A 72,084-nucleotide genomic window follows, 5' to 3' on the forward strand; every position below is an offset into this window, starting at 1 on the left:
TTCCTTTTTGTAGTCTAATAGTTTGCAAGCCCTGCCACATCCGAAGAGCGTCAGAACTGGTGTAGTATGACTCAAAAAAAATTATAGACGAGTCACTGGTGCTTCATTTTTGCTTGTAAATAGAAAAAAAGGTTGATAGTAGTATCATCACACCCTGATCTATTTAACCTGTCTTTGTGATTTGTCTCCACACCCCTCCAGGTGTCACCCATCTTCCCCATTAGCCCCTGTGTATTTATACCTGTGTTCTCTGTTTCTGCCAGTTTGTCTTGTTTGTCAGGTTAATCAGCGTTTTGTGTCTCAGCCCCAGGCTTTTTCAAAGTCTCTTTTTCTCGACCCACTGGTGTTGACCCTTAGCATGCCCACCTGACCACTCTGCCTACCTGACCACTCTGCCTGACCCTGTGCCTGACCACTCTGCCTGACCCTGTGCCTGCCTACCTGAACACTCTGTCTGACCCTTTGCCTGACCACTCTGCCTGACCCTGTGCCTGATCACTCTGCCTGCCTCTGTGCCTGACCACTCTGCCTGCCTATGTGCCTGAACACTCTGCCTGCCTCTGTGCCTGACCACTCTGCCTACCTGACCACTCTGCCTGACCCTGTGCCTGAACACTCTGCCTGACCCTGTGCCTGAACACTCTGCCTGACCCTGTGCCTGACCACTCTGCCTGACCCTGCGCCTGACCACTCTGCATACCTGAACACTGCCTGACCCTGTGCCTGAACACTGCCTGACCCTGTGCCTGAACACTCTGCCTGACCCTGTGCCTGACCACTCTGCCTGACCCTGTGCCTGCCTACCTGACCACTCTGCCTGCCTCTGTGCCTGACCACTCTGCCTACCTGAACACTCTGCCTGCCTCTGTGCCTGACCACTCTGCCTACCTGACCACTCTGCCTGACCCTGTGCCTGAACACTCTGCCTGACCCTGTGCCTGAACACTCTGCCTGACCCTGTGCCTGAACACTCTGCCTGACCCTGTGCCTGACCACTCTGCCTGACCCTGCGCCTGACCACTCTGCATACCTGAACACTGCCTGACCCTGTGCCTGAACACTGCCTGACCCTGTGCCTGAACACTGCCTGACCCTGTGCCTGACCACTCTGCCTGACCCTGCGCCTGACCACTCTGCATACCTGAACACTGCCTGACCCTGTGCCTGAACACTGCCTGACCCTGTGCCTGAACACTGCCTGACCCTGTGCCTGAACACTCTGCCTGACCCTGTGCCTGAACACTCTGCCTGACCCTGTGCCTGACCACTCTGCCTGACCCTGTGCCTGCCTACCTGACCACTCTGCCTGCCTCTGTGCCTGAACACTCTGCCTGACCCTGTGCCTGACCACTCTGCCTACCTGAACACTCTGCCTGCCTCTGTGCCTGACCACTCTGCCTACCTGACCACTCTGCCTGACCCTGTGCCTGAACACTCTGCCTGACCCTGTGCCTGAACACTCTGCCTGACCCTGTGCCTGATCACTCTGCCTGCCTCTGTGCCTGACCACTCTGCCTGCCTATGTGCCTGAACACTCTGCCTGCCTCTGTGCCTGAACACTCTGCCTGACCCTGTGCCTGACCACTCTGCCTACCTGAACACTCTGCCTGCCTCTGTGCCTGACCACTCTGCCTACCTGACCACTCTGCCTGACCCTGTGCCTGAACACTCTGCCTGAACACTGCCTGACCCTGTGCCTGAACACTGCCTGACCCTGTGCCTGACCACTCTGCCTGACCCTGCGCCTGACCACTGCATACCTGAACACTGCCTGACCCTGTGCCTGAACACTGCCTGACCCTGTGCCTGAACACTGCCTGACCCTGTGCCTGAACACTCTGCCTGACCCTGTGCCTGACCACTCTGCCTGACCCTGTGCCTGCCTACCTGACCACTCTGCCTGCCTCTGTGCCTGAACACTCTGCCTGACCCTGTGCCTGACCACTCTGCCTACCTGAACACTCTGCCTGCCTCTGTGCCTGACCACTCTGCCTACCTGACCACTCTGCCTGACCCTGTGCCTGAACACTCTGCCTGACCCTGTGCCTGAACACTCTGCCTGACCCTGTGCCTGAACACTCTGCCTGACCCTGTGCCTGACCACTCTGCCTGACCCTGCGCCTGACCACTCTGCATACCTGAACACTGCCTGACCCTGTGCCTGAACACTGCCTGACCCTGTGCCTGAACACTGCCTGACCCTGTGCCTGAACACTGCCTGACCCTGTGCCTGAACACTGCCTGACCCTGTGCCTGAACACTGCCTGACCCTGTGCCTGAACACTGCCTGACCCTGTGCCTGAACACTGCCTGACCCTGTGCCTGACCACTCTGCCTGACCCTGCGCCTGACCACTCTGCATACCTGAACACTGCCTGACCCTGTGCCTGAACACTGCCTGACCCTGTGCCTGAACACTGCCTGACCCTGTGCCTGAACACTCTGCCTGACCCTGTGCCTGACCACTCTGCCTGACCCTGTGCCTGCCTACCTGACCACTCTGCCTGCCTCTGTGCCTGAACACTCTGCCTGACCCTGTGCCTGACCACTCTGCCTACCTGAACACTCTGCCTGCCTCTGTGCCTGAACACTCTGCCTGACCCTGTGCCTGACCACTCTGCCTACCTGACCACTCTGCCTGACCCTGTGCCTGAACACTCTGCCTACCTGAACACTCTGCCTGCCTCTTGCTTCCATTTTGATTTCTGATCTCTGCCTACCCTTACCCTGAACCTGCCTGCCATCTGGTACCGTTGACCCACCTATGGTTGCTGACCAGCCATACCCGGGTGTTGGACATGCTGCTAGAGCAAATCTGCGGGTTCTCTGGAGGGCAGCCTGCCACGGGGGTAACCCCACCGCTCCTCAGTAACTCGACGTTTAGCAGCACCGGCCACTCTACCTTCCTGGGAACCCCAGGTTACCTACTCCAGAACGCTTTAATGGAGAGCCGAGCACCTGTCGGACATTTTTAGCCTAGTGTGCCCTCATTTTCGAGCTTCAGCCCTCCTTCCCCCCGGCTCGCTCCAAAATAGCCTACCTCATTACGTTGATGTCTGGAAGGGCTCTCACCTGGGCTACCGCTGTATGGGAACAGCAGCCAGCCATATGCGTGAGCCTGGAGTGGTTTGTGGGAGAGGTGAGGAAGGTTTTTGATGCCCCGTTCTCCAGGAGAGAAGCTGCCTGTAAGCTAATTCAGCTCCGGTAGAATGCCCACAGGGTGGCTGAATATGCAGTGGATTTCTGCATGTTGGCAGCGAAGAGTGCATGGAACCCAGAAGCACTGTTTGACATGTTCCTGCATGGCGTCTCGGAGGAGGTAAAGGACGAGCTTGCTGCTGGGGAGTTACCCACTTGACACTTGATCTTGACTCTCTCTCATCACTTTGACAATGCGCATCGATGGGGGATTGCGGAACGTCAGATGGAGAGGAAGTTTGATTTCATTCACACATTCAGGGATTCGACCTCGCCTCCGAGTCATCCTGGAAGTCCCTGAATATCCCGTGGCCAGCACCCGAGAGTTCCCGAACTTCCTCGAGAGTCATCGAGGGCAAAAACCCTGTTTCCCGAGTCCATACAACTAGGCAGGGCTGGGCTGTTGCCAGTGAAACGTCAACACAGGATCCGCACAAAGAGTTGTCTATATAGAGGGCCTTTTGGTAATTTTGTGTCCTCGTATCCGGTAAAAGACCAGGCTCAGACCAGGAGCGAGTACTCTGGTTGGCCATATGAAGACCTTTTCTGCTCACCTTCCTCGCATCATTTCACTCTGCTGTGGGGAAACCAGTCCAAATTTTTTGGGGTCTGTTAAGTGGAGCGACACAGGGGAACCCAAGAGCAGACTCAGATGGGGAAACGGGGATGAATAAACCAAAATATTTATTGTTACACAGAAGGATATGGAGTGCAGATTCGGGGAAGCTCGGATGAGTTGCAGAAAAAAATAGATGTGGAGACTGAGGTTGAAGTTGGCTGAGAAAAACAGGGTAACCGGTCCTGAGGGGAATCAAAGGTAGTAGTGGTGAGTAAAATCCAGAACAAGGTAGTTGGGTGGTGAGATGGAAAAGGAGACAGGAGGCAGAGTGCAATGAGAGGATAAACGGTGTCAGGCAGGGAAACAAGCACAGCAGGGTATCTTGAGTAATCATAAATGGCTAGAATCATGCACTGACTGAGCAGAGATCTCGATCTGGCAGAGTGGAAGTGGCAGGACTGAGTATTTGTAGAGGTCTTGATTATGAAACAAGTTGTCGCTGGTAGGGATCTGACTCAGCACACCTCTCTCCAACCACACAATCATACACAGAGAGAGAGAGCGAATGGGAGAGTAACTGCAGTTCAAGAAGAAACCAGATGAACACCAGAGGGCATAGCAGGAGCAGATGTGACAGGGTCCTCATTGTCTCTGGGGTCGATGAGAGCTTTTTGAAGCCCACACTAGCTTCCGAGTTGAACATCCCTACTCAGCCACTATTTATTCCCATTGATGTTTGACCGTTGAACAGGTGCTCTGTAGGTTGGGTCATGATAACACCACTCATCAACCTACGGGTGTCAGGGAATCACAGCGATACCATTCAGTTCCTGCTTTGGGATTCTCCTGGGCCAAACGGCACAATCCACTCATCAACTGGTCTACCGGTGCTATCATGGCCTGGAGTCCGTCCTGCCATGACCATTGTCTGAATTCTGCACAACTTCCCCCGGGAAGGCTTCCTGGGTCCTTGTAGGTGGTTACGGACCTCTCCGCCATTCACGCGGAGTACCAGGATCTCTGGGAGCTTTTGAACAAGTCCCGGCCCACTTCCCTTCCGCAGCACTGCTCCTATGACTACGGGATTGACCTTCTTCCTAGCACCGCACCGGGAACGTCTGTACTCATTGTCGGGACCATAGACGAAGGCTATGAACTACATTAGGGACTCTCTAGCTACAGGATTTATCCATCCCTCTCCCACTGGCGCAGGCTTGTTCTTCGTGGAGAAGAAGGACAAGACCCTGCCCCCGTGCATTGACTACAGGGGACTCAATGACATTACTGTTAAGAACCGATATCTGCCACCACTCATTTCCTCGGACTTCGAGCCTTTCCAGGTGGCAACTGTAAGCTGGATCTACGAAACGCCTACCACCTGGTGGGGATACGAGAGGGGGACGAGAGGGGGACAAGTGGAAGACTGCTTTCAACACGGCCAGCGCCCACTAACAATATCTGTTCATGCACTTTAGCATCACCAACTCCCCTGCTGTGGTCCACATTCTGGTGAATGATGTTATCCGTGACATGCTGAATCGGTTTGTCTTCGTCTACCTTGATAACATCCTTGTCTTCTCCCGCTCCCTCCAAGAACACATGCTCCATGTCCAGCAGGATCTCCAGCGCATTCTGGAGCGATTTCCATCGCTCCACCAACACCTCCTGGGGTTAGCCAACTTTTATCGCCACTTTATCTGGGATTACAGCACCCTTGCCTTCCCCTGTCTGCCCTCACCTCTACCAAGGTTCAGTTCACGTGGTCCACGGCAGCTGACCGGCTATTCCGGGACCTGAAATAGCGCTTCACCACAGTTCTGATGTTGGTTGATCCGGACCCTTCCTGTTAGTTTGTGGTGAAGGAAGATGTTTCTGATGTCGGAGTGGGGACTGTTCTGTCGCAATGTTCTGCCCTGGATTGGAAGTTGCATCCCTGCGCCGCCTTCTCCCACCACCTCAACGCCACAGAGGAATTATGATGTGGGGAATCTGGAGCTTCTAGCAGAGAAGATGGCAATGGAGGCACTGGCTTAAAGAGGAGGAGCATCTGTTCATTGTGTGTACAGACAACAAAAAAATCTGTAGTAGCTCCGCTCCGCTAATCGCTTGACCTCCAGGCAAGCGAAATGGGGGCTGTTTACCCAGTTCAACTTTTCCCCCTCCTACCGGCCGGGGTCCAAGAACATCAAGCCGGATGTTTTGTCTCTCCGCTATAACCCCAAGGCTACCACCCCAGAGCCCGAGACAATCCTTCCTTCCTCTTGCCTGGTGACGGCCCTCAGCTGGGGTGTAGGGGAACAGGTCCGGGAGGCGCAGCAGTCCTAGCCGAAACCTGGGAGGGGGTGTCAAGAACCAGATGTTTGTGTCTAACGCTGTCCAATCCGCGGTCCTGGAGTGGGCCAAATCCTCCAGTTTAGCCTGTCACCCTCACAACCCCTGGTCCAACATATCCCTGGATTTTGTCACGGGTCTCTGACCCCCCCACCCTCCCGTCTGAGGGAAACACTGATCGACCGGTTTTCCAAAGCCGCACACTTCATTCCTCTCCCCAAACTCCCCTTGGCCAAGGAGACGGCCCAGCCCATGGTGTAGCATGTCTTCCGGATTCATGGACTGCCGCTGGACCTGGTCTCCAACCGGAGGCCTCAGTTGTCATCCCAGGTCTGGAAGGCATTCTGCGCCCTCATTGTGTCGTTGGCCAGCCTGTCCTCTGGGTTCCACCCCCAGTCCAATGGCAAGTCGGAGCGAGCAAACCAGGATCAGGAGAGCCCGATTGGCCCTTACAGTAAAATGCTTACTTACGTCCCCTAACCAACTGTGCAGTTAAAACAAATACAGATAAGAATAATAGATACAAGTAATTAAAGAGCAGCATTAAAAAAATTACAATATATATACAGGGGGGTGCTGGTACAGAGTGAATGTGCGGGGTCACCAATTGAGGTAGTATGTTCATGTAGGTAGAGTTAACTAAAGTTACTATTGCTTGCCCCTGTTTGAGTATTAAACTATTGTTTATTCGACGTGGTCTGCATCTGGGTCTTACCTTCATACCTGATAATTATGGTAAGATTTGCCAAGTGTAGGGCTTTGTAAGCGTCTCTGTGTGTGGAGTAAAGGTGGTCTCGAATTTGTTTAACTCTGGTTGTGCATTTAACATGCTGATAGAAATTAGGTTAAAAAAAATGCCCACACAGATGTGCCTTTGTTGCAACCAATTAAATTACTTCCTACAGCACATTTGCTACTTCTCCCTTATATTCAAAGAAAAGGTAATGTGTAAAAACATTAAGGTAACAGAAAATTTTACAAAATATCAAAGGCATATTGGATTTTTCAAACAATTTTTACTCAGTACTTTGTCAATTATATACTTTTACTTGTAGGGTATTTTTTTTATATAGTCAAATCTAATTAAAGTAACAGTACCCCGATAATTTCATACTATTGCAATACTGAACTGTGTAGTATGATCTAGAAATAAAGACGCGCGACCACGAGGTTCTAGCTCCAGCCTGTTTATTGCATGTCCTACATAGGTACGGATGCCCCCAAGGGACATCCTACTACAGCTGTATGGATGGGTTATGGTTAAGCTGGCATAAGCGAATGATAGTGGATTTCAGGTCACTTTTTTTTTTTTTTTTTCTCCAGTTTTGACTGAAATGTACCTCCTAGGTTCTTAGAGAAATGCACATGCTCGTTTAATTTTGAATTTAAAAAACAACCTATTGTGTGTTTTTTGTGTGTGAAAATTGGTAGCCTGCAGGAAGCCTACATAGCTACAGTACGTATTTTCCTTTCTGCAACTTCTACAAAGAACGTTAACCATTATCTTGATGAAAAGGAATTTGGACACACAGTTGGTGTTTACCATCAGTGGCAGTAAAAAGCCTTCACTACCATAATGGTATACAGGCATTGACTCTTGATTAATGTATTGGAAGACTGTACTAAATATCTTGGGTATGATGGGATAAGTTACACTATCCTGACTGTATTAGTCTCAACCTACCATTTCTGATTTTAACTATATGGTTAAAAAGTATATGGTTACTGTGCTTCGGAAAGTATTCAGACCCCTTGACTTGTTGACATTTTGTTACGTTACAGCCTTCTACAATTGATTACATTGGTTTTCTCTTATCAATCTACACACAATAGCGGACAATGTCAAAGCAAAAGCAGGTTTAGTATAAGAGCACAAGGTGAGACCCAGATGAAGACATGGGAGGCAGATGGTTTGAGTCTTGATATTTATTCAACAATCCAAAAGGGCAAGAAAATGGTCGTGGACAGGCAAAATGTCAACCAGTTCAGAGTCCAGGAGGTACAGAGTGGCAGCCAGGCTCGAGGTCAGGGCAGGCAGAATGGTCAGGCAGGCGGGTACAGAGTCCAGAAAACAGGCAAGGCAAAAAAAGTGAGGACTAGCGAAAGAGAATAGAAGCAGGAGCAAGAGAAAATGCTGGTTGCCTTGAAAAGCATACAAGACAAACTGGCACAGAGACAGGGATATATACACTAGGGATAATAAGTGACACCTGGATGGGGTGGAGACAATCACGAGAAAGGTGAAACCGATCAGGGTGTGACATTTAGAAAGGAACTCCAATTTATTAAATCAAAATGTGATTACATTTACATAACTATTCAGACCCTTTACTCAATACTTTGTTGAAACAGCTTTGGCAGCTATTACAGCCTTGGGTCTGAGGCTACAAGCTTGCCACAGCTGTATTTGGGGAGTTTCTCCCATTCTTCTCTGTAGATCCTCTCAAGATCTGTGAAGTTCGATGGAGAGTTTTGCTGCACACCTATTTACAGGTCTCTCCAGAAATGTTAGATTGGATTCAAGTCAGGGTTCTGGCTGGCCCACTCAAGGAAATTCAGAGACTTGTCCTGAAGCGTTAATACAGGACTAAGATTGAATCCTACTACACCTGCTCTGATGCTTGTTGGATGTGGAAGGGCTTGGAAAATATTCATGACTACAAAGGGACACCCAGCCACAAGCTGCTCAGTGACGAAAGCCTACTAGAATTGCTAAAAAAATGCTAAAAGCATTTTATGCTCGCTTCGAGCAAAGCAACACTGAAGCATGCACAAGAGCACCAGCTGTTCCAGAAGAATGTGTGATCAGGCTCTCCATAGGCGATGTGCGCAAGACCTTTAAACAGGTAAACATTCCTAAAGCCACGGGCCAGACTGATTATCAGGCAAGTGTCTTCACTGACATTTTCAACCTCTCCCTGACCGAGATTGTAATACCTACATATTTCAAACAGACCAACATATTCCCTGTGCCGAAGAAAGCAAAGGTAACCTGCCTAAATGATTAGCGCCCCGTAGCACTCACATTGATAGCCATGAAGTCCTTTGAAAGGCTGGTAATGGCTCACATCAAGCAATCATGCCGGAAACCCTAGACCCACTCCAATTGGCATACTGCCCCAACAGATCCACAGATGATGCAATCTCTATTGCACTCCACACTACCTATTCACACCTGGAGAAAAGGATAACCTCTGTGAGAATTCTGTTTTTAAAAAATATATATATATTTGTTTATTTTACCCCTTTTTCTCCCCAATTTCGTAGTAGCTACTGTCTTGTCTCATCGCAACTCCCGTACGGGCTCGGGAGAGAAAAGGTTGAAAGTCATGCGTCCTCCGATACACAACCCAACCTAGCCCGCACTGCTTCTTAACACAGCGCGCAGCCAACCCGGAAGCCAGCTGCACCAATGTGTCAGAGGAAACACAGTGCACCTGGCAACCTTGGTCAGCGCGCACTGCACCCAGCCCGCCACAGGAGTCGCTGGTGTGCGATGAGACAAGGACATCCCTACCGACCAAGCCCTCCCTAACCCGGACGATTATGCGTCGCCCAACAGACGTCCCGGTCGAGGCCAGTTACGACAAAGCCTGGGCACGAACCCAGGGTCTCTGATGGCACAGCTGGCGCTGCAGTACAGCACCCTTAACCACTGCGCCACCTGGGAGGCCCAGAATGCTGTTAATTGACTATAGCTCAGCATTCAACAGCATAGTGCCAACAATGCTGATCACTAAGCAAAGGATCCTGGTACTAAACACCTGTCTCTGCAACTGGATCCTGGACTTCCTGACGGGCAGCCCCCAGTTGGTAAGGGTAGCCAACAACACATCTGCCACGCTGATGCTTAACACTAAGGCCACTCAGAGGTGGGTGCTTAGTCCCCTCCTGTACTCCCTGTTCACCCATGACTGCATGGCAAAGCACAACTCCAACACCATTACGGTTGCTGATGACAACAGTGTTAGGCATGATCACCGACAACGATGAGACGGCCTATAGGGAGGAGGTAAGAGACCTGGCAGTGTGGTGCAAAGAGAACCTTGCCCTCAACGTGAGCAAGCCAAAAGGAGCTGATTGTTGACTATAGGAGAAGGAGGGCAGAATAGAACCCCATTAACATGGACAGGTCTGAAGTGGAGAAGTTGAAAGTTTCAAGTTCCTTGATATCCATATCCCCAACGAACTATCATAGTCAAACACACCAACACAGTTGTGAAAGAGGGCATGATAACACCTTTTACCCCTCAGGAAACTGAAAACATGGGTCCCCAGATCCTCAGTTATACCGCTGCACCATCAAGAGCATCCTGACCGGTTGCATCCCCTCCCGGTATGGAAACTGCTCGGCATCTGACTGTAAGGCGCTACTAAGGGTGTATCGTCGGACGGGGCCACAGTATTTAGGTTGCAATAGTTTGTGTAGGGGGGTTAGGGTCAGTCAGTTAAACCTGGAGTATTTATCCTGTCTTATCTGGTGTCCCGTGTGAATTTAAGTATGCTCCCTCTAATTCACTCTCTCCCTCTCCCTTCTATCGCGGAGGACCTGAGCCCTGGGACCATGCCTCAGGACTATCTGGCATGATCACTCCTTGCTGGCCCCAGTCCACCTGATCGTGCTGCTGCTCCAGTTTGAACTGTTCTGCCTGCAGCTATGGAACCATGACGTATTCACCGGACGTGCTACCTTGTCCCGGACCTGACATTTACTCTTGAGGTGCTGACCTGTTGCACTCTACAACCACTGTGATTATTATTTGAGCCTGCTGGTGATATGGCCATGTACTGTTATCTCCAACCGGCACAGCCAGAAGAGGACTGGCCACCCCTCATAGCCTGGTTCCTCTCTAGGTTTCTTCCTAGGTTCCTGCCTTTCTAGGGAGTTTTTCCTAGCCACTGTGCATCTGCATTGCTTGCTGTTTTGGGGTTTTAGGCTGGGTTTCAACATCGGCTGATGTTGTAAGGGATTTATGAATAAAATTTGATTGCTGACGGGCGAGTACATCACTGGGTAGAAGCTTCCTACCATCGAGGACCTACTGTATATACTAGGCAGTGTCAGAGGAAGGGCCAAAAAATAGTCCAACACTCCAGTCACATTGTAAAGAAAGTAATTTCAATAGTATTGTGATATTATGTCATGGAGTAACAAACTTTAATTTGGAGAAATTACTAACCTTGTCTGCAAAAGCCAACTTTGACCTGGGGGCATGCTTTGTAGACCATTCAAAAGCGTTCCGATACCTTGTCCCCAAGAAAAAACTCACGTGTTATGATAGCTTATAGGCAGTAGTAGGCAAATGAAGGGCCAAAGTTCCAATATTACGATTTTGGAATAACATTTCTAGGGTCTATTTGTTGGTAATTGGAAATACGACTCTTTCGAATTTCGTCCCCTGTTCCTAAACACATCCATCCTATAGTGTAGGTTTTGAAGATTCCTAATCTCTGTTTGTAGTCATCAAAAGAAGATTGAGGAACGGTTGGTGGACCCAAGAAGTACAAGCCCCCACACCATTCTATAACCTCTGAAATGTTGTCTTTGATGTGTGCATTTCAAAGTACCCCTTAACATCAATTCCCTGTCTCTCTGGTAGAGTAGTGGTGATGGTGTTTGCTCCCCAAACCAGAGTTTGAGAGTTCAAATCTGAAGAGAGCATTTTTTAGGGAGCCATTTTTGATTCTGCCTTTTGTTCGCATGAAAGAACTAACTTGAGGTTTGTTGGGGGGTAGGGGTAGTTCCCATCAAATAGAAAGACTGAAGTGACACCTTGTACAGAATGTCCTTTTAATAGAGTTGTGATAACATACTATGTCGTGGAGTAACAATATATTATCCTTGTCTGCAAAAGCCAACTTTGACCTGGGGGCATGCTTTGTAGACCATTCAAAAGCGTTCCGATACCTTGTCCCCAAGAAAAAACTCACGTGTTATGATAGCTTATAGGCAGTAGTAGGCAAATGAAGGGCCAAAGTTCCAATATTAAGATTTTGGAATAACATTTCTAGGGTCTATTTGTTGGTAATTGGAAATACGCCTCTTTCGAATTTCGTCCCCTGTTCCTAAACACATCCATTCTATAGTGTAGGTTTTGAAGATTCCTAATCTCTGTTTGTAGTCATCAAAAGAAGATTGAGGAACGGTTGGTGGACCCAAGAAGTACAAGCCCCCACACCATTCTATAACCTCTGAAATGTTGTCTTTGATGTGTGCATTTCAAAGTACCCCTTAACATCAATTCCCTGTCTCTCTGGTAGAGTAGTGGTGATGGTGTTTGTTCCCCAAACCAGAGTTTGAGAGTTCAAATCTGAAGAGAGCATTTTTTTAGAGAGCCATTTTTGATTCTGCCTTTTGTTGGCATGAAAGAACTAACTTGAGGTTTGTTGGGGGGTAGGGGTAGTTCCCATCAAATAGAAAGACTGAAGTGACACCTTGTACAGAATGTCCTTTTAATAGAGTTGTGATAACATACTATGTCGTGGAGTAACAATATATTATCCTTGTCTGCAAAAGCCAACTTTGACCTGGGGGCATGCTTTGTAGACCATTCAAAAGCGTTCCGATACCTTGTCCCCAAGAAAAAACCCACGTGTTATGATAGCTTATAGGCAGTAGTAGGCAAATGAAGGGACAAAGTTCCAATATTAAGATTTTGGAATAACATTTCTAGGGTCTATTTGTTGGTAATTGGAAATACGCCTCTTTCGAATTTCGTTCCCTGTTCCTAAACACATCCATCCTATAGTGTAGGTTTTGAAGATTCATAATCTCTGTTTGTAGTCATCAAAAGAAGATTGAGGAACGGTTGGTGGACCCAAGAAGTACAAGCCCCCACACCATTCTATAACCTCTGAAATGTTGTCTTTGATGTGTGCATTTCAAAGTACCCCTTAACATCAATTCCCTGTCTCTCTGGTAGAGTAGTGGTGATGGTGTTTGTTCCCCAAACCAGAGTTTGAGAGTTCAAATCTGAAGAGAGCATTTTTTTAGAGAGCCATTTTTGATTCTGCCTTTTGTTGGCATGAAAGAACTAACTTGAGGTTTGTTGGGGGGTAGGGGTAGTTCCCATCAAATAGAAAGACTGAAGTGACACCTTGTACAGAATGTCCTTTTAATAGAGTTGTGATAACATACTATGTCGTGGAGTAACAATATATTATCCTTGTCTGCAAAAGCCAACTTTGACCTGGGGGCATGCTGTGTAGACCATTCAAAAGCGTTCCGATACCTTGTCCCCAAGAAAAAACCCACGTGTTATGATAGCTTATAGGCAGTAGTAGGCAAATGAAGGGACAAAGTTCCAATATTAAGATTTTGGAATAACATTTCTAGGGTCTATTTGTTGGTAATTGGAAATACGCCTCTTTTGAATTTCGTCCCCTGTTCCTAAACACATCCATCCTATAGTGTAGGTTTTGAAGATTCCTAATCTCTGTTTGTAGTCATCAAAAGAAGATTGAGGAACGGTTGGGGGACCCAAGAAGTACAAGCCCCCACACCATTCTCTAACCTCTGAAATGTTGTCTTTGATGTGTGCATTTCAAAGTACCCCTTAACATCAATTCCCTGTCTCTCTGGTAGAGTAGTGGTGATGGTGTTTGCTCCCCAAACCAGAGTTTGAAAGTTCAAATCTGAGGAGAGCATTTTTTAGAGAGCCATTTTTTTTATGTTGCCTTTTGTTGTCATGAAAGAGCTAACTTGAGGTATGTACCCCCTAGTTCAAATCCCAGAGAAACAGTTAATGTAGCAACTTCTTTCTTGTTGCCTTTGTGGGTCTGAAAGAGCAAACCAGAGGTATGTAGGGGAAAAGGGGCTAGTTCCCATCAAAAAGCAAGAATGAAGTGACACCTTGTTTCAAATGTCATTTCAGTAGTTGTGATAGTTGTGATAGCATACTATGCTGTGGAGTAACAATACAAACATACTCTGTAAAAGCCAACTTTTACCTGGGGCCATTCTTTGTAGACCATTCAAAAGTGTTCCTAGTCTTGGTCCGCCTGAAGAAAGCCACATGTTAAGATAGTTTAAAAATAGTTGTAGATATGGTGGTGAATTCCCAAAGGAGAGGTTGTGAGTTAAATTCATTTCAAGAGCATGCCAACTTGCTTTTGTTGCCTTGACAGAACAATGTTGAGGTGGGGTTCCGGAAGGGAAACATTAAGGGAAATTGGATACTAAAATGTTAGGGTACAGCAACTGGTGTTGAGAAGGAGTGCTGATCTACAAACAAACCCACCGCTGTCCATATAAAGTTATTCCAGAGACAACTGATTCAGAATGATCTAGGCAAAGCTGATCGTAGAAAAGTGCTCCTCTGTACGCATTTATGAAATGTCTCAGGCTAAGAATGCTGAACTGGAATCAGTACCCCCCACACCCCGTCAAAGTAATGTTATTCATTCTACTCACAAATGCTAAACAGATCCTAGTTCAGCACTCCTACTTCAAGCCACCAAGTGAATGTTGGGTATTGGGTGCTAAACTTCTTGAACAGTGGTTGAAAAAGTACCCAATTGTCATTCTTGAGTAAAAGTAAAGATATGTTAATAGAAAATGTCTCAAGTAAAAGTGAACCAGTAAAATACTAAGTAAACCTCATTGATAAAAGATACTTAAGTGTCAGTGGTAAAAGTATAAATTATTTGACCTTCCATATATTAAGCAAACCAGACAGCACAATTCTCTTGTATTTTTAATTATGAAATAGCCATGGGAACACTCAGACATAATTTACAAACGAAGCATGTGTTTAGTGAGTCCGCTAGATCAGAGGCAGTAGGGATGTTCTCTTGATAAGTGTGTGAATTGGACCATTTTCCTGTCCGGCTTAGCATTCAAATGCATAAAGTACTTTTGGGTGCCAGGGAAACTGTATGGAGTAAAAAATATTAATTTCTTTAAAAATGTGGCGAAGTAAAATTGAATGTTGTAAAGAAACAGAGAGTAAAAGTACAGATACAAAAAAAACAGATATAAACAAAATGTAGTGGAGTAGTTTAAATACATTTTTGTTAAGTAATTTACACCACTGGACTTGAAAGGAACACCGGTACCCCATGTATATAGCCTTGCTATTTTTATTTTACTGCTGATCTTTAATTATTTGTTACTTTTATTTCTTATTTAACACATTTTTCTTACAACTAAATTGTTGGTTAAGGGCTTCATTTCAGCATTTCACTGTAAGGTAGTCACATGTAGTATTCGGCGCATGTGACAAATACAATTTGATTTGTTACACATGAAAAACATGTTGTGAACCAGGTGTGACATTATTGAAGCTGTGCTGACACCTAGTGGACATCAAGAAGACCTACAACACACATACATACATACATACATACATACATACATACATACACTTTAATCTTAACACAGATGGGATGCTTTACATAAGTTGCTATTTTTTTATTAGACACTAATATATATGTCCAATAAACAGACGTTCAAAAGTCGGAATGTAAAACACAAACGACTGGAAAGTCATTCAAAAGCAGGTGAATCAAGCATCTTGGGGTTACCTGAAATAGGTCAAAGTATATATTTTAAATGTTCTAATTGATTTAATCTTTATTTAACTAGGCAAGATGAACTCAAAAACATCGACATAGACACAAGTTACCTGCTATATTTGGGGAAAAGGATTAACACAGAGAGAACTTGGCAAAATACAATGCATGCTTCTGTAGTACGAGTAGGTATATACAGTATCATCGGTAACAATTGTGTACAAGCCACCTAGCTAATAAAACACTGGGGCTTGCGGTCATTAGTTACATTTCAACCACAGCGATTCCCCAATTGAGGCGCATCAGAGTTCACCCGCAAATGCAGGAACACCGGAAATAATAACTAAACCAACGAATGAGAAATGGTGGAGGCTACTAGAACGAAGAGACATTTTTTTCGAATAAACGTGGTGAGTGAAAAACGTAGTTTCCATAGCTCACTCCCTACCCGGTATCTCATTCTACTGTTATACGACTCTGTATGCGTTGCTTGTTGGCAACCTTGTTATTTACGAAGTTTTTGGAACGGATTCCTGTTGGAACGTTCCACAAATTATACCCACCCTATGAATGGGGGGTGTTCATCGACACAACAAAGGCCTTAAAAATGTTCAGTCTTCTCGGCCACATGTCATTAGTACACCTCAAATACAGTTCACATAACAATACACAACTTGCAAGCAACCTCCCTTTTAACTAAAATGTCCAAATACTTCTGGCAGGGCAATAATAGTCCAGCTCTAATGAACTTCAATGGGAAGTGCATTGGAAAAATAGAGAGTCTGTTGCAGGGTAAAGCACTGGAACGATAGAGGGAAGAGAAAAAGAGAAAGAGAACAAGAGAGATCTTAGCTGTGGTCTTCAGGCGTGCAGGTGTACTGTCTGACTGCCCGATGGTTTGTATGTTAAAGCTTCGCAACAATGTTGCTACTAATCCATGCGATCCATAACGGGCGTGGTCCCAAACGAAAACAACCACGACCTAGAGCGATTACACCGATGATTGAGTTAAATACTCTATAAACTACACACGCTGAAAACAAACAAAACTTCTGCAGCATAGCACACAATCAAACTGTCGCGCCACCAAAGAGCCCCTCCCCAAAGAGCTGAATGAGCTCTCTTCATTTTCTCCTTCCTTACTGCTCATGCGCTCTTAAAGTGGCAGTGCACGGTGAAGGCTCCGTGCAGATTTTGCCACAGTATTACAGGGCGAACCAGGAGAGCCAGGACGTGGGGGAGCAAAGGTAAACTAGCATGCACTACAATCCCATGGCATGTTTCCCAAGTTTCAAAATCCTCAATATAGGAATACTTGTTCATTTTCTCAGATTCATATTAGAATGTGATAGTGTGACCAAGGGCTTCCTAATATAAAGGTACATTTGTAGGTGTGATTTTGCAAAAATCTGCGTAACCCTACACCATTACAGCATTAGCTCTTAAATGGGCAATCAGCAGTTGCCCCATACATTTTTGGACTCATAAATTAATGTTATGTACCCATTGGTTGTTGAAGAAAATAACTTATAAATGCCTCGTGAGATTAGTTCAATTGCCGTACACCATATGAACCCAAAATATAAGCGTATTTTACTCCAACATTTGTAAACAAAGTAGATGTAAACAAACACTTTATAGCCTCAAAACATGGTTAAAACTATAATTTTGATATCATGGATGGTCAGTCCTTGCATCCATAGCTCTGTCTATACATTTGAGAGTGGTTAAATTTCTCCAGCCCCATCCCGCAGCTTTTTTACTGAAACAGGGGTTTGGAACCCGCTTTGTTATTGTTTCACCTGGATTAACACATGCACCAAAAAGAGAAAGACCACTTACAACATACAAACATGTTTCTTCAACATCCACCTGGGACAGCCTGTTCTGCTAATCAAAAAAAACTCAGAATGTGCAATCTGCAAATCCACTACTGTATCTGCACAAATGTATTGAATATCGGCCACAGCGTACATCCTGACAAAAAGCCAGCCTGGTACTTTTTATAGCAGTGCCTGCCATTTATTTTCTTGCAACGACAGAACCATTTGCTAGGCACAGCCTAACTATTTACGACCAAATTATTCTCCATTCTTTTGCGTCACAGAAAAATAGTCTTTCCTGATGCTGCAAAACAGGTTCCGCCTGACAGAGTCAGATTTGTATGCAATTTTATGGCAGCTCACAGTCGTTCTATCTATTTTCTTAAATATGGTGTCTTACAAAGTTGTATTTCTCTTCCAGTTGCTGTTGATCTACATTGAATAATTGATTTGGGTGACGGTCGGTGGAGATGGTTAAGTAGTATTTCCAGATTTTTATTCATTACATTTCCAATGCTTTCAGGAGGCTCAAATGTAATTTACAGGTCTCTCGCTGAGTTCTAAAAATCGCTGAGTTCTAAAAATATTATCTAGTCTCACACCAATGTTTGTAAGCAATGTGAATGCAAACAAACACTGTATAGCTTTAAAACTATAATGTTGATATCACAAATGGTCAGTCTTTGCATCCATAGCTCTGTCTTTGAATTTGAGAGTGGTGATGTTTCTCCAGACCCATCCCTCAGATTTTTACCAAAACAGAGGCGGGGTGTCTGCTTTGTTATTGTTTCAACTGCTGTTTGTGCCTTTTAATGAAAATTGAGGGGAAAAATAAAATCTCAGTAGAAAACAATCCATACTCACTGAATTGAATCCCTTTAAAGCCATTGCAGACCTCTTAACTTTAGTAGTCCACATAATCAGCACCACAGTGGCCCTAACTAATGTTGATTGCATGTAACACTGGTACATAAACAGAAGTGCAAGTTGAACTCTTCATCAGGGCCCAACTCATTTTAGAGCTGTTTGGGACCTAGTTATAGAAAGGGTAAAGATGGCTATCGACGGCACCAGGACAGAGACTTTTCTATGTAGGGAGAGCCAGGACTTCCAGGGCTTCCTGGGCTTCCCGGGATTAAGGTAAATTCATCCCAAAGCATTTCCAGTCTTCCCTGTGCCTTGTCTTCCCACCTACCAACATTCAAATCTAAGCTAATACAGATTTGTCATTAATTGTTCATGATTCAATGGTCAAGGATAAAACTATTTACATGTCATTCACATAAACAAATGCAAATTATTACTCAAATTAGAATGGAACATACGATCAAGATTTTGTTGTGAGTTGGCCAGCTGAATAGCAGTGCCGATTGATAAATACACCCCTGGCAATGCTGCAATCAGGCACACCACTAAATAATTGGTAATTTCCTTTAGTTCAGTCACACATAATCTGAAAGAGCATCTACTGTATGTAATGCATCATTCAAGGATTATGATAATTACTTTTTGTTGGGCAAAAGAGCACTTGATTTTCACTTCAGTGGGAAAAGAACGTCTACAGTTTTATATTTAAATATGTGCTTGTATCACAGCTAATGGTTGTGTAGATCTTAATGCCTTGAGACAAATACTGGTTTACAGTAGGTACTTTATACTCAATGCATAAATCTGCCATGAAGAGCACATCTCCATTTTGACAAGCACACCTGAGGTACATTGTTACTAATCCGCTCTTCACATAAGCAGTAAATAATATACAGCACTAGAGTATTTATGTTCACTCAGAACATGTGGTCATATTACAGAATGAATGAAAGCAACGCTAAAACAGCCATGTGATAGTGCTTGTTGCTGTTTTAGTTTGTTTGCCTGTGCCACTTGTGTATGCCTTACCATTGTATACAGTCTAACCCTGGTTTGATTTAAAAAAGGGCTGAATGCTTTTGGAAGCTAACAATGTTGCACTAACATCTTCTCCTACAGCAAAAAAATATACAGAACTTCTCTATTATGGTCTTGATTGATCTTACCAAGCACTATGGGTAACCTTTTCACACTTCTTCTACTGGCCATTGCATAGCCTTTCACGATAGCTTCTCCCTTCCAGAGTTGTCCTTAAAACCTGTTAAGCGTAAAGTGCCTGATTTCAGGGATATTGTAATAGTTAATTTGTTTTATCAAGGTAATCCATTATAAATCAGCCTCTGTTAAACCAATTTGCTTCAGGGAGGTTTAGGCTAATAGCCACGCTTCCCAGCTTGAATGAAGTTCACCTAGGAAGACTCTGGGGTATCAAATTAAATATCCACAGCCATTGGAAGCTGGGAAGTCCCGCATACACTTTAATTCGCTAGTCGGACTCTGTCAATTTGTGGAGGAAAGACACATTGCTAAGAACCTAAGAACCTTCCGCATCATTAGCAACTAGTCCCATCGTTCTAGCAATGGGCATTCCAAGTCTTTTCTGTGAGCCGGATCTTTTGGTTCCATTCACAGAAAAGAGCCATTCATTACCGAACAATTATTTGTTTTATTTTATTTTATTGTTTTATTTCACACACTGCAAAAATCTGGAGTGGATCAGAATGAGCCTCTCTCCTGTTGTCTGTTGCTCAAATATAGCAGTAGAGGCAGTATGCAAAGCAGGGAGCCAAATTCGCTTACCCACGTTCACCACTCAAAATGTGAAACAAAACCATTATTTTTTTGTTAATCACAGATGGACAACTTTTATAGGAGATGAAAGCTGAGATTGTATCCAATTTGTAGAGTCGCCAGTGGGGAACTTCACTTTTACTTGAGTAACTTTGTAAAGTTGATTGTAAAAGTCGGAAGTTTACATACACTGAGGTTGGAGTCATTAAAAATAGTTTCTCAACCACTCCACAAATTTCTTCTTAACAAACTATAGTTTTGACAAGTCGGTTAGGACATCTGCTTTGTGCATGACACAAGTCATTTTTCCAACAATTGTTTAAAGACATTATTTCACTTATAATTCACTGTATCACAATTCCAGTGGGTCAGAAGTTTACATACACTAAAGTTGACTGTGCCTTTAAACAGCTTGGAAAATTCCAGAAAATGAAGTCATGGCTTTAGAAGCTTCTGATAGGCTATTTGGCATCATTTGAGTCAATTGGGGGTGTACAGGCCTACCTTCAAACTCAGTGCCTCTTATCGGCAGACTCAGTAGCCTCGGTTTTTCTAATGACTGCCTTGCCTGGTTCACCAACTACTTTGCAGACAGAGTTCAGTGTGTCAAATCGGAGGGCATGTTGTCCGGTCCTCTGGCAGTCTCTATGGGGGTACCACAGGGTTTAATTCTCGGGCCGACTCTTTTCTCTGTATATATCAATGATGTTGCTCTTGCTGCGGGCGTTTTCCTGATCCACCTCTACGCAGACGACACCATTCTGTATACTTCTTGGCCCTTCCTTTAGACACTGTGCTATCTAACCTCCAAATGAGCTTCAATGCCGTACAACACTCCTTCCGTGGCCTCCAACTGCTCTTAAACGCTAGTAAAACCAAATGCAATCTTTTCAACCGGTTCGCTGCCTGCACCCGACCTAGAATATGTGGACATCTATAAGTACCTAGGTATCTGGCGAGACTGCAAACTCTCCTTCCAGACTCATATCAAACATCTCCAATCCAAAATCAAATCTAGAGTCGGCTTTCTATTCCGCAATAAAGCCTCCTTCACTCACGCCGCCAAACTTACCCTAGTAAAACTGACTATCCTACCGATCCTCGACTTCGGCGATGTCATCTACAAAATAGCTTCCAATACAAACTGGATGCAGTTTATCACAGTGCCATCCGTTTTGTTACTAAAGCACCTTATACCACCCACCACTGCGACCTGTATGCTCTAGTCGGCTGGCCCTCGCTACATATTCGTCACCAGACCCACTGGCTCCAGGTCATCTACAAGTCTATGCTAGGTAAAAGCTCCGCCTTATCTCAGTTCACTGGTCACGATGGCAACACCCACCCGTAGCACGCGCTTTAGCAGGTGTATCTCACTGATCATCCTTAAAGCCAAAACCTAATTTGGCCGTCTTTCCTTCCAGTTCTCTGCTGCCTGTGACTGGAACGAATTGCAAAAATCTCTGAAGTTGGAGACTTTTATCTCCTACATAGACTTTTATCTGCTACATAGTCCATCAGTATACAGTGGGGCAAAAAACTATTTAGTCAGCCACCAATTGTGCAAGTTCTCCCACTTAAAAAGATGAGAGAGGCCTGTAATTTTCATCATAGGTACACTTCAACTATGACAGACAAAAAGAGGAGAAAAAATCCAGAAAATCACATTGTAGGATTTTTAATGAATTTATTTGCAAATTATGGTGGAAAATAAGTATTTGGTCAATAACAAAAGTTTATCTCAATACTTTTACCCTTTTTTGGCAATGACAGAGGTCAAACCTTTTCTGTAAGTCTTCATAAGGTTTTCACACACTGTTGCTGGTATTTTGGCACATTCCTCCATGCAGATCTCCTCTAGCTAGAGCAGTGATGTTTTGGGGCTGTTGCTGGGCAACATGGAATTTCAACTCCCTACAAAGATTTTCTATGGGGTTGAGATCTGGAGACTGGCTAGGCCACTCCAGGACCTTGAAATGCTTCTTACGAAGCCACTCCTTCGTGTTTCCACCCCCATGCTTCACAGTAGGTATGGTGTTCTTTGGATGCAACTCAGTATTCTTTGTCCTCCAAACACGACGAGTTGAGTTTTTACCAAAAAGTTATATCTTGGTTTCATCTGACCATATGACATGCTCCCAATCTTCTCCTGGATCATCCAAATGCTCTCTAGCAAACTTCAGATGGGCCTGGACATGTACTGGCTTAAAAGCAGGGGGACACGTCTGTCACTGCAGGATTTGAGTCCCTGGCGGTGTAGTGTGTTACTGATGGTATGCTTTGTTACTTTGGTCCCAGCTCTCTGCAGGTCATTCACTAGGTCCCCCCTTGTGGTTCTGGGATTTTTGCTCACCGTTCTTCTGATCATTTTGACCCCACGGGGTTAGATCTTGCGTGGAGACCCAGATCGAGGGAGATTATCAGTGGTCTTGTATGTCTTCCATTTCCTAATAATTGCTCCCACAGTTGATTTCTTCAAAACCAGGCTGCTTACCTATTGCAGATTCAGCCTTCCCAGCCTGGTGCAGGTCTACAATTTTGTTTCTGGTGTCCTTTGACAGCTCTTTGGTCTTGGTCATAGTGGAGTTTGGAGTGTGACTGTTTGAGGTTGTGGACAGGTGTCTTTTATACTGATAACAAGTTCAAACAGGTGCCATTAATACAGGTAACGAGTGGAGGACAAGAGGAGCCTCTTAAAGAAGAAGTTATACAGGTCTGTGAGAGCCAGAAATCTTGCTTGTTTGTAGGTGACCAAATACTTTTTTTGCCCCACTGTATAGCCCACCCAATTTACCTACCTCATCCCCATACTGTTTTTATTTTATTTACTTTTCTGCTCTTTTGCACACCAGTATCCCTACCTGCACATGTTCATCTGATAATTTATCACTCCAGTGTTAATCTGCTAAATTGTAATGATTCACTCCCATGGCCTATTTTATTGCCTACCTCCTCATGCCTTTTGCACACAATGTATATAGATTCTTTTTTTTCTACTATGTTATTGACTTGTTTATTGTTTATTGTTTACTCCATGTGTAACTCTGTGTTGTTGTCTGTTCACACTGCTATGCTTTATCTTGGCCAGGTCGCAGTTGCAATTGAGAACTTTTCTCAACTACCCTATCTGGTTAAATAAAGGTGAAATAACAAATAAATAAATAAAAACATAATGGGAAAATCTAAATAAATCAGCCAAGACCTCAGATTTTTTTTTTTAGACCTCTACAAGGCTGGTTCATCCTTGGGAGCAATTTCCAAACGCCTGAAGGTACCATCTGTACAAACAATAGTACGCAAGTGTAAACATCATGGGACCATGCAGCCGTCATACCGCTCAGGAAGGAGACGCATTCTGTCTCCTAGAGATTAACGTACTTTGGTGTGAAAAGTGCAAATCAATCACAGAACAACATCAAAGGACCTTCTGAAGATGCTGGAGGAAACAGGTTTAAAAGTATCTATCACAGTAAAACGAGTCCTATATCGACATAACCTGAAAGGCCGCTCATCAAGGAAGAAGCCACTGCTCCAAAACCATCATAAAAAGCCGGAATACGGTTTACAACTGCACATGGGGACAAAGATCATGCTTTTTGGAGAAATGTCCTCTGGTCTGATTAAACAAAAATAGAAATGTTTTGGACATAATGACCATCTTTATGTTTGGAGGAAAAAGGGGGAGGCTTGCAAGCTGAAGAACATCATCCCAACCGTGAAGCACGGAGGTGGCAGCATCATGTTGTGCTTTGCTGCAAGAGGGACTGGTGCACTTCACAAAATATATGGTATCATGAAGAAAGGAAAATGATGTTGATCTATTGAAGCAACATCTCAAGACTTCAGTTAAAGCTTGGTCGCAAATGGGTCTTCCAAATGGACAATGACCTCAAAAATACTTCCAAAGTTGTGGCAAAATGGCTTTAGGACAGCAAAGTCAAGGTATTGGAGTAACCATCACAAAGCCCTGACCTCAATCCCATAGAAAATGTGTGGGCACAACTGAAAAAGCGGTGCGAGCAATGAGGCCTTACAAACCTTACTCAGTTACACCAGCTCTGTAATGAGGAAAAATTCACACAACTTATTGTGGGAAGCTTGTGGAAGGTTACCCGAAACGTTTGACCCAAGTTAAACAATTTAAAGGCAATGCTACCAAATAGAACTCATAGGGGTTTCTTCATTGGAAGCTTCTACAATGTCAAACATGTAGAGTGTGGTGTACCGCAGGGCAGTTCTCTAGGCCCTCTACTTTTTTTAGATGTTTACCAATGACATGCCACTGTCATTAAACAAAGGCTGTGTGTCCATGTATGCAGATAATTCAACCATATACAGTGCATTTGGAAAGTATTCAGACCACTTGACTTTTTACACATTTTGTTACGTTACAGCCTTATTCTAAAATGATCTTAATAAAACATTTTCCTTATTAATCTACACATAATATGCAATAATGACAAAGCAAAAATGTTTTTTTAGGAATGTTTGAAAATGTATTCAAAATAAAAACTGATAAATTATTTACATAAGTATTTCAGAACCTTCGCTACATAAGCATTCAGATTAGAAATTGAGCTCAGGTGCGTCCTGTTTCTATTGATCATCCTTGAGATGTTTCTACAACCTTATTGGAGTCCATCTGTGGTCAATTCAATTGATTGGACATGATTTAGAAAGGCACACACCTTTCCACAGTTGACCGTGCATGTCAGAGCAAAAATCAAGCCCTGATGTTGAAGGAATTGTCCTTAGAACTCTGAGACAGGATTGTGTCGAGGCACAGATCTGGGGAAGGGTACCAAAACATTTCATTTCTCATCCTGAATCTGAAAAAGAACAGAGCTAAATTTCCTTTTTAAGGATAACCCATTTAATTAAAACCGTAGTATTTGATTTCCATATGAGTTGGCCACGCAAGTGAGTGGTTTAAACCATGCAAGTGTTCATCTGGGGGACACAAATACTCTAAACTTGTGGTGGAACTTTGGGATTTGCATATGCTCTTCAGGAACTAAAACACCTCGTTTTAGTTCATGAAGAGCATATGCAAATCCCAAAGTTGGAATAGTTACCACTTTAGTACTGTATGCATTCAGAATGTTAATATTATATTATAATGTGTAATATTCATCAATATTCAAGGAAAGTAAACATTTCAGGTGTACAAATGTAACATGATGAACAGGAGTGACATTTACGTTATAAATGGGTGGCCAAAAAGGACTATCTGAAAGCCATACCTCCAATCTGATAGGCTGCCACCGCTACAATATTTTTTTTTTAAGTTAAAAATGTAACCCCGCCCATCACAAAAGGTTTCGGTTTAAACCCTTTACACAGGGGTTCCTCGAAGACCCTTTTTCAACTGGAAAGGTTCCGCTGGAATGGCAACCAAAAAGGTTCTTCCAGGCACCTTTACTTCTAAGAGAGTGCAGCACTACTAGGTATTATTCATGGCCAACTAATGAGAATAGTTTCATTCCGGCATTAGAATCATCCTGTTACATCTAACACCAAAGTGGAAATGTTTTGTCACTTCGGAATTTAAAGGGCTGATGTATCTACAGACCAGAACAGGCAGCAGACTTGAGTTTAGAAACACTTAAGCTAATGTAATTGAATTGGTCACATACACATATTTAGCAGATGTTATTTCGGGTGTAGCGAAATGCTTGTGTTCTTACCTCCAACAGTGCAGTAGTATCTAACAGTGCAGTAGTATCTAAAACAATTAACAACAATACACACAAATCTAAAAGTTAAAGAATGGAATAAAGACACATAGAAATATTAGAGAGCAATGTCGGAGTGGCACTGACTAAAATACAGTAGAATATAATACAGTATACACATATGAGATGAATAAAGCAGTATGTAAACATTATTTAAACAATATTAAAGTGACTAATGTTCCATTATTAAAGTGGCCAGTGATTCCAAGTCTATGTATATAGGGCAGCAGCCTCTAAGGTGCAGTGTGGCGTAGCTGTGTAGAAGCTGGCTAGTGATGGCTGTTTAACAGTCTGACGGCATTGAAATAGAATCTGTTTTTCTGTCTCAGTCCCAGCTTTGATGCACCAGTACTAATCTCACCTTGTGGATGATAGTGGGGTAAACAGGCAGTGGCTCGGGTGGTTGATGTCCTTGATGATCTTCTTTGCCTTCCTGTGACATCGGGTGCTGTAGGTGTCCTGGAGAGCAGGTAGTTTGCCCCCGGTGATGAATTGGGCAGGCCGCACCACATTCTGGAGAGCCCTGTGGTTGCGGGTGGTGCAGTTGCCGTACCAGATGGTTATGCATTCCGACAGGATGCTCTCAGTTGTGCATCTGTAAAAGTTTGTGAGGGTTTTAGGGGCCAAGCCAAATTTTTTCAGCCTTTTGAGGTTGAAGAGGTGCTATTGCGCCTTCACCACACTCTGCGTGGGTGGACCATTTCAGATTGTCAGTGACGTGTACACAGAGGAAATTGAAGCTTTCCACTTTCTCCACTGCGGTCCTGTTGATGTGGATAGGGGCGTGCTCCCTCTGCTATTTCCTGAAGTCGACAATCAGCTCCTTTGTTTTATTGACATTGAGTGAGAGGTTATTTTCCTGGCACCACTCTCCCATGGCCCTCACCTCCTCCCTTTAGGCTATCTCATTATTGTTGATAATCAATCCTACTACTGCTGTGTCATCTGCAAACTTGATTGAGTTGGAGGTGTGCGTGGCCACGCAGTCATGGGTGAACAGGGAGTACAGGAGGGTGCTGAGCACGCACCCCTGTGTTGACTGGAATAGGGAGAGATTAAATATGTAAACACACCAACCAGCTGGTCTGCGAATGCTCTTAGGACGCAGATAGGGATGCCGTCTGTGCCGGCATTCTTCAGAGGGTTAGCACACTTAAATGTCTTACTCACATCAGCCACATCAGCCACAGAGAAGGAGAGCCCATAGTCCTTGGCCGCATCGGCGTCACTGTGTTTTCCTCAAAGCAGGCAAAGAAGGTGTTTAGCTTGTCCGGAAGCAAGATGTTGGTGTCCGCAACATGGCTGGTTTTCTTTTAGTAGTCCATGGTTGTCTGTAGACCCTGCCACATGCAGTGGTTGCTCAACTAAAAGTTTGGATATTATGTTGCGGGATTTAGAGGTAATTTGTGGTTTAGTAGGTACTTCAGTTACAATTTAGGGCTTGCTTAGTCTGCCCTTACATTTTTATAGATGGTATTCTGAGAGGAGCAATCATTACAGTCCATACATTGTTTGGGAATTGTTGCTGATTGTGTCTAGTGCATCTGGGTAGTCTAGTGATTAGAGCGTTGGACTAGTAACCGGAAGGTTGCAAGTTCAAACCCTCGAGCTGACAAGGTACAAATCTGTCGTTCTGCCCCTGAACAGGCAGTTAACCTGTTCCTAGGCCATCATTGAAAATAAGAATTTGTTCTTAACTGACTTGCCTGGTTAAATAAAGGTTAAAAGAAATGTGCTCGTGTATGCATGATAGTAACAACAGTGACATCTTTTTTTTATGAACATCTCTTATATCCTTGCTGATTACAGGGTGAGCCTGGATTCCTAGAACCACGGGGAGAACCAGGACTACCAGGAACCAAGGTATGTGTCCATTTGAACCGTGAGTGGATGGCTAAACAGATGGAGGACTCTGGGTTGTTAAAGGAGGGTTACCCAAGAATGTTATTACAAAGTAATTACAGTGACAATCAGATCTGTCACTGTCAAGGCCAATTTCCAATCTATCATTGTCATTGTATGTCATGGTCATTTAGAACTTACATTTTAAAACTTTTATAGATCTGTTCCTACAGTGTTTAGGCGTAGCTCCTGGGCATCAATATCCAGGTCGAATTTGCCTTTAAACCAGATCTGGAATCAACACCTCCATTACAACATGGTGTCATTGATTAGCCACAGAAAGTTAAGCTTTTGTGGAAATATAGGCAACAAGGTACAGTATATTACCCATATGTCAATACATTGCATTTAATGCAAAAACATATGCGTCAGCAGTATGCAAAAAAGTTTGAGATAAAGCTGCAATCGTTGAAAGACGCAGGCAGGCAGGGAATCCCTGTATTACATTGTTATTATATTGTTACCACTCTTATGTACTGTATGTGGTGTAACAAGAATGAAACAAGAATATATGATTACATTGAAATTAAGGGGTAACTGGGCAAAATAACAGCTGGGAGCAGGGTTGGGGAGTAACGGATTACATGTAATCTGTTACATGTAAGGAAATTCCCCCCTGAAATGGACAAAAATGAATGGCAAATCATTGGCATTGGACAAACCATGTACACGATGTCCAATACCACCCAATGTGACGTTGATTCGTGTAAAGTTGAATGCGAATGCCACATGGCATATGCCAGTTGTAACACTTCAAAAATCCAACAGGTGGCGAGTGCGCTCCACCTTGGTTTTTCATATTGGATATGCAACCCAAGTCAACATGCAAAAGCAACATTTTGAAAAAATTATTTTTTTCTCAAAAACTTATCACCCCTTAAAAAAGTGCTTTCTGAACCGTTTTTTGAAATTCTTTCGATTTTTTTTGCCAATTACACATGTGTAAGAACTGTAAGAATATACTTTTGTCCAATTTTATTATCATATTTTTTTATTTTTTATTACTTGCGCATAAGGCATATGTTTTGTCCATTTGCAATATGATTTCATAGGAAGTCAAAAGTCAAAAATGTCAAAATTTTGTAAAAAACTTCACACACCCTTAAAAAGGTGCTTTCTGGACTGTTTTTCAAAATTATTTTGATTTGTGTCAATTACACATGTATAACAACTGTATCAACATACTTTAGTCATATAGAACTGTATGAATATACTTTTGTAAAATGTTATTATCATAACTTTTTTTAAACTTGTGCATAAGGAACATGATTTGTCCATTTGCAACATGATTTCATAGGAAGTCAAAAGTCAAAGTCAAAAGTCACTTTTTTTGGGGGCCAAATGCTATAAGAAATTTGACATGCTCAAAACCCTAATTGGTGCTGAAAATCCACTTTTTTTCCATGACTTGCTACGGGGTCCTTGAATGAGGGCCGAGACGGTCGCAATGCACCTAGTCTTGCGACTCTGGGACATTTCTAAATGTCGTCATTTTCGTGATGCAAAAATGAATTGAAGTCATTGCAAATGTACGAGGCTGTTTCTCGGTCCGAGAACCTTCTAGAGCCACCTAACTCACCACGCACTATCGACCTGAGGTCTAGAACAGGTTTCTAAAGTTTCGGAACTCTAGGTCTGACGGTTCTTTAAAAGTTCCAACAAGGTTAACTAATGCAGGCAATGTATGTCTATACGCACCCCAATAGGTCCCTCCTTCCAAGCTGTGTATGTGTGTGATTTAGTTTTCCTTTGACATTTTATGGGAAAAATGACTGATTTACAGTTCATGGGGGTTGCCTAGTCACATATATGAAGTTTTGGACAGATCTGACTTTTTTAACCCTTCGAAACAGCCCCTGAGACACCAATTATGGCACTTCCGGTTGGCACAGGAAGCTATACGTCAACACACATCCTCATTGGGGTATGATTTTACAGAATCCTGAGTTTGAAGTCTTTACGTTAAGAACTGACTGATTTACACAGGGTTGAATGCAGGCAGGGTATGGGTATACACTTTTAGGGTGATTTTAACCACTTCCGGTTGGTCCAGGAAGCTTAGAATCAACACAGGTAGACCTCATAGTGGCCTGATGGACTGGTACCGAAGACAGATTAATACGGCATTCATAACCCATATAGGCTTCAGGTTGAATTTAGGAGTGCAGGCAATGTATTCCTATGGGGAGAGAAGTCAATGCAAACTGTTTGATGTAAACACCTTCTTTTAACTATTAAGGGTTAATGCCACACGGTCAAGGTTAGGCTTGCACGGATCGGGAGGACCTTAGGAACGTACCTGAGGTCGAATTGTGCTTCTCACCCTAACGGTTCTCTCACTGTCACCCAAAAGCAAATGACATTGTGGGGCAGGCTTCATTTTGGGCCTACTATTCTAATGGTCGCTGCGCTTAGACCGAGCGAGCTACGGTCAAGCGGGATATCTCGTTGAACTCTGCTCTGCCTGCTCTCTGTGTCTTTAAGCACCGCACTTTGTCACTCCATCCTTTCTGTGTGTGTGTGAGGGAGCTTTTCTTTGAGATCTGTTGGGAGAAATTACTGATTTACAGTTCAGGAGGGTTACCTAGTCACACATATGAAGTTTTGGGGAGATGTGACTTTTTTAACCCTTCGAAACAGACAGTGTGACACAATTAAAGGCACTTCCGGTTGGCACAGGAAGCTATAGGTAAACACATGTCTTGACTGAGGTAGCCTCTCACAGAATCCTGAGTTTTAAGTCTTTAAGTTAAGAATTGACTGATCTACACAGGGTTGAATGCAGTAATTTTCACATTTGCAGGTTATGTACATCAAAACACATTTTGGGTGAATTTAACCACTTCCGGTTGCTCCAGGAAGCTGAGAATCGACACAGGTAGACCTCATAGTAGCCTGATGGATTGGCATTGAAGACAGGTTCATAAGGCATTATTAACCCACATAGGCTCCAGGTTGAATTTAGGGGAGCAGGCAATGTATTCCTATGGGGAGAGATGTCATTGTAATCTGTGAGATCAAAAAACCCTGTTTTACTGTTACGGGTTAATGCCACACGGTCAAGGTTAGGCTTGCACAGATCGGGAGGACCTTAGGAACATTCCTGTGGTTGAATTGTCCTTCTAAACCTAACGGTTCCGCCGCTGTCACCCAAAAGAACATTACGTTGTGGGGCAGGCTTCATTTTGGGCCTACTTTTCTAATGGTCGCTGCGCTTAGCGAGCTACGGTCAAGCGGGGCGTCTCGTTGAACTTGGCACAGTCTGGAGTCTATGGTGATTTTTTGTGTTGATTTCAGAATGCCATTTTGGTGATGGTCCCTCTCCGTTTAAACACATTGCAAATGTACAAAAGTCAACTAGCAAGTCAGTGTCCATCAGTCAATTAGATGTCATTCTGACACCAAACTGATATCAATTGACACCAAACCCACTTTTTCCAACTCATTTAGAAGCCAACTATCACATATGTCAGAGCAGGCCCATAATTCACAGTGCCTTCAGTTTAAAACATAATAAAAACGTAAAACACATAGTTACGTTCTAGCTGCCGGTCCAGTTCTGACATTATGTGTAGGCCTATGTGAGCCGACCCCGATTCCCGAGTTTCGGCTCGATAGGTCCTTCGGTGCCCGAGCAAAACCCTAATTGGTGCTGAAAATCCACATTTTTCCATGCCTTGCTACGGGGTCCTTGAATGAGCTATCGGACAGAAACGTTGGGGTCCGTCTCTATGGGCCGAGCCGGTTTTAAGTCTTTACGTTAAGAACTGAGTTAGTTACGGAGGGTTTAGTGAGTGTGTGTTATTTCAGAAAATCATAGAAAATCACAGAAATCTCGCAGAGCTCCGCAGCACACTTTAAAAGGATTCGTATGAACACCCTGCAACTGGATCTGTAACTGTTGAAAAAAAAACACCTATCTTTGAACATCCCCCATTTGTCATTGTACGATTTCTCTTAAATGACAATAGATAAATGCCTGGTTCTTTTTTTATTGACACCGGAGGCTCCTTGACTTTGACGTGAAGTGGAAAAATAATGTCTCTATTTTCATTTTGGACCTTTAATCCCAGAGAAATGGCCATAACTCAAAAACCGTTGAGGCCTAGACGCCATCTTGTTCGGACTCAACTGCCCATTATGCCAAACCTACGCTCACCAAGTTTCGGCTTCGAAATATTTTCCATTTTGGAGATAAGGCCCCGTCGTGATTCGTGATGTTTTGTAAAATTGCAATATGATTGCTTATGCCCTCTTGTGGGAATTTCCGGTACAGCGGAAAAATGACCAAAATTTGATTATTTTATTAAATGGAAACCGAATGTCCGAGAAAGTTCATTCAATGACTTCCCGGTAGGTCCGGCACTACCGCACGGCCCGACACCGACCGCAAATTTTACAAACGTTTTCGGACGTCTAGTAAGGGACCGTACAGTTGTAATATGGACTTTCTCACTAACTTTACACGAAATGTCAAAATGTTCCCTTAAGGTATGGAAGAGATAATTGGACCGAATGGTGTGTGTACCTCAAAACCCCCTCTAACTGGCTGAAGAAGAGTGAGAAAGGCGTTGAAGGAGGCTTTCCGAACCACTTCTACCGAGAGAAAAGAACCAAGCCAGAAATTGGTGTACAGTATCAACTGCTTTTCTCTCATACTGTGAGAGTCCACTTAGAACAGATCTTTCTCCATGATCACTCCAACATTTTCTTATGATGCTGGTATATTGGTTGACGAATGGACAAGACATGAGTGGTAAAGATGAGACATTGAAATTGGGACATTATCATGGGCCGTCCACTTTGAACTGTAAAGCTATCTGAAGAAAAACGAAAGAGACGCCAGAAGATGCCGTGCCTGAGAGGGGGGGGGGGGGTTGGTCAACTGTGCCATTAAATTGTTTATACTTTTGTGGTATCAGGTTGATTGAAGAGGTCTACACCATGTAAATTGTAGTAATTTAGATTAAGAATGCATTGAGATACTGATGTGTATTATAATCATGATTAAAAAAGTTAGTAGTAGAATTATGGGATAATTATACTGAATGTAAGTAAATCTGCTAATATTGATGTGTGTTAAATTGAGGTTTTTACTTTGAGTGATAAGACAAATTTGAATCACTGAGGAATGCTATTCTAAATATTGGTTGGATAAATAGTTGAGGTTGTTACTTGTGATTTGGAATATGAATGATTTCACTGCCCTATGCTCTATTCCTGAGTATATTTCTGAGCATGAGGATTTAGAGGGATGTCTGTCCTATATGTTGTGAGGAGGCCTGTGTTTAGACACTGGTTCTCATGCAACTTAAAGAGCAAATATGTTATGTTTTTATTTTCCTCAAATGGATTATTCTGTGTTATTAAACATGTGCAAGTTTGTCTTGTAGAATAAAGGTTGTAAACTTAGTTTCAGAAGGGAGAAAGCTTACATATAAGCTAAGGTATTTGACATTGAGGGGATTTGAATTTTTATTTATTTTTAAATATTGAGTATGTAATTAATATTCTGATTCTTTAGAAGGGACAATTATGCATGTGATACTGTCAGTGGACAGAGCTACATGCATGTGGACATCATTTTTTATCAAAATGTGTACCTAACTCATGATTACTGTTATTTTCAGTAATACAGTCAATGTATTGCTGATACAGAGGCAATTAGTGTTCTAATAAACTACAGCAATCGGTGATTAACGGAACTATGGGCCCTATAGCAGCCACTCTAGACCAGGTGGGTGGAATTCAATGTCTGTTTTCATTCTACTCAAATATATATGTATACCAAGGACCAGTGTTAATACAGGAGTAAAGCTAGTGTTACAAGAAGATAATCATACAAAAATGCTTACCTGATTTCTGCTCTGCCAACCCTTCTTTGCATCTTTCTCCAAGATTGTGCCCCCCATGTTCTCAGGTAAATCTGAGAGAAACTCCCGCCTCACACTCTCGTAATAGGAGGCACAAGAACCAGCAATGGATATAAGCACTGTTCTCTCTGCTTCCGCACGGCAAGCGGCACCGGTGCAGACTTGATGTCTGACACCAACAGGCTCCTGAACAGCTTCTGTCCCCAAGCCATACGACTGCTAAATAGCTAACTAAATAGCTAAGAAAATGGCTATACTGACTATCTGAGTTGACCCTTGTATTATATTGTTTATTTTTTCACTGTCTCTATGCACACTCACAGGGCCCTACACACTCACGCATGCTGACACTCCAGCACACACAAACACTCACTCATAATTTTCTCACACACACATAATAGACTCTGCACACACGCAAACCCACTCACATACAATCATTATATACGCTGCTGTTACTCTGTTTATTATATATCCTGATGCCGAGTCACCTTACCCCTAATTCAGACACTATATACAGAAAAACACCCCTTCAAATTAGTGGATTTGGCTATTTCAGCCACACCCTTTTGCTGACAGATGTATAAAATTGAGGACACCGCCATGCAATCTCCACAGCCAAACATTGACAGGAGAATGGGCTTACTGAAGAGCTCAGTGACTTTCAACATGGTCAGTTCGTCAAATTTGTGCTCTACTATAACTACCCTGGTCAACTGTAAGGGCTGTTATTGTGAAGTGTACATGTCTAGGAGCAACAACGGCTCAGCCGCAAAGTGGTAGGCCACACAAGCTCAAAGAACGGGACCGCCGAGTGCTGAAGCGTGTAATTCGTACAAATCATCTGTCATCGGTTGCAACACTCACTACCGAGTTCCAAACTGCCTCTGGAAGCAACGTCAGCACAAGAACCGTTCATCGGGAGCTTCATGAAATGGGTTTCCATGGCCGAGCAGCTGCACACAAGCCTATGATCACCATACGGAATGCCAAGCATCGGCTGGAATGGTGTAAAGCATTGGTTTCTGGAGAAGTGGAAACTCGTTCTCTTGATTGATGAATCACGCTTCACCATCTGGGAGTCGGACGGACAAATTTGGGTTGGCGTACACCAGGAGAACGCTACCAGCCCCAATGCATAGTGCCAACTGTAAAGTTTGGTGGACGGGGAATAATTATCTGGGGCTGTTTTTCATGGTTCGGGCTCCTTCGTTCCAGTGAAGGGACATTTTTACGCTACAGCATACAATGAATTCTAGACAACACTATGCTTCCAACTTTGTGGCAACAGTTTGGAGAAGGACCTTTCCTGTTTCACCTTGACAATACCCCTGTGCACAAAGCAAGGTCCATACAGAAATGGTTTGTCGAGATTGGTGTGGAAGAACTTGACTGGCCTACACAGAGCCCTGACCTCAACCTCACCAAACCCCTTTGGGAAGAACTGGAACGCTGGAATGCTCTTGTGGCTGAATGGAAGCAAGTCCCCACAGCAATGTTCTAACATTGAGAGGAAAGCCTTCCCAGAAGAGCACTCCTTCATGCCCATGATTTTGAAATGAAATGTTTGACGAGCAGGTGTCCATATACTTTTGGTCATGTAGTGTAGCTACCTCTATCACTCCAGTATCCCTGCACATTGTAAATATGGAACTAGAACTGACTGACCCTATATGTAGTATGCTTACTTACTTTCTCATGTAATAAATAGTCTGTATGTTATCAACAGAATATGCATTGCGTACTGTATTTTCACAGTTTCATTCTATTATCACCAAAAGAAGGTCTGCGTTGTTGAATCAGTGCACCTGTGTCTGAGTGTACAGTACCAGTCAAAAGTTTGGACACACCTACTCATTCAAGGGTATTTCTTTACTTTACTATTTCTATACATTGTAGAATAATGGTGAAGACATCAAAACTATGAAATAACACAAAAAGTGTTAACTTGTTATGGCTGCAATCCCGATATCGGGATAAGTGTCATCAACAACTGCTGAATGGCATTGCGGTACATTCAATAAACATTACTACAAATATTTATATTCATGAAATCACAAGTGCAATATAGGAAAACAAAGTTTAGCCTTTTGTTAATCCACCTGTCGTGTCAGATTTTGAAATTATGCTTTTCAGTGAAAGCAATCCAAGCGTTTGTGTAAGTTTATCGATCGCACTACAAAACATTAAGTACACTTAGCATCAGGAAGCTTGGTCACGGAAATCAGAAAAGCAATCAAATTAATCGTTTACCTTTGATGATCTTCGGATGTTTTCACTCACGAGACTCCCAGTTACACAACAAATGTTCCGTTTGTTCCACAAAGATGATTTTTATATCCAAAATAGCTCCGTTTGTTTGTCGTGTTATGTTCAGAAATCCACAGGAAAGAGTGGTCACGACAACGCAGACGAAAATTCCAAATAGTTTCCATAATGTCCACAGAAACATGTCAAATGTTTTTTATAATCAATCCTCAGGTTGTTTTTGAAATATATAATCGATAATACAATGCTCCAAAAAATAAAGGGAACACTTAAACAACACAATGTAACTCCAAGTCAATCACACTTCTGTGAAATCAAACTGTCCACTTAGGAAGCAACACTGATTGACAATACATTTCACATGCTGTTGTGCAAATGGAATAGACAACAGGTGGAAATTATAGGCTATTAGCAAGACACCCCCAATGAAGGAGTGGTTCTGCAGGTGGTGACCACAGACCACTTCTCAGTTCCTATGCTTCCTGGCTGATGTTTTGGTCACTTTTGAATGCTGGCGGTGCTTTCACTCTAGTGGTAGCATGAGACGGAGTCTACAACCCACACAAGTGGCTATGGTAGTGCAGCTCATCCAGGATCGCACATCAATGAGAGCTGTGGCAAGAAGGTTTGCTGTGTTTGTCAGCGTAGTGTCCAGAGCATGGAGGCGCTACCAGGAGACAGGCCAGTACATCAGGAGACGTGGAGGAGGCCGTTTGGGCAACAACCCAGCATCAGGACTGCTACCTCCGCCTTTGTGCAGGGAGGAGCAGGAGGAGGTGCACTACCAGAGCCCTGCAAAATTACCTCCAGCAGGCCACAAATGTGCATGTGTCTGCTCAAACGGTCATAAACAGACTCCATGAGGGTGGTATGAGGGCCCGACGTCCACAGGTGGGGGTTGTGCTTACAGCCCAACACCGTGCAGGACGTTTGGCATTTGCCAGAGAACACCAAGATTGGCAAATTCGCCACTGGTGCCCTGTGCTCTTCACAGATGAAAGTAGGTTTACACTGAGCACATGTGACAGACTTGACAGAGTCTGGAGACGCCGTGGAGAACGTTCTGCTGTCTGCAACATCCTCCAGCATGACCGGTTTGGCGGTGGGTCAGTCATGGTGTGGGGTGGCATTTCTTTGGGGGGCCGCACAGCCCCCATGTGCTCGCCAGAGGTAGCCTGACTGCCATTAGGTACCGAGATGAGATCTTCAGACCCTTTGTGCTGGTGCGGTTGGCACTGGGTTCCTCCTAATACAAGACAATGCTAGACTTCATGTGGCTGGAGTGTGTCAGCAGTTCCTGCAAGAGGAAGGCATTGATGCTATGGACTGGCCCGCCCGTTCCCAAGACCTGAATCCAATTGAGCACATCTGGGACATCATGTCTCGCTCCATCCACCACAGACTGTCCAGGAGTTGGCGGTTGCTTTAGTCCAGGTCTGGGAGGAGATCCCTCAGGAGACCATCCGCCACCTCATCAGGAGCATGACCAGGCGTTGTAGGGAGGTCATACAGGCACGTGGAGGCCACACACACTACTGAGCCTCATTTGGACTTGTTTTAAGGACATTACATTAAAGTTGGAGGGGCCTGAAGTGTGGTTTTCCACTTTAATTTTGAGTGTGACTCCAAATCCAGACCTCCATGGGTTGATAAATTTGATTTCCATTGATAATTTCTGTGATTTTGTTGTCAGCATATTCAACTATGTAACGAAAAAAGTATTTAATAAGAATATTTCATTCATTCAGATCTAGGATGTGTTATTTTAGTGTTTTTTGCGCAGTGTATATAACCCCACCAATTATACATATCAAAACAAAAAAAATGCCTTCCCTCAGTAAGGACACCATGTGCATATAACACTTTCAATCACTTGTCACCCAGTACCTCAGTACTGACTTGGTTCATCCTAATCTGTAACCAAGTTCCTCACACCCAGTACTTTTCAATAATTGAGCTTTGCAAGCATACAATGGTCATCACATATATACAGTAATCATGGCATTGCTGTAGCCCCACCCGACCCCCAGGGTAACCCCACCCGACCCCCAGGGTAACCCCCAACCCCCTATTTTTAAAAGAGCACAGCATGCAAAAAACAGTAATTAGTCTAAAAAAATAAATAAACCTAGAGTAGTTACTAGTTAAAAGTTACTAGTTTATGCCGCGACCATTTGTGGTAGAGATGGAGGCATTCTGTCATTGCACCACACTATCACATGGGGGAGTTAGAACACTGATGTATTGGTAGTCTAAACTGGCAATTAATGGAGACGTTTTTAGTCAGAGTTTCTCCTCTGGCACTGTAGTCCTGCATCAGGCAACAACAACAAAAACTGTTGGTGGTCCTGGAGTTAAGAGAGAACTTTGGTAAATACAATGGGGGAATTTCACTTGACATGTGGACTGACAATTTTTTTTTTAAATAGGCACGGTGGGCTTTTAGTTTCTCTCCCTCTAAAAACAGAAATAAATATTTCTAAATAACAAACTGGCTTTATTTACAAATTAGTAAGAATGCCTCACCCCCACGTTCAGGAATGGCCTTTTCCCCTTTATTCAGATTACAATTGCTCACTTTCAGTTATTTGAAACGACAATCTGCAAAAGATTGTTAGTATTATTATTATTAACCCTGCATTATAATTAGATAAAAGCCCCTTAGATATCCTCACAGATCAGATTTTCCCTAAAAAAATGTAGAATCCTCCAATCCTATAAATGTAATTATTGGTGGAGAGTCACATCACTGGAGGAGAGTCAGGCGGCATTGGCGGAGTTTAAGAGGGCTGGAGTCACAATCCATGCCAGGCAAACATGCAGATGATTATTTCAACTACATTTTAGATGCAACAAGTTCGATCGGTTTTAAATCAGGAGACCTACAGTGCCATGAAAAAGTATTCATCCCCCGTGGCGTTATTCCTATTTTGTGACATTACAACCTGTAATTTAAATAGATTTTCATTTTATGTAATGGACATACACAAAATAGTTAAAATTGGTGAAGTGAATTATATATATAAAAAAAAAAAAAAACTTGTTTTAAACAATTATAAAAAAATATATACAAAAATGAACAAAAATATACAAAAACTCAGTTTTTCACAATTCTTGACATTTAATCCTTGTAAAAATTCCCAGTCTTAGGTCAGTTAGGATCACCACTTTATTTTAAGAATGTGAAATGTCAGAATAATAGTAGACAGGATTTATTTCAGCTTTTATTTCTTTCATCACATTCCCAGAAGTCAGAAGTTTACATACTAATTGAGATTAGTATTTGGTAGCATTGCCTTTTAATTATTTAACTTGGGTCAAAAGTTTCAGGTAGCCTTCCACACGCTTCTTACAATAAGTTGGGTGAATTTTGGCCCATTCCTCCTGACAAAGCTGGTGTAAATGAGTCAGGTTTGTAGGCCTCCTTGCTCAGGGCTTTGTGATGGCCACTCCAATAACTTGACTTTGTTGTTCTTAAGCCATTGTGCCACAACTTTGGAAGTATGCTTGGGATCACTGTTCATTTGGAAGACCCATTTGCGACCACGCTTAAACTTAGGTTCAACATATCCACATAATTTTCCTCCCTCATGATGCCATCTATTTTGTGAAGTGCACCAGTCCCTCCTGCAGCAAAGCATCCCCACTACATGATGCTGCCACCCCCGTGCTTCACGGTTGGGATGGTGTTCTTTGGCTTGCAAGCCTCCCCCTTTTTCCTCAAAACATAAAGATGGTCCTTATGGCCAAACAGCTCTATTTTTGTTTCGTCAGACCAGAGGACATTTCTCCAAAAAGTACAATATTTGTCTCCATGTGCAGTTGCAAACCATAGTCTAATTGTGATACATTGAATTAGAAGTGAAGTAATCTGTCTGTAAATAATTGTTGGAAAAATTACTTGTGTCATGCACAAAGTAGATGTCCTAACCGACTTGCCGAAACTATAGTTTGTGAACAAGAAATTTGTGGAGGGGTTGAAAAACGAGTTTTAATGACTCCAACCTTGTAAATTTAGACTTCAACTGTATGTATTCACCCCCTTTGCTATGAAGCCCCTAAATACGATCTGGTGCAACCAATTACCTTCAGAAGTCACATAATTAGTTTAATAAAGTCCACCTGTGTGCAATCTATCTAGTCACATGATCTCAGTATATATACACACACACACCTGTATATATAGGCATATGGGAGACTCCCCAAAGATATGGAAGAAGGTACTCTGGTCAGATGAGACTAAAATTGAGCATTTTGGCCAAGGAAAATGCTATGTCTGGCACAAACCAAACACCTCTCATCACCCAGAGAACACCATCGAGAACATCCGAGAATAGCATTGTGGTGGCAGCATCATGCTGTGGGGATGTTTTTCCATCGGCAGGGACTGGGAAACTGGTCAGAATTGAAGGAATGAGGTGGCGCAGTGGTTAAGGGCACTGTAGTTCAGCGCCAGCTGTGCCATCAGAGACTCTGGGTTCGCGCCCAGGCCCCGTGGGGCGACGCACAATTGGCCTAGCGTCGTCCGGGTTAGGGAGAGCTTGGCCGGTAGGGATTTCCTTGTCTCATCGCGCACTGCTGACCAAGGTTGCCAGGTGCACGGTGTTTCCTCAGACACATTGGTGCGGCTGGCTTCCAGGTTGGATGCGCGCTGTGTTAAGAAGCAGTGCGGCTTGGTTGGGTTGTGTATCGGAGGACGCATGACTTTCAACCTTCGTCTCTCCCGAGCCTGTACGGGAGTTGTAGCAATGAGACAAGATAGTAGCTACTAAAACAATTGGATACCACGAAATTAGGGAGAAAAAGGGGTAAAATTAAAAAATAATAATTGAAGGAATGATGGATGACGCTAAATACAGGGAAATTCTTGAGGGTAACCTGTTTCAGTCTTACAGAGATTTGAGACTGGGACAGTCAATTTCTTCAACAAATGATCAGGTCTGTATAAATATCAAACCAGTTTTGTTTAAGTATTAAAATACTAATTTAGTAATACAATTGTAGGCAGAGGTTGGTACAGAGTACAGTATATGATAAACATTTTGCAGAACTTGGGGAGAACTAAGACATCCTGTAACTCATAGAGCCTCTGAACATGGACGCCTTCTGATAGTGTCTGAAGGTCACAACACTCAAAAACAGGTTTTAACAGACACACAGAGGTCTCCTGAAGAGGAGACCTTACAGTTTATCATAACATAATGTATTAACCCTTTAAAAAGGTATAAGGCCTTGGTTTAACCCTTTTCAAGGTTCACCTTCCAGCAGGACATTGACCCTGGCATACTGCTAAAGCAACACATGAGTGGTTTAAGGGGAAACATTTAAATGTCTTGGAATGGCCTAGTCAAAGCCCAGATCTCAATCCAATTGAGAATCTGTGGTATGATTTAAAGATTGCTGTATACCAGCGGAACCGATCCAACTTGAAGGAGCTGGAGCAGTTTTGCCTTAAAAGAATGGGCAAAAATCCCAGTGGCTAGATTTGCCAAGCTTATAGAGACATACCCAAAGAGACGTGCAGCTGAAATTGCTGCAAAAAGGTGGCTCTACAAAGTATTGACCTTGGGGGTGAATAGTTATGCACGCTCAAGTTCTGTTTTTGTCTTATTTCTTGTTTGTTTACCAAAAATATTTTGCATCTTTAAAGTGGTAGGCATGTTGTGTAAATTAAATGATACCAACCCCCCAAAAATCTATTTTTATTCCAGTTTGTAGGCATCAAAATAGAATGCCAAGGGGGTGAATACCACTGTACATGTAGAGATGAAAAAAATATTTGTAGATGTACTGTTGGCCTACCATAGGCGACATGAGTCTCACTAGTGTTGAGTAATGTACTGTTAAGTGTTGGTTTTATTTAAACTTTATTTTACTACTTAAAGGTCTACTTACTCTGCTTGTCCCAGTTTATACCCTCATTTGCAATGCAAACCATAACTTACAATGGGAATAAATGAAAGTTACTAATTTTTAAATGGGGTAGAAACTGAATTTGTATTTATTAGGGATCCCAATTAGCTGCTGCCAAGGCAGCAGTTAATGTGTTTGGACCCCAGAAAGTAAGGCCCTTAAATCACACAAAACAAAAGATAAAACAGTAATCACATAACATTTTTACATCCCTACATATTTACAATACAAAATGTATTATACCACCATACAACAATGACGTGCACCAAGAAACCTGAAAGAAAGCATAGTGAAACATTAAACAAAGTGTTTTTGGAAACAGGTTCAGTCAGATGTACATAAATGATTTCCGTAACTATTTGGAGGTTTCTATGAAGCATCAAAGGTAATTTGCGATTGGTTGGTTGCTTACACAAGTTACCAGTTAGGTGACACTGATTATCCTTGTACAAAATACATCATACACCTCTGCCAAGTTAATTGGGAATGAGGTTAAACCTGAGTGAGATCGCACATTGGATGTGAGTTGTTCATGCTTAAGTACTTGCGCTCAAAATACAGACCTTTTCGATGGGCATATCATCAAAGAGCCGAAGAACATCTTTGTGTGTTGTTTACATATTTTTTTCTGTGATGAGAAAAGAAAAAGTGGTAAATGTAACTCCAACTGACGTTTTTTATTACTACACACTGCGGTTGTTCACAGAATTGACTGGCTGACTAAATTTTGGGTAGGGTAAACCGTTTCTATTAGTGGCAACTTCTACACAGATCTGTTGCTGGTCCTGTGCGCTGCTCTCAATTTGAGTGGTGAGAGGGAAAGAGCACTACTTTTTGGACATCCAGCCAAAGTTAATCTTCTCTATATACTTACTTCAACATGCACTGCTACCCTGTGATCCAAACATAATTCAGGCTGTTTCACTAGGATGAGTTCAGTTTGGATTTAATACTACCACAAATTGTATAATCTTTGGTAATAATTTATAAAATAATCAAATAACCATCTGTTGCAGTGATGTGAAATGGTTGCATTATGGATGTTTTTAACCTCTGAACAGAAAGATGCTGATACAAATTAAGATGCATTTTACTACGATGCTGGATGCTCATTTCTGCAAAAGAAAAACAATAACAAATGCACCTGGGGGCAGACAGTGTCGCCGTTATGCCTATTGCAGATCTCAGCTTTAAATGATTGCTATTGATATCACTGCCAAAATATCAATTTTGGTCTATTTATGTGAGCTGTAGTTTGTCTGTCTTTCTATATGCCACTTAATTTGTACACTAGAGGGCACATCACGGAGCTGTGTGTTGAGTTATTTTGAGGGGACAGCAAATTTACACTGTTATACAAGCTGTACACTCACTACTTTACATTGTAGCAAAGTGTCATTTCTTCAGTGTTGTCACATGAAAAGATATACTCATATTTACAAAAATGTGATTATACTGTAAATAAAAAGGTAAAATAAAAATTGGCTTCATCAATAAGTGCATCGATGACGTCGTCCCCACAGTGACCGTACGTACGTACATACCCCAACCAGAAGCCATGGATTACAGGCCACAACCGCACTGAGCTAAAGGCTAGAGCTGCTGCTTTCAAGGAGCTATGCTATTGGTCTATTAACTCAGTGTTTCCCAAACTCTGTCCCGGGTGCACGTTTTGGTTTTTGCCCTAGCACTAAACAGCTGATTCAAATGACTTACTGATCATCAAGCTTTGATTATTTGAATCAACTGTGCAGTGCGAAAGCAAAAAACTAAATGTGTACCCGGGGGGGCCCCAGGACCGAGTTTGGGAAAACTTGTATTATCATACCGCCTGGTAATGTCACCAGGCAGGCAAAAACTCCATCCCACCAATTATCATTTTCATATTATATTTATTTATTATTAAAACCTCGGGAAATATATAAAACACAGGAAATCTCATTTTTGACAGCACTGGCCTTTATTACATCACTCAAACATGGTCAAAGACGTATTGCTCGGGAAGGATGTTACTGTCAATTCTAAATTTGCAATTTAAATTTGTGTTGAATGTTTAGGCTGGCATAAATCAATTGAAGCATTATTACATAATCAGTGATTGTGCAAGTTATACATGTCTTTGCACTTCTTTCTTCATCTTTGGAATATGTTGTGTCCATCTTTAACCCATGAGGTACCCACTGCAGGGAAATATAAAAAGGAAAGGTAGAGACAGATTAGAGTAGGCTTCCAACATGTGCGGTCAAAATTAACAGGAGGATCCTCAATGACAAAACTTTAAATATTTGTCAGCAGTTCAGGTAAATAACTGATTGATATACACACTATATATACAAAAGTATGTGGACACCCCTTCAGCTATACCAGTTGCTGACAGGTGTATAAAATTGAGCACACAGCCATGCAATCTTCATAGACAAACTTTGGCAAGAGAATGGCCTTACTGAAGAGCTCAGTGACTTAACGTGGTACCGTCATAGGATGCCAACAAGTCAGTTCTTCAAATTTCTGCCTTGCTAGAGCTTTAAGTGCTGTTATTGTGAAGTGGAAAAATCTCTGTTTCAACACTCACTACAGAGTTCCAAACTGCCTCTTGAAACAACGTCAGCACAATAACTATTCGTCGGGAGCTTCATGAAATGGGTTTCATGGCTGAGCAGCAGCACACAAGCCTAAGATCACCATGGAGTGATGAATCGTGGAGGGCGCTTAACCAACGTGGAAGTGGAGGGCGCTTAACCAACGTGAGTTGAAAAGGGGAAATGCTCACTCACCACTAAACACACATTTTATTTGAACAACTAGTAAAAGCTTGATGTTTCAGCATTTATCAATGGCCTTCATCAGAACATTGATTAAGCTGGCCCGATTCACAGGTCATAAGGAGTTTGAATCAGGTGAAAAACACCTCCTGGGTTTGAGCCAGGTGTCCAGTTCAAAGCTGAAAGCGAAGTCAGCTCAAAACAAAGTGATGTATGTCAAGCATGTGGAGTAATGACTTAGGATTCCCAGTTCACATGCAAAAGTGTTTGATCTTATTATAAAACGCATATGTGCTTTATCTGCCTTCAAGGACATTTTTTTTTTAACAAATACGTGTTCCTGAACAATGCAATGATTTTACATCTTCACTATCTTTTGCAGTTGTAATTTGATTGCATAGCATTTTCCATTGCATTATTGTTTTCTAGTCTGTATTTTGCCTTTGACCACAGTACCTCAGGACCTACTTGAATTGACTGCCACACCTCTCATTGGCACTGCCAGCTGAATAGAGTTCTCCCTAATTGTCTCCCCCCCATCCCTACATGTACTTGTCTATTCCCTATGTGTCATTGTTCTGATGAAGGCTGAAATGTCAAGCGTTTAATAGTTGTTTAAATAAAATAATGAGTTTAATGGTGAGCGAGAATTGCGCCTTTTCCATTCCAATGATATCACATAATTTGAAATATGAGCATCACATTCTGCTAATGCAACAGCTCTAATTTAGATGACAACACTACTGTGCCTTGACAAGGGATGTTCCACTCAAAATACAGATTTTTAGATATCCCACTGGGCACGCACAAAATTACGTTGAACCAACGTGGAATGGATGTTGACTTGACGTCGGGTGCCCAATGGGATAGGCCTATATTTAGCTTCCTTCGATATTTGATAGTCTTAGGTTTTGTACCAAATGACCGCACCCTATTGGGGCGTAAGGTTGCCTAGTGGTTAGAGCATTGGGCCAGTAACCGAAAGGTTGCTAGATCAAATCCCCGTGCTGACAAGGTAAAATCTGTCGTTCCGCCCCTGAACAAGGCAGTTAACCCAGTGTTCCTAGGCCGTCATTGTAAATAAGAATTTGTTCTTAACGGACTTGCCTAGTTATATAAAGGTTAAATCTTTTTTTTTTTTTTTTTAAACATCCATATATAGTGCACTAGTTTTGCCAGGGAAGTATGGGCCCCGGTTAATAGTAGTGTACTATATTAGGGAATAGGGTGGCATTTGGAGATACATCCATTGTGTTTTGCCAACATTATCATAGAGTCAAAAACAGTGGGTGTTTCTTTATATGCATACTACCGTGCTCCACACTCATGCGCCGAGTGCATTCCCCGAAGACGTTCTAGCGAGGACGAGTGTTGAGAACACATACAACATTACATTTGAGAATCACTTGCACTCCCCCTACTGTATTCTCACTCTGCACCTCCCAATTCACTAAATCTTCTTCCAGCCAAGACAATGGCAATAGAGAAAAAACAAGAAGTAAAATTATTGCTTTGTGTATAACTATCAGTTCGTTTTTCACATGTTGTTACAGCCTTATTCTAAACTGGATTAAATTGTAAAAAAATATATTTAAAAAAAATCAACCTATACACAATACGCCAAACGGAAAAGCCTTATTTACATAAGTATTCAGACCCTTTGCAATAAGACTCAAAATTTAGCTCAGGTTCATCTCGTTTCAATTGATCATCCTTGTTTCTACAACTTCATTAGAGTCCACCTTTGGTAAATTCAATTGATTAGACATGATTTGGAAAGGAACACACCTATCTATATAAGGTCCCACAGTTGACAGTGCATGTCAGGGCAAAAACCAAGCCATGAGGTCGAAGGAATTGTCCGTAGAGCTCCGAGACAGGAATGTGTCGAGGCACAGATCTGGGGAAGGTTACCAAAACATTTCCTCAGCATTGAAGGTCCTCAAGAAAACAGTGGCCTCCATTCTTAAATCAAAGAAGTTTGGAACCACCAAGACTCTTCCTAGAGCTGACCGCCCAGCCAAACTAAGCAATTCGGGGAGAAGGGCCTTGGTCAGGGAGGTGACCAAACGAAGCGGTCTTCTGGTCAGGCTCCGGAGACGGGCACATCGCGCACCACTCCCTAGCATACTACCCGCCAATGTCCAGTCTCTTGACAACAAGGTTGATGAAATCCGAGCAAGGGTAGCATTCCAGAGAGACATCAGAGACTGTAACGTTCTTTGCTTCACGCAAACATGGCTCACTCGAGAAACGCTATCGGAGTCGGTGCAGCCAGCTGGTTTCTTCACGCATCGCGCCGACAGAAACAAGCATCTTTCTGGTAAGAAGAAGGGCGGGGGGGGGTATGCCTTGTGATTAACGAGACGTGATGTGATCATAACAACATACAGGAACTCAAGTCCTTCTGTTCACCTGATTTAGAATTCCTCATAATCAAATGTCGACCGCATTATCTACCAAGGGAATTCTCTTCGATTATAATCACAGCCGTATATATTTCCCCCCAAGCAGACACAGATGGCCCTGAACAAACTTTATTTGACTCTATGTAAACTGGAAACCACATATCCTGAGGCTGCATTCATTGTAGCTGGGGATTTTAACAAGGCTAATCTGAAAACAAGACTCCCTAAATTATATCAGCATATCATTTGTGCAACCAGGGCTGGTAAAACCCTGGATCATTGTTATTCTAACTTCCGCGATGCATATAAGGCCCTCCCCCGCCCTCCTTTCGGAAAAGCTGACCACGACTCAATTTTGTTGCTTCCAGCCTACAGACAGAAACTAAAACAAGAAGCTCCCGGGCCCAGGTCTGTTCAACGCTGGTCCGACCAATCTGATTCAACGCTTCAAGACTGCTTCGATCACGTGGATTGGGATATGTACCGCATTGCGTCCAACAACAACATTGACGAATACGCTGATTCGGTGAGCGAGTTCATTAGAAAGTGCATCGGCGATGTCGTACCCACAGCAACTATTAAAACATTCCCAAACCAGAAACCGTGGATTGATGGCAGCATTCGCGCGAAACTGAAAGCGCAAACCACTGCTTTTAACCAGGGCAAGGTGACCGGAAACATGACCGAATACAGTGTAGCAATTCCCTCCACAAGGCAATCAAACAAGCTAAGAGTCAGTATAGAGACAAAGTAGAGTTGCAATTCAACGGCTCAGACACAAGAGGTATGTGGCAGGGTCTACAGTCAATCACGGGTTACAAAAAGAAAACCAGCCCCGTCGCGGACCAGGATGTCTTGCTTCGAGACAGACAAAATAACTTCTTTGCTTTTCTTTGAGGACAATACAGTGCCACTGACATGGCCCGCTACCAAAACCTGCGGACTCTCCTTCACTGCAGCCGATGTGAGTAAAACATTTAAATGTGTTAACCCTTGCAGGGCTGCAGGCCCAGACGGCATCCCCAGCTGCATCCTCAGACCAGCTGGCTGGTGTGTTAATGGACATATTCAATCAATCCTTATCCCAGTCTGCTGTTCCCACATGCTTCAAGAGGACCACCATTGTTCCTGTTCCCAAGAAAGCTAAGGTAACTGTAGCACTCACTTCCGTCATCATGAAGTGCTTTGAGAGACTAGTGAAGGACCATATCACCTCCACCCTACCTGACACGCTAGACCCACTCCAATTTGCTTTCCGCCCGAATAGGTCCACAGACGACGCAATCGCAACCACACTGCACACTGCCCTAACCCATCTGGACAAGAGGAATACCTATGTGAGAATGCTGTTCATCGACTACAGCTCAGCATTTAACAACATAGTACCCTCCAACCTCGTCATCAAGCTCGAGACCCTGGGTCTCGACCCCGCCCTGTGCAACTGGGAACTGGGCTTCCTGACGGGCCGCCCCCAGGTGGTGAGGGTAGGTAACAACATCTCTACCCCGCAGATCCTCAACACTGGGGCCCCACAAGGGTGCGTTCTGAGCCCTCTCCTGTACTCCCTGTTCACCCACGAGTGTATGGCAATGCACGCCTCCAACTCAATCATCAAGTTTGCGGACGACACTACAGTGGTAGGCTTGATTACCAACAACAACGATACGGCCTACAGGGAGGAGGTGAGGGCCCTCGGAGTGTGGTGTCAGGAAAATAACCTCACACTCAACGTCAACAAAACAAAGGAGATCACTTCAGGAAACAGCAGAGGGAGCACCCCCCTATCCACATCAACGAGTGGAGAGGGTAGTAAGTTTTAAGTTCCTCGTCGTACACATCACGGACAAACTGAATTGGTCCACCCACACAGACAGCGTTGTGAAGAAGGCGCAGCAGAGCCTCTTCAACCTCAGGAGGCTGAAGAAATTTGGCTTGTCACCAAAAGCACTCAAACTTCTACAGATGCATAATCAAGAGCATCCTGTCGGGCTGTATCACCGCCTGGTACGGCAACTGCTCCACCCACAACCGTAAGGCTCTCCAGAGGGTAGTGAGGTCTGCATAACCGGGGGCAAACTCCCTGCCCTCCAGGACACCTACACCACCAGATGTCACAGGAAGGCCATAAAGATCATCAAGGACAACAACCACCCAAGCCACTGCCTGTTCACCCCGCTATCATCCAGAAGGCGAGGTCAGTACAGGTGCATCAAAGCAGGGACCGAGTGACTGAAAAACAGCTTCTATCTCAAGGCCATCAGACTGTTAAACAGCCACCACTAACATTGAGTGGCTGCTGCCAACATACTGACTCAACTCCAACTCACTTTAATAATGGAAATATATGTAAAACATGTATCACTAGCCACTTTAAACAATTCCAATTAATACAATGTTTACATATCCTACATTACTCATATGTACAGTGGGGCAAAAAAGTATTTAGTTTGCCACCAATTGTGCAAGTTCTCCCACTTAAAAAGATGAGAGGCCTGTAATTTTCATCATAGGTACACTTCAACTATGACAGACAAAATGAGAAAAAAATCCTGAAAATCACAGTGTAGGATTTTTTAATGAATTTATTTGCAAATCATGGTGGAAAATAAGTATTTGGTCACCTACAAACAAGCAAGATTTCTGGCTCTCACAGACCTGTAACTTCTTCTTTAAGAGGCTCCTCTGCCCTCCACTCATTACCTGTATTAATGGCACCTGTTTGAACTTGTTATCAGTAAAAAAGACACCTGTCCACAACCTCAAACAGTCACACTCCAAACTCCACTATGGCCAAGCCCAAAGAAATGTCAAAGGACACCAGAAACAAAATTGTAGACCTGCACCAGGCTGGGAAGACTGAATCTGCAATAGGTAAGCAGCTTGGTTGAAGAAATCAACTGTGGGAGCAATTATTAGGAAATGGAAGACATACAAGACCACTGATAATCTCCCTCAATCTGGGGCTCCACGCAAGATCTCACCCCGTGGGGTCAAAATGATGACAAGAACGGTGAGCAAAAATCCCAGAACCACACGGGGGGATGTAGTGAATGACCTGCAGAGAGCTGGGACCAAAGTAACAAAGCCTACCATCAGTCACACAAATCCTGCAGTGCCAGACGTGTCCCCCTGCTTAGCCAGTACATGTCCAGGCCCGTCTGAAGTTCGCTAGAGAATTTGGATGATCCAGAAGAAGATTGGGAGAATGTCATATGGTCAGATGAAACCAAAATAGAACTTTTTGGTAAAAACTCAACTCGTCGTGTTTGGAGGACAAAGAATGCTGAGTTGCATCCAAAGAACACCATGGGGGTGGAAACATCATGCTTTGGGGCTGTTTTTCTGCAAAGGGACCAGGATGACTGATCCGTGTAAAGGAAAGAATGAATGGGGCCATGTATCGTGAGATTTTGAGTGAAAACCTCCTTCCATCAGCAAGGGCATCGAAGATGAAACGTGGCTGGTTCTTTCAGCATGACAATGATCCCAAACACACCGCCCGGGCAACGAAGGAGTGGCTTCGAAAGAAGCATTTCAAGGTCCTGGAGTGGCCTAGCCAGTCTCCAGATCTCAACCCCATAGAAAATCTTTGGAGGGAGTTGAAAGTCTGTGTTGCCCAGCAACAGCCCCAAAACATCACTGCTCTAGAGGAGATCTGCATGGAGGAATGGGCCAAAATACCAGCAACAGTGTGTGAAAACCTTGTGAACGACTTACAGAAAACGTTTGACCTCTGTCATTGCCAACAAAGGGTATATAACAAGTATTGAGATAAACTTTTGTTATTGACCAAATACTTATTTTCCACCATCATTTGCAAATAAATTCATTAAAAATCCTACAATGTGATTTTCTGGATTTTTTTCCCTCATTTTGTATTTCATAGTTGAAGTGTACCTATGATGAAAATTACAGGCCTCTCTCATATTTTTATGTGGGAGAACTTGCACAATTGGTGGCTGACTAAATACTTTTTTGCCCCACTGTACATCTTTTGAGTGGTTGTGCAACACCCAAACATCCATCTCAACCATCCTATCAAGAGTGTTGCTTGCATTGTGACGATTAGGTCGTCTTCAAACTAGACAAACACATTTTTAAAAAACGCAGCAACTTAATGGTTTTCAATGGGAGCAGTGTGTTGGGGAAGGGCCTAGGTTTGTGTTGTGCTGTCCATCAGAAAATAGCTAATTTCTCCTCACCCCACAGACATTTGTTTCATGTGTTTTGGTTTGGAGGCATCCTAATAAATCTTCACAAGAGATTACTTACGGCAGTTTCATTCTCATGAACACCCTGGCCATGAAGAAGCTGAGCAGGACGCTTACAAAACCAATGAACAGCAGGAGGAAGCGGTTGAGTTTAGGGATGTTTGGGGCATTGGAGCGATCCAGGATTATGAAGCCCAAGCCTCCCATAGTGAAGAGGAAACTGGAGGCCAACCCTTCCATGATGTACTGGCCATTCACTCTTCATGTGAAAGAGAACAAATAAAGTGTTTATGACTACCCTTTACATATTTGGCAATACAATGCAGATAATTATGATAAATGGGGTAAATGATGGCCCCAAGCATTGACAATGCAGGAACAGCATACACTGGCAAAGGGCCAGCGTACTTACCTGTATGCCAAAAACGCAACAGGCCGCTGGTGCCCATGTTCATCAGTCATTGAACCCACACTAGGTGGTTCCACAATGACATCGTAAATGATGCCTGCAGATGGGAGAGAGACACGATGAAAGCCCTTCAAAATATTTAGCTAAAGTAACTAGATAGAAAATCAATAGTTAGCTATGCATTGGCATGGTAAACGTGATGTGCGAGGGCAAAAGAAGGTGCAATGCTAGCCCAGACCATGAGCTGGCTTTCTTCAAGTAGCCTATACAAATCGCCTAATAAATGACTCAAGGTTCATTAGCCACAGTGTGGGGGAAGTTACTCTTAGAATATAGTTTAACATTACCTAGTGTAATTAATCAGGCTGTAATACACAATTGGTATATACAGCCTGAAATGAATTCTTGCAAAATCTTGTAAAATGTTAATTTTGTCTGTTGAATAAAATTAAATGTAAAGTTAACTCCTTCAGCTGCTCAAAATGACACAAATTATCCACAGTATTGTTTACCTGACTTTTAAAGAGTGCCTGTAGTTATATAGTTAGGTATAGAGGTCGACCGGTTAATCGGAATGGACGATTTCAAGTTTTCATAACAATCGGAAATCGGTATTTCTGGACACCGATTTGGCCGATTTTTATTTTTTTTACACCTTTATTTAATCTTTATTTAACTAGGCAAGTCAGTTAAGAACACATTCTTATTCAGTTAACTGCCTTGTTCAGGGGCAGAACGACAGATTTTTACCTTGTCAGCCCGGGGATTCAATCTTGCAACCTTACAGTTAACTAGTCAAACGCTCTAACCACCGAATTACATTGCACTCCACGAGGAGCCTGCCTGTTACGCAAATGCAGTATGCCAAGGTAAGTTGCTAGCTAGCATTAAACTTATCTTATAAAAAACAATCATTCAATCATAATCACTAGTTAACTACACATGGTTGATGATATTACTAGTTTACCTAGCGTGTCCTGCGGTGCGTATTCGTGAAAAAGGACTGTCGTTGCTCCAATGTGTACCTAACCATAAACATCAATGCCTTTCTTAAAATCAATACTCAGAAGTATATATTTTTAAACCTGCATATTTAGCTAAAAGAAATCCAGGTTAGCAGGCAATATTAACCAGGTGAAATTGTGTCACTTCTCTTGCGTTCATTGCACGCAGTCAGTGTATATGCAACAGTTTGGGCCGCCTAAATTGCCAGAATTTTACGTAATTATGACATAATATTAAAGGTTGTGCAATGTAACAGGAATATTTAGACTTAAGGATGCCACCCGTTAGATAAAATACGGAACGGTTCCGTATTTCACCGAAATAATAAACGTCTTGTTTTCGAGATGATAGTTTCCAGATTCTACCATATTAATGACCTACGGCTCGTATTTCTGTGTTATTAAGTTATAACTAAGTCTATGATTTGATAGAGCAGTCTCACTAAGCGGTGGTAGGCGGCACCAGCAGGCTCGTAAGCATTCACTCAAACAGCACTTTCGTGCGTTTTGCCAGCAGCTCTTCGCAATGCTTCAAGCATTGCGCTGTTTATGACTTCAAGCCTATTTACTCCCGAGATTAGGCTGGTGTAACCGATGTGAAATGGCTAGCTAGTTAGCGGGGTGCACGCTAATAGCGTTTCAAACGTCACTCGCTCTGAGACTTGGAGTGGTTGTTCCCCTTGCTCTGCATGGGTAACGCTGTTTCGAGGGTGGCTGTTGTCGATTTGTTCTTGGTTCGAGCCCAGGTAGGAGCGAGCAGAGGGACGGAAGCTATACTGTTACACTGGCAGTACTAAAGTGTCTGTAAGAACATCCAATAGTCAAAGGTTAATGAAATACAAATGGTATAGAGAGAAATAGTCCTATAATTCCTATAATAACTACAACCTAAAACTTCTTACCTGGGAATATTGAAGACTCATGTTAAAAGGAACCACCGCTTTCATATGTTCTCATGTTCTGAGCAAGGAACTTAAACGTTAGATTTCTTACATGGCACATATTGCACTTTTACTTTCTTCTCCAACACTTTGTTTTTGCCTTATTTAAACCAAATTGAACATGTTTCATTATTTATTTGAGGCTAAATTGATTTTATTGATGTATTATATTAAGTTAAAATAAGTGTTCATTCAGTATTGTTGTAATTGTCATTATTACAAAAAATGTAATTTAAAAAGTATCGGTGTTGAAAAATCATAATCGGTCAACCTCTAGTTAGGTACAGAGGTAAAGTTAGATGCTGACCAGACCGTGCATGCGTCCGCCATCGCGTGCAGGACACAGGTTGAAATATCAAAACAAACTCTGAACCAATTATATTCACTTGGGGACAGGTCGATAAGCAAAAATGTATGGCAATTTCACTAGCTAGCATGCTGTTTCTAGCTAATTTGCCCTGTGATATAAACGTTGGGTTGTTTTTTTACCTGAAATGCACAAGGTCCTCTACTCCGACAATTAATCCACACATAAAACGGTAAACCGAGTTTGTTTCTCGTAATCTCTCCCATTTCAGTCTTTTTCTTTGGACTTTATATAGCGGTTGACAACAAACTTTAAGGTGCATTACCACTACTCACTGGACTCTAGTGTAGACCTCAGCTCATCTTTCAATCACCTATGTGGGTATATGCTCCTAAAAACCAATGAGGAGATGGGAGAGATGGGACTTGGCTGCAATGATTGAATAACATGTATGTGTACAGCTTGCGCACGCAGCGTGAGTATGTCAGGTCAGGTCAGTATGTTAGGCTAGTTTTAATATATGTATTTCAAATGACTGGGAATACAGATATGCATCTGTTGGTAACTTAACAAAAAGGTAGAGGCGTGGATCAGAAAACCGGTCAGTATCTGGTGTGACCACCATTTGCCTCATGCAGCACTGCATCTCCTTCGCATAGAGTTGATCAGGCTTTTGATTGTGGACTGTGGAATGTCGTCCCAGTCCTCTACAATGGCTGTGCGAAGTTGCTGGATATTGGTGGGAACTGGAACACGCTGCGCATGTCAATCAAGAGCATCCCAAACATGTTCAATGGGCTATGGAAGAACTAGGACATTTTCAGCTTCCAGGAATTGTGTTCAGATCCTTGCGACATGGGGCCGTGCATTATCATGCTGAAACATGAGGTGATGGAGGACAAATGGGGCGACAGTGGGCCTCGAAATCCCGTCACAGTATCTCTGTGCATTCAAATTGCCATCACTAAAATGCAATTGTGTTCGTTGTCTGTTGCTTATAACTGACCATACCATAACCCCACCACCACCATTGGGCACTCTGTTCACAATGTTGCCATCAGCAAACCGTTCGCCCACACAACGCCATACATGTGGTCTGCGGTTGTGAGGACGATTGGACGTACTGCCAAATTCTCCAATAAAGCGTTGGAGGCGGCTTATGGTAAAGAAATTAACATTACATTTTCTGGCAACAGCTCTGCTGGACATTCCTGCAGTCCGCATGCCATTTGCACACTCCCTCAACTTGAGACATCTGTGGCATTGTGTTGTGTGACAAAACTGCACATTTTAGAGTGGCCTTTTGTCCCCAGCACAAGGTGCTCCTGTGTAATAATCATGTTGTTTAACTTCTTAGGGGGCAGCATTTTCACTTTTGGATGAATAGCGTGCCCAGAGTGAACTGCCTCCTACTCAGCCCCAGATGCTAATATATGCATATTATTATTAGTATTGGATAGAAAACACTCCGAAGTTTCTAAAACTGTTTGAATGATGTCTGTGAGTATAACAGAACTCATATGGCAGGGAAAAATCTGAGAAAAAAATACAAAACAGGAAGTGGGAAGTCTGAGGTTTGTAGTATTTTAAATCACCCCTATTGAATAGACAGTGGGATATTGGTTATGTTGCACTTCCTACGGCTTCCACTAGATGTCCCCTGTCTTTAGAACGTTGTTTCAGGCTTCTCATGTGAAAGGGGGGGGGGTCGGATGGGAGATGTTTGACTAAGGGGTCTGCCTACAGCCTCGTTCTAAGTCACGCACTTTCACTTGAGAGTTCGCTCTCGTTCCATTGCTTTTCTACAGACAATGGAATTCTCTGGTTGGAACATTATAGAAGATTTATGATAAAAACATCCTAAAGATTGATTCTATACTTAGTTTGACAAGTTTCTTCGACCTGTAATATAACTTTTTGAACGTTTCGTCCGAATGGACCAGATCGCGCATTTGGATTTGTTTACCAAACGCCCTAACAAAAGAAGCTATTGGAGATAAATGGACATAAATGGAAATTATCGAACAAAACAAGCATTTATTGTGGAACTGCGATTCCTGGGAGTGCATTCTGATGAAGATCATCAAATGTAAGTGAATATTTATAATGCTATTTATGAATAATGTTGACTACCCAACATGGCGGATATTTCTCTGGCTGGTTTGGGCTCCGAGCGCCGTTCTCAGATGATGCTTTTTCCGTAAAGTTTTTTTGAAATCTGACACAGCGGTTGCATTAAGGAGAAGTGTATCTATATTTCCATGCCTAACAATTGTATTTTCATCGACATTTATAATGAGTATTTCTGTGAATTCATGTGGCTCTCTGCAATATCACTGCATGTTTTGGAACTACTGAGAGTAACACGCCAATGTAAAATAAGATTTTTGGATATAAATATGAGGTTAGGTTAGTGATTAATTTTATCTCTATTGGTGCTTTTTGTGACTCCTCTCTTTGGCTGGAAAAATGGCTGGGTTTTTCTGTGAGTTGGTGGTGACCTAACATAATCGTTTGTGGAGCTTCCGCTGTAAAGCATTTTTGAAATCAGACACTGTGGCTGGATTAACAAGATTTTTTTACTTTAAAATGGTGCCTAATACTTGTATGTTTTAGAAATTTGATTTATGAGATTTCTGTTGATTTGTAATTGGCGCCCTGCAATTTCATTGGCTGTTGGCGAGGGGTTCCTCTTAGACAGGTTAATCAGCTTCTTGATATGCCACACCTGCAGCATTGAAGGTCCCCAAGAACACAGTGGCCTCCATCATTCTTAAAATGGAAGAAGTTTGGAACCACCAAGAGGTGGCCGCCCAGCCGAAATGAGCAATCGAGGGAGAAGGGCCTTGGTCAGGGAGTTGACCAAGAACCTGATGGTCACTAACAGTTGCTCCAGAGTTTCTCTGTGGAGATTCGACAACCTTCCAGAAGGACAACCATCTCTGCAGCACTCCAGCAATCAGGCCTTTATGGTAGTGACCAGACAAATGCCACTCCTGAGTAAAAGGCACATGACAGCCGGCATGGAGTTTGCCAAAAGGTACCTAAAGAGTCTCAAACAATGAGAAACAAGATTATATGCTCTGATAAAACCCTGATTGAACTTTTTGGCCTGAATGCCAAGCGTCACATCTGGAGGAAACCTGCCACCATCCCTACGGTGAAGCACGGTGGTGGCAGCATCATGCTGTGGGGATGTTTTTCAGCGGCAGGGACTGGGAGACTAGTCAAGATCGAGGGAAAGATGAACGGAGCAAAGTACAGAGATCCTTGATGAAAGCCTGCTCCAGAGCGGTCAGGACCTTAGACTGGGGCGAAGGTTCACCATCCAACAGGACAATGAACCTAAGCACACAGCCAGGACAACGCAGGAGTGGCTTCAGGACAATTCTATGAATGTCCTTGAGAGGCTCAGCCAAAGCCCAGACCTGAACCCGATCGAACATCTCTGGAGAGACCTGAAAATAGCTATACAGCGACGCTCCCCATCCAACCTGAGAGCTTGAGAGGGTCTGCAGAGGTAAATGGGAGAAACTCCCCAAATAAAGGTGACAAGCTTGTAGCGTCATACCCAAGAGGACTCGAAGCTGTAATCGCTTCCAAAAGGTGCTTCAACAAAGTACTGAGTAAAGGGTCTGAATACTTGTATGTATGTATGTATGTATGTATGTATGCTGATGGACATGGCCTCTGTGTTGGCACGGAAACTCGGACAGGAGTATTGAGAGTTGAAGAGTAATACTTCATTTTTGGTATAGGTGCATTTTGTTGACTATGTATGTATAGTGGGGCAAAAAAGTATTTAGTCAGCCACCAATTGTGCAAGTTCTCCCACTTAAAAAGATCAGAGAGGCCTGTAATTTTCATCATAGGTACACTTCAACTACAACAGACAAAATGAGAAAAAAAATCCAGAAAATCACATTGTAGGATTTTTTATGAATTTATTTGCAAATTATGGTGGAAAATAAGTATTTGGTCACCTACAAACAAGCAAGATTTCTGGCTCTCACAGACCTGTAACTTCTTCTTTAAGAGGCTCCTCTGTCCTCCACTCGTTACCTGTATTAATGGCACCTGTTTGAACTTGTTATCAGTATAAAAGACACCTGTCCACAACCTCAAACAGTCACACTCCGAACTCCACTATGGCCAAGACCAAAGAAATGTCAAAGGACACCAGAAACAAAATTGTAGACCTGCACCAGGCTGGGAAGACTGAATCTGCAATAGGTAAGCAGCTTGGTTTGAAGAAATCAACTGTGGGAGCAATTATTAGGAAATGGAAGACATTCAAGACCACTGATAATCTCCCTCGATCTGGGGCTCCACACAAGATCTCACCCCGTGGGGTCAAAATGATCACAAGAACGGTGAGCAAAAATCCCAGAACCACAAGGGGGGACCTAGTGAATGACCTGCAGAGAGCTGGGACCAAAGTAACAAAGCCTACCATCAGTAACACCCTACGCCGCCAGGGACTCAAATCCTGCAGTGCCAGACGTGTCCCCCTGCTTTTAAGCAAGTACATGTCCAGGCCCGTCTGAAGTTTGCTAGAGAGCATTTGGATGATCCAGAAGAAGATTGGGAGAATGTCATATGGTCAGATGAAACCAAAATATAACTTTTTGGTAAAAACTCAACTTGTCGTGTTTGGAGGACAAAGAATGCTGAGTTGCATCCAAAGAACACCATGCCTACTGTGAAGCAAGGGGGTGGAAACATCATGCTTTGGGGCTGTTTTTCTGCAAAGGGACCAGGACGACTGATCCGTGTAAAGGAAAGAATGAATGGGGCCATGTATCATCAGATTTTGAGTGAGGGCATTGAAGATGAAATGTGGCTGTGTCTTTCAGCATGACAATGATCCCAAACACACCGCCCGGGCAACGAAGGAGTGGCTTCGTAAGAAGCATTTCAAGGTCCTGGAGTGGCCTAGCCAGTCTCCAGATCTCAACCCCATAGAAAATATTTGCAGGGAGTTGAAAGTCCGTGTTGCCCAGCAACAACCCCAAAACATCACTGCTCTAGAGGAGATCTGCATGGAGGAATGGGCCAAAATACCAGCAACAGTGTGTGAAAACCTTGTGAAGACTTACAGAAAACGTTTGACCTCTGTCATTGCCAACAAAGGGTATAACAAATTATTGAGATAAGTATTTGGTCAATAACAAAAGTTTATTTTCCACCATAATTTGCAAATAAATTCATTAAAAATCCATACATATACATACACACACAAATACATACATACACACACATACATACACACATAAATAAAAGGAAATATTACATTTACATTGGTTACAATTATTATTTTATGTAATGTTTGCTTTGTCTTTAAGGCGTATTGTGTGTAGATTGAGGGGGGGAAACAATTTAATCCATTTTAGAATAGGGCTGCAAAGTAACCAAAATTTGGAAAATGTCAAAGGGTCTGAATACTTTACGAATGGGCTTATGGGCTCTCAAAAAGTTGAGTAAACAATACTTCCTTGTAGATATTGTCTCATTTCTAGCAGCTGAAGGACAAACCGCACAAATAAACAGGTATAGTATGTTAAAATGTAATTGCATTTAACATTCTAGCTTGTAAGGAACATTTACATGATTTTGCAGGTATTGGTTTTATTGTTTATACCAATTAAGTGTGTATTACTGCCTGATTAATAAGACTCAAAATGACCAAGCTACCAATTACTTAATAGACACACATTAAAGCTACACAGTAAAGCTACCCTTTGTTTAACTAAAGTTACTAAAAAAAAACTAGTTCACTAGCTACATCCAAAAAAAGTTCAACATTACTGCACAAACAGATCACTGGTTGAGTCAGATGTTAACAGAATGGGTGGGCTTGGAAAAAGCAGATTTAGTTGATGGTTGGCACAAAACTGGTTTGTAATGTTAATTATGTGTTATGAAATCCCTTCATTTTTGCAACACCGATTAGCCGATTGTATTGGTCTGACTGCATGTACTGGTTTTTCCTCAATGTGTATGTTAACTAAATAATGTTGCATAAATTACAAATCCTGGAGTTAAGTAGCTGATGAAACTCAACTCCACGATTTAAGATAGAGTTTAGCAGTGATTGATGTGGGCGGACTGGAGCTCTGACATCACATATACTGGATTTCAGCACCCTAAGAATATCCCACAATTACGCACATTTATACATATAAAAACAACGTAATTTTGTGTGACGGGGTGCCAGTCCAGCCACACTAGTCACCACTAAACTCCATCGTAAATCGTTGTGTCGACTAAAGACTAGTTGAGTATCCCAGCTATCGCTAACTGCATACAATACTTGTGATTGTTGAATATCGTTTTTAACACATAGTTAGTTAGATGGACGTAACTTGGTGTATAACGTTACAGCCAAAGCAAAGCATGTTTGGGGCTGTATTAACCATGATCTGTTACAGCTAGCAGCAGTGTTCGACAACTTACCTCCAGTAATGAGAAAGTACGATACAATAACAATCGCATAGACTGTCATAGCAGAGGGCATGTGCAACCATGACGGCTTTTTGAGTTTTATATTTGGACATTCCAACACTGCGAAAGGTATACCGTATAATGTCTCCATAATTCAAAACGAATGTACTCTTTTGGTAAACAGATTTCCGGTTTCTGTCCGCTACGTCGACGTGTCCAGGAAGTACCGAAAATCGAGTTCGTTGATAAACACTTAATAAGCCAGTGTATTGGTTGCGGGTTTTTTGGCCTCTGGGGAGCAAGTTTTTATCAATGATCTCTCTGTACTTAGCTCCGTTCACCTTTCCCTCGGTCCTGACTAGTCTCCAGGTCCCCGTGCTATTTCCAAGTTGCACCACGGCCACCATTGCATTTATCTTAAATATATATATATTTTTTCCCCCAACCTTTTTTATTTTTTATATTTTTTAATTAACAACAAATCAATACACAAAGCACAAGAGGGAACACAAACATACATAGATTACAAACAATGGACAATCGAGCTAGGGGGTACAATATCACATTACATTTACACAAGGACCTTAAGGGACATGCATATACTTACAATTCTAACAGCTTTTTTGTTAGTAGAGCATTTAACCGTCTTAAAATACAGTTCAATTTCTTTTTGTAGGGTACGAAAATGTGGTTTTCTGTTTGTAAATTTACATTTGTGTATATGAAATTTGGCTAAAAGAATAATGAAATTAATTACATAAAAATGTTTCAGCTTATTTCTGTTGTATGATCTCTCCACAAAAGTGTAACATCTTCATAAATGTGTTCAATTATAAACCTACTGATGTCTTGCCACAGTTTTCTTACATGCATACAATGCCAAAAAAGCTGCAACACTGTTTCTGGGTGGTCATTACAAAAGGAGCCATTTGAGTTGATGTTTTCCTTAAACTTCTTCATATAGTGGTTGGCAGGATAATATTTATGAATAATTTTAAAGGAAACTTCCTTAATTTTGTTCACAAGTAGGTATGTGTGTGGCAACATCCAAACTTATTTCCAACAGATATGATCAATAAATCCATTCCAATAAGGCACGACATAAGGTATAGATACAACATCCTGCTGAAACAAGGATCATATCGCTCTGTTGTTGAACGGACCAAAAGAGAAACAAATCTTCCCTACTGATGAGTCAACAGGGTCAATAGAAGGTAGGCTCTGAGGGTCAGGTCTTGACACGTTCCTGAAAAACATAGCAACACCTGAGGGAATGGCATCTAAAACAATTGCAAAATCTTTAGGTATTACAGGGACCTTGTAAAGTGATAAGAATTCTTTATAACTGAGTAAAAGACCCTCTGCATTTACCAGTTGGCTCACCAATAGGATATTATTTCGGAACCAATATTCTAAAAACAAAGAGGTATTTTTATACAATACATCCCGATTATTCCACATATAATATCTTTGTGGAGAAAAATTGTGTTTAGAAATTAAGGACCATGACAAGAACTTTGTCAATATTATAATTGCAAAACAACATGAAGTTAAGGCCACCAAAAGTAGAGAATACATGATGAAGAACAAAATTCCAGATAGAAATGGGTCTTCTTAGGAATTGTTTTATCCAATTGATCTTAAAAGTATTATTTAAAGTAGTAAAGTCCAGAAAATTCAGTCCACCATTCTCATAAGTGTTCATTACAACAGTTTCCTAATGTAATGGGTATGGTTTCTCCAAAGAAAGTTGAAAAGCATCTGGTCTATCTCCTTGCTTATTTTACTGTCAAGATATAAAGATAGAGCACCATATGTTAGTCTAGAGATACCTTCAGCCTTGGTTATTAGGACTCTACCTTTTAAAGATAAGTCCCTCTGTAGCATTGATTTAGTTTCTTCTGGGTTTTTTTAATAAGAGGGTTCAAATTTTGTAAGCCTCTAGACTTCTGATCCTTTGTAATGGTTATGCCTAAATATGTAAGTTCTTCTTTTACTGGAATACCATAATATGAAGGTGTCACACAATCTTTGACAGCTATGAGTTCACATTTATTAATGTTAAGATATAGACCAGATGCTTTGGAAAAGGATTGTATCACATTGATCGATTTGGGAATTTGGTTAGCGTCTTTCAGACAAAGTGTAGTATCGTCAGCCAGCTGGCTTATAATAATTTCTTTACCAGCTATGGAAATACCTTGTACAGGACTATTATTTAAAGAATTTGCAAGAAGTTGGGTGATTAATAAAAACAGGTACGGAGATAGGACAACCTTGCCGAATTCCTCTCTTTAACTCAAATCTAGGTGAGGTGCCATATTTCAATTTGATAGAGCTGTTACCATTTGCATAGAGAGTCTTAATAGCCTTACAGAAAAAAATCCCCAAAGCCAAGTCTCTCAAGGGAGTGGTAGAGAAACTGATGCTCTACTGTGTCAAATGCTTTATAAAAATAAGAAAATAATATGAAGCTATCCTCAGTTATTAGGTCTGAGTAGTCAAGTATGTCTAATACTAGTCTGACATTGTTAGAAATATGTCTGTTCCTCATGAAGCCAGACTGTGTTTCATCAATAATTGCATCCAGGACTTCTTTAATTATTTTTGCAAGTAGTAAGGCTAATATCTTATAGTCATTATTAAGAAGACAAATTGGACGCCAGTTATCGATGAGCAGCACTTCTTTTTTAGGCTTAGGTATCAGTGTTATTAACCCCTGACTCATTGTAGGAGGGAGAACATTGTTTTTAATACTCTTTAAAAAGACTTCAAATAGGAAGCTACTTGTTCAGAAAATAATTTGTAAAATTCTGATGTAATTCCATCAACACCTGGTGATTTATTGTTCTTTAGATGTTCGATACACTCTATAATCTCTTCAACTTTGATGGGTTCATCACACTGTTTAGATTCTATATCACTGATAGAGTGAACATTATTCAGTGAGTTAAAAAACATATCTGTGGATTCCTGACAGTACGTAGAGCTATACAATTTTCTGTAAAAATTGCTACAGTATTTAGCGATTCATTTTTGGTCATCTGTAATAACACCATCAATGTTTAACTTGTGGATAGTGTTATTTTTAGAGTGAAATTTCTCAAGTCTAAAGAAATAGGATGAATTCTGTTCTCCCTCCTCAATCCATTTTTTCCTAGATCTAATAAAGGCTCCTTCTGCTTTTAAATTTATATACACTGCTCAAAAAAATTAAGGGAACACTAAAATAACACATCCTAGATCTGAATGAATGAAATATTCTTATTAAATATTTTTTTCTTTACATAGTTGAATGTGCTGACAACAAAATCACACAAAAATTATCAATGGAAATCAAATTTATCAACCCATTGAGGTCTGGATTTGGAGTCACACTCAAAATTAAAGTGGAAAACCACACTACAGGCTGATCTAACTTTGATGTAATGTCCTTAAAACAAGTCAAAATGAGGCTCAGTAGTGTGTGTGGCCTCCACGTGCCTGTATGACCTCCCTACAATGCCTGGGCATGCTCCTGATGAGGTGGCGGATGGTCTCCTGAGGGATCTCATCCCAGACCTGGACTAAAGCATCCGCCAACTCCTGGACAGTCTGTGGTGCAACGTGGCGTTGGTGGATGGAGCAAGACATGATGTCCCAGATGTGCTCAATTGGATTCAGGTCTGGGGAACGGGCGGGCCAGTCCATAGCATCAATGCCTTCCTCTTGCAGGAACTGCTGACACACGCCAGCCACATTGTCTTGCATTAGGAGGAACCCAGGGCCAACCGCACCAGCATATGGTCTCACAAGGGGTCTGAGGATCTCATCTCAGTACCTAATGGCAGTCAGGCTACCTCTGGCCCCACAAATAAATGCCACCCCACACCAAGACTGACCCACCGCCAAACCGGTCATGCTGGAGGATGTTGCAGACAGCAGAACGTTCTCCACGGCGTCTCCAGACTCTGTCACATCTGTCATGTGCTCAGTGTGAACCTGCTTTCATCTGTGAAGAGCACAGGGCGCCAGTGGCAAATTTGCCAATCTTGGTGTTCTCTGGCAAATGCCAAACGTCCTGCACGGTGTTGGGCTGTAAGCACAACCCCCACCTGTGGACGTCGGGCCCTCATATCACCCTCATGGAGTCTGTTTCTGACCGTTTGAGCAGACACATGCACATTTGTGGCCTGCTGGAGGTCATTTTGCAAGGCTCTGGCAGTGCTCCTCCTTGCACAAAGGCGGAGGTAGCGGTCCTGCTGCTGGGTTGTTGCCCTCCTACGGCCTCCTCCACGTCTCCTGATGTACTGGCCTGTCTCCTGGTAGCGCCTCCATGCTCTGGACACTACGATGACAGACACAGCAAACCTTCTTGCCACAGCTCGCATTGATGTCCCATCCTGGATGAGCCACTTGTGTGGGTTGTAGACTCCGTCTCATGCTACCACTAGAGTGAAAGCACCGCCATCATTCAAAAGTGACCAAAACATCAGCCAGGAAGCATAGCAACTGAGAAGTGGTCTGTGGTCCCCACTGTCTTGCTAATTGCCTATAATTTCCACCTGTTGTCTATTCCATTTGCACAACAGCATGTGAAATTTATTGTCAATCAGTGTTGCTTAAGTTTGCTGAAAATAAACACAGTTGACAGTGAGAGGACGTTTATATATTTGCTGTTTATATGCGCAAAGGGGATTTATTTACATCTATAAAACCTGGTTAGAGCCCTGAATGCTGATTGGCTGAAACTCAGTGTTCCGTCGTGCTTAAGAACAGCCCTTAGCCGTGGTATATTAGTCATATACCACAACCCCTCGGGCCTTAATGCTTAATCATAGCAGTCAAACAAGTTAAATCCATTTATGGGAAATGATCTGGCGATTTTTACAAGGGCAAATGATATTTGATCTTGCCACATATTCATATCAGTGGAGGCTAATGAGGGGAGAACGACTCATAATAATGGATGGAACGGACCCAATGGAATGGCATCACACATGGATAACATTCCACTGATTCCGCTCCAGCCATTACCACAAGCCCGTTCTCCCCATTTAAAGTGCCAACAACCTTCTGTGATTCAAATTCCTTAAATACGTCATGTCATAGCTCGCAGTAATTGAGGAAATCCTGATTTAACTTCTAACCTCGTTACAAGTTCCTACGATATTTCTTAATTGTCTCGATAACGGTTAAACGTTTTATTGTATAAATATGGCAACTCCTCCCTTGCTGTGAAAAAAAACAATTGGGCTAGTTTTCAGCCCCCCCCCCCCCCCAATTGAAGTTTAAAATGGGTAGGGAGGGGTTATAGATTCAGTAGAGGTAAAACCGAACTCGACCAGATCGCAAGTCGCCTCATTAGCCCCCAGCAAAATTAAGGAGATTTTTTGTATTTCACACCATAATGTAAAAATCATATGCTTGTATGGATGTCAACCCCAACACATGTTCTTGTCATCGTTTCCATTCCACTGTATTAGTCGTTCAACTACCCCCACCGATTGCTGTATGCTAACCAGCTTATACAAAACAGGAGTTACCATTTAGCAGTTACTTCTAAACCTGAAAAGTAACCACAGTGGGCCTGTTACAATACATAAATTAGAGAATTGACAAATATCCACTTTGTTATATCAGAATTATTGAATGTGCACCAATTTGGCCAATGTGACAGATGCCGAGCAGTTGCATCGCTCCAGTCAACCGTCATTGACTGTTCTCTGCTTACGACAAGGCAAGCAGTAACAGAGCACCAAGTCTAGGACCAAAAGGCTCCTTAACAGCTTCACCCCCAAGCCATAAGACTGCTGAACAAATAATAAAATGGCCACCAGACTACTTACATTGAAGTCTCGTTGATGGACCTAGCCTTGAGTGCGATGGCTACCTACGGTATAGTGAACTTTGTTAAACTGGAGCCTTGTCGGTGTCATTTCGAGTTAACACCTGTACCCCCGCACATTGACTCAGTACCTGTACCCCCTGTATATAGCCTAATTTTGCATTAATTTATATATAATTTTTTACTTTAGTATATTTGGGCTTGTAAGAAAGCATTTCATGTTAAGGTTGTATTCGGAGCATGTGAAATAAAGTTTGATTAGACTTCTTTATGGTTAGGGTAGGGATGTCCCAAGGATCTGGGGTAGCACTGACCACATAAGGGTAAAACATTTTTTTACAAGGGTAGCTAATGAGATTAGAGGCTGGTTAAACTGTTTGGTAATAGTTTTACTTGTTAGTATTTATATAATTTATCATCCACCTGGTATATTGGATGAAATCCAGAGTATTCCCAAAAATGTAAAGCCTATAGAAAGAACTCTTGGCCAGCTTGATAGCAGCAACAGCCACTGAACATTAGTAAATATTTAGTCAGATGGATGACTGATCTCTTTACAAAAATGGTTTAATTGTAGTAAAGCAACTTGTTTACCTTGTCATCAAATAATATCAGTTTAAAAGCCTGCTCACCTTCATAAATGCAAGCACATGCAGCACCATCTTAATATTTAATAAAATATACAATTCCTGGATGTAATGTCAGTGTCAACACTAAGTGAATAGATCAATGTTCAGTAGTCCACTCAGTTTTCAAACTTCAGTCTCAATCAAAACTACAAAATGGTAGTTCACATTGAGAAACACTGGACTCAAACTTCAAATTGAGGAATACTATGGACAGTTACACCATTTGAGTCAGGACACTAAACATATTTCAATTATTTTAATGTTGCAGTACAAATACACATTTACTTAGATTTTTGACTCTGTGCCTGTGCTTTAAGGACCTTGACAACGATCTTCTGCTCCTCAATCAGGAAAGCACGCTTGATCCTGTGGTAGACAGAAGGGTGACGGTTAGTGGATCAGTTAACTGAGATGTTCAGGACATGCCTTTAATGGTTACTTTACAAATACTGACCAAATGTCAAAACTAAGAAAAATTGAATGAATGCATGTTGTAAAGACCATTGCAGAAACACCCATCTTTATTTTTTGCACATAGGAAGTGTCACTGCTTTTAACAGCACACCCCAGGACAAATCTCCCAATGTGATACTAGTTGACAAAACCAGCTAAAACCACCATCTACTTAAATCACAATTGAACAGTTAGGGAAAGATGTGATCAGGATCAGACTTGACTAAAGAATGTAGTTTTTAATCCTAACACATGGAACTCACAAGAGCATCCTAAGATAACCAGAGGCTGCTGAAGCCAACAAACTGCACTTAAATTGCTATGGATAGAAATTCAACTACAGCTGGCTGGTGTCTTGAATAGAACATCTTTCTGGCATAGTTAGTCCAATATGCAAGTAAACATTATCAACCAGAACCACCCATGGGGCAGGATTAGGGCTGTTACGGTAATTGAATATCCATGTCACTGAGTTATGGATGAAAACAGTCATTTCAGGATTTATTTTTATAAATGTAATTCTCATGTTGATAAATAGTGGGAGGCACCTAAAGTAGAACTTCCAATAGTGGGAGTTCACTAATGATAAGCAATTGTTTTGCTAAATTAATCTGTCTTTCCAACTGATGATACGCAGGGGTGTAGAGCGCTATAGGCTATGGCACTTCAGTGAAAAAAGTTTGTGGACTTTATTTCTTTGCGTGCTAGTAAATAGATCTTTCAAAAACAGTGTCAGATTGAATAATTATTCAACAAGGTTGTCCTGTCTCCGAGGCCTATAATGCGCTAATGTGTCAATTGGAACCTCTGTCATTTGGTAAAAAAAATAATTTCATGATTGTATTACAAAATGTACAGGTCTCGTTCTCTGAGTGAAAACGTTATTTGCAGAGTTGCCACACACCTGCCACACTTCTGAGAATCAAGTTTTGGTTTATTTCATGCACCACATGTGAGCATGTGTCTGGTTTCTGTCCTGTTAAGTCAGTTTATTTTTATATATAGACACAGCAAAATAATAGTTCCTCACAGTATTTTTAAAAAATCCTTCACTCTCCCACTTGAAAATCAGCGTTGTCGCTGATAAATAGGCAACTGACATGTTGCGTGTATTTGTTATTTTAAGGATTGTCAATTTCATCGGCATACTATAACATAGCTCTCTCCGTCACACTTTCCTTGTCAATTGATTATCTTAGTGCCTACTTTTGGAAAGCCTAAGGTTTGGCTAGTTTAAAAATATATATGTTTTAAAAGATACAATATTTGCTCTAGAGGCTTTGATTGGCGGGTGCTTTTACCAGGGTGTACGTGTGCCAATTCTCCAAGGGCGTATATAATTCCATTCAGTAAGTAGCCTGTCTGGACACCATGTAATCCTGACTAGTCTCCCAGTCCCTGAGGCTGAAAAACAGCCCCACAGCATGATGCTGCCGCCATGTTTCCGCCAGATGTGACAACAGGCATTCAGGACAAAGAGTTCAATCTTGGTTTTATCAGACCAGAGAATCTTGTGTCGCATAGTCAGAGTCTTTAGGTGCCTTTTTTGCAAACTCCAAGCAGGCTGTCAAGTGCCTTTACTGAGGAGTGGCTTCCATCTGGCGACTACCATAAAAGCATGATTGGTGGAGTGCTGCAGAGATGGGAGAACCTTCCAGAAGGACAACCATCACAACAGAGGAACTCTATAGCTCTGTCAGAGCGACCATCGGGTTCTCGGTCATCTCCCTGACCAAGGCCCTTCATCGATTGCTCAGTTTGGCCAGCGGTCAGCTCCAGGAAGCCTCTTGGTGGTTCCAAACTTATTAAAATGTAAGAATGACGGATGCCAGTGTTCTAGGGGACCTTCCACATTTTTTGGTACCCTTCCCAAGATCTGTGCCGACAATCCTGTCTGAGCTCTACGGACAATTCCTTTGACCTCACGGCTTAGTTTTGCTGAAATTCACTATCAACTGAGGGCCCTTAAATAGACAGGTATGTGCCTTTCCAAATCATGCCCAATCAATTGCATTAACCACAGATGGACTCCAATCAAGTTGTAGAAACATCAAGGATGATCAAAGGAAACCAGATGCACCTGAGCTCAATTTCAAGTCTCATAGCATGGGTGTGAATACTTATGTAAAGAAGTTGTCTTATATAATACAAAAATGTCTAAATCTGTTTTCACTTTGTCATTATGGGGTAGCTTGTGTAGATTAAGGAAAAATATGTATTTAATCAATTTTAGAATAAGGCAGTAATGCAACAAAAGGTGGAGAGAAAAAAAAAAAACTTTCCAAATGCACTGTATATTGAAATATAGGACTAAGTAAGTTACGCTACTGAGACTAAACAGAACGCGCTCTTAGGCTTACTGCTTGAAGGTGGTTATACAAGGCTACTACTATACAAAGCGTAATGACATTACTTATTATGGTCATAATTGTAACATTAAGGAGAAGGTATGAGCTGTGCGCATATTTTGTGACAAATAGGTGCCGTTAGGTTACAACATTCTGCCCGCCTGGAACAGTGTAAACAAATTATAATACCAGTCTGTTCCAACGACTTTAAAAGCCTTTACAGCATAGCAAAGACTAAAACAGACAAATGTGAAATTGCTTTATCTGACATTTTGCGGTTGAGTGAGGCTTGGCGCTCACAGAATCAGTATAAACATTCACTCAAACAGGCAACAGAAGCAGGATCTTTTATTTCTGTAGCTGTACATGGAATATTTAATAAAGCCAAGCACATTTATGGTAGGCTATTGATTATAGACCTTAAATTGAGGAAACCAACTTCCGTAAACAATCAAGGCAAGGGCTGTTCAATCGCCTCACTCCGTTGCTGCCTCTGTCACATCGTTCTCAACACCAATATGCTGGATAACTTTTCTATTTTGCACATAGCATTTATCAAATATACACAGATATATACACAACTTCAAATTAGTGGATTCGGCTAGTTCAGCCACACCCGTTGCTGACAGGTGCATAGATTTGAGCACAGCCACGCAATCTCCATAGACAAACTTACAGTAGAATGGCCTTACTGAAGAGCTGTAACTTTTACCTCGGCACCGTCATAGGACTCCACCTTTCCAACAAGTCCGTTTGTAAAATTTCTGCCCTGCTCGAGCTACCCCCGTCAACTGCAAAAGCTATTATTGTGAAGTGGAAACATCTAGGCACAAAGTGGTAGGCCACACAAGCTCACAGAACAGGACCACCAAGTGCTGTATCGCGTAAAAACTGTATGTCCTCTGTTGAAACTCACTAGAGTTCCAAATGGCATCTGGAAGCAACGTCAGCACAATAACTGTTCGTTATTGGGTTTCCGTGGTCAAGCAGCCGCATACAAGCCTAAGATTAAATCTCTCAGCCTTTGGATTCTGGAGCAGTGGAAACGCCTTCGAGTGATGAAACACACTTAACCATCTGGCAGTCCGAGAGATCTGAGTTTGGCGGATTCCAGGAGAACACTACCTGACCCAATGCAGTGAACCAAATAGAGGTTGAGCGATTAATCGGAATGGCCGTTTAATTAGGGCCGATTTCAAGTTTTCATAACAATTGGAAAACGGTACGGTTATTTAACTAGGCAAGTCCGGTAACCTCTTGGGGCTAAATAGCGTGCCCAATTTCAACTTCCTGCTACTCATGCCAAGAATATAAGATATGCATATTATACATATATTTGGATAGAAAACACTGACATTTCTAAAACTGTTTGAATCATGTCTGTGAGTATAACAGAACTTATGTAGCAGGCAAAACCCAGAGGACTAACTGTTCAGAATCCCCCCCCCCCCGTTCCCTGAGATGTCACTGCCAAGGGATATTTCATAGGAACCTGTTTTCAGTTCCTACCGCTTTCACTGGATGTCACCAGTCTTTGGAATTTGGTTGAGGTTATTCCATTGTGCAATGAAGAAGTAGGCCAACTTGGAACTGGGGACACTTTTGTGAGTTGCGCAAGACGCGAAAAGCAGCGCTGGTTTGTTTTCATTCCTGTATTGAGCAAAGATTGCCCCGTCTACAATTTGATCGATGATTAACGTTTAAAAATACCTAAAGTTGAGGCCTCCCGGGTGGCGCAGTGTTTAAGGGCGCTGTACTGCAGCGCCAGCTGTGCCACCAGACTCTGGGTTCGCGCACAGGCTCTGTCGTAACCGGCCGCGGGAGGTCCGTGGGGCGACACACAATTGGCCTAGCGCCGTCTGGGTTAGGGAGTGCTTGGCCGGTAGGGATATCCTTGTCTCATCGCGACTCCTGTGGCGGGCCGCGCGCAGTGCGCGCTAACCAAGGTTGCCAGGTGCTTCCTCCGACACATTGGTGCAGCTGGCTTCCGGGTTGGATGCGCGCTGTGTTAACTTGTTGAGGATAGGGGGCAGTATTTTCACTTTGGATGAATTGCGTGCCCATAGTGAACTGCATCCTACTCTATCCTAGATTGCTAATATATGCATATTATTATTACTATTGGATAGAAAACAAGTTTCTAAAACTGTTTGAATTATGTCTGTGAGTATAACAGAACTCATAGGGCAGGCAATCTTCCAAACTTTGACGTCATCGCCCCCTCCTTTCCCAACAAGATATGGATCTGGTAGCACTTCCTACGCCTTCCAGTAGAAGTCCTCATTCAGTAGAAAGTGGAATGGAGCATTTGCTGTGAACTTTGACCGAATGGGAGGGGAAATAGTCAGTGTCCCGACAGAATGCCATTTTCCTGTGGCACATTTGTCTGTTGATGTCACCGCTGTTCCATTTGGCTGCAGATGAAAAGGTATGCTCCGGTTGGAACGTTATTGGTTATATATGATAATAACATCCTGAAGATTGATTCTCTGCTTAGTTTGACAAGTTTATTCAACCTGGAATATATATTTCGGAAGTTTTCGTGCGAGTTATCCTGGACCAGCAGTCAGT

General features: G+C 42.6%; 2 protein-coding genes and 2 long non-coding RNA genes across 4 annotated transcripts in view; 1 reads left to right on the forward strand and 3 right to left on the reverse strand.

Moving 5' to 3' along the window:
• Positions 1-27,613: 27,613 nt before the first annotated feature.
• On the forward strand, positions 27,614-35,317 carry LOC149973037 (uncharacterized). Its single transcript, XR_016490267.1, has 2 exons — positions 27,614-27,680; positions 32,211-35,317. It is a non-coding gene; the product is annotated as an uncharacterized LOC149973037 (long non-coding RNA).
• A 6,510-nt stretch (positions 35,318-41,827) lies between these two features.
• Positions 41,828-42,400, reverse strand: LOC149973038 (uncharacterized). The gene is made up of 2 exons (XR_016490268.1): positions 42,334-42,400; positions 41,828-42,044 (listed from the first exon to the last, which is right to left on the reverse strand). It is a non-coding gene; the product is annotated as an uncharacterized LOC149973038 (long non-coding RNA).
• A 1,311-nt stretch (positions 42,401-43,711) lies between these two features.
• On the reverse strand, positions 43,712-60,481 carry LOC110500319 (oligosaccharyltransferase complex subunit ostc). The gene is made up of 4 exons (XM_021577624.3): positions 60,269-60,481; positions 51,564-51,657; positions 51,213-51,410; positions 43,712-43,950 (listed from the first exon to the last, which is right to left on the reverse strand). Exons 1-4 carry the CDS (start codon positions 60,405-60,407, stop codon positions 43,932-43,934), a joined length of 450 nt encoding a protein of 149 aa, XP_021433299.3. The 5' UTR covers positions 60,408-60,481; the 3' UTR covers positions 43,712-43,931.
• Positions 60,482-66,953: 6,472 nt separating this feature from the next.
• LOC110500321 (large ribosomal subunit protein eL34) overlaps positions 66,954-72,084 on the reverse strand; it is a 15,953-nt gene continuing 10,822 nt past the window's right edge. Inside the window, exon 5 of the mRNA XM_021577625.3 lies at positions 66,954-67,078. Within this exon, the coding sequence (XP_021433300.1) occupies positions 66,994-67,078 (85 nt within the window). The 3' untranslated portion in view covers positions 66,954-66,993. The remainder of the gene's footprint in view (positions 67,079-72,084) is intronic.

Source organism: Oncorhynchus mykiss, chromosome 21, assembly GCF_057628025.1.
Source record: "Oncorhynchus mykiss isolate SJ-2025 chromosome 21, ASM5762802v1, whole genome shotgun sequence".
Taxonomy (NCBI): domain Eukaryota; kingdom Metazoa; phylum Chordata; class Actinopteri; order Salmoniformes; family Salmonidae; genus Oncorhynchus; species Oncorhynchus mykiss.

What these genes read in the sequence shown, in the direction of transcription:
- LOC110500319 (XM_021577624.3), bottom strand. Translation starts at nt 60,407, where the DNA reads ATGGAGACATTATACGGTATACCTTTCGCAGTGTTGGAATGTCCAAAT. An exon ending in GTACTTTCTCATTACTGGAG is followed by an intron (nt 51,658 to 60,268) that starts GTAAGTTGTCGA and finishes TCCCATCTGCAG; the next exon opens with GCATCATTTACGATGTCATT. An exon ending in GTTGCGTTTTTGGCATACAG is followed by an intron (nt 51,411 to 51,563) that starts GTAAGTACGCTG and finishes TTTCACATGAAG; the next exon opens with AGTGAATGGCCAGTACATCA.